This window comes from Ptychodera flava, chromosome 8 (assembly GCF_041260155.1).
Source record: "Ptychodera flava strain L36383 chromosome 8, AS_Pfla_20210202, whole genome shotgun sequence".
Taxonomy (NCBI): domain Eukaryota; kingdom Metazoa; phylum Hemichordata; class Enteropneusta; family Ptychoderidae; genus Ptychodera; species Ptychodera flava.
In genome coordinates this window covers 37,408,851-37,480,939 of record NC_091935.1, presented here as the reverse complement: position 1 = coordinate 37,480,939, position 72,089 = coordinate 37,408,851, and the positions used below count along the sequence as shown (strand labels likewise).

At 37.7% G+C, this 72,089-nt stretch overlaps 1 protein-coding gene and 1 long non-coding RNA gene across 2 annotated transcripts; one reads left to right on the top strand and one right to left on the bottom strand.

The window, feature by feature from the left end:
• The first annotated feature begins 30,740 nt into the window (after positions 1–30,740).
• LOC139137971 (speract receptor-like) lies at positions 30,741–57,650 on the top strand. Its single transcript, XM_070706202.1, has 5 exons — positions 30,741–32,195; positions 50,482–50,725; positions 51,214–51,312; positions 57,004–57,095; positions 57,523–57,650. Exons 1-5 carry the CDS (start codon positions 30,831–30,833, stop codon positions 57,643–57,645), a joined length of 1,923 nt encoding a protein of 640 aa, XP_070562303.1. The 5' UTR covers positions 30,741–30,830; the 3' UTR covers positions 57,646–57,650.
• Positions 57,651–66,834: 9,184 nt separating this feature from the next.
• On the bottom strand, positions 66,835–69,874 carry LOC139139239 (uncharacterized). The gene is made up of 4 exons (XR_011553758.1): positions 69,801–69,874; positions 68,526–68,618; positions 67,829–67,966; positions 66,835–67,044 (listed from the first exon to the last, which is right to left on the bottom strand). It is a non-coding gene; the product is annotated as an uncharacterized lncRNA (long non-coding RNA).
• Between the last annotated feature and the right edge of the window lie 2,215 nt (positions 69,875–72,089).

Below are 72,089 nucleotides of genomic sequence, written 5' to 3'. Positions count from 1 at the left end.
TACCTATATACCAAAAATCAGACCTCTAGCTCTATTTGCTGGCTCAGAATTAGATATGCACATAATTAATAAGGTACAGGATGTGATGTCATAAGGTCTCCCATCATACCAAATACAGCAAAAAACAGGATGGTTGGACAGTCTCATATACATTACGTTTACTTTTTTGTATGTCCCACACAAGTTTGTAGATAACATTGTAGATAAAAAGAACCGACTCATTTGAGTGAAATACTAATCAACTAACTCTCCACTCCACTGTTTATCCTCGTGTGTCTATAAAAACAGATACATTGTATTATGGTTTGTTTAGCCAGAGTGCTGTCCTAATTAGCTTCTTTCTCTACTATCAACTCGATAAGTAATTTAGCAATTCCCTTGAGTGTTCTATCCAGACACTCAAATGAGTCGGTTCTTATTATGTACAATGTTATCTCCAAAACTTGTGTGCCGCGTACAAAAAAGTAAACGTAATGTATGTGAGACTGTTCAACCATCCTGTTTTTTGCTGTATGAAGGGTGTAGCACTTGTGGTTACTGAGTTATGGACATATACTCATATTTAAGGTCAAAGGTCATCGAGATCACATGACATTTTGTCAAAAAATTTGTATTGCTAAGTTATCCCTATATACTTATTTTCGCTTTGTTTAGTGTGATTAGATATTATTTTAGCTGAAAAAAGGGTTTAGGGAAAGTAAGGAAAATCCAGTATTCCACAGTGTAACAATTGGCTGAAAATATAAAATTTCTTTCAGTCTCTAGAATCCGAAACCGAATCCGAAACCGAATCCGAAACCGAGTCTAATTTCAGCATCGTCTAGCCAGAGTGTAACGTGGGGATAGCGCCCTCAAACCACAGATACCGGCTTCCCATAGACTACCATGTATCAGAAAAATTAAAACTGTGATAACTTCATTAATATGCAAGCCACGCCCACCAAAACCTTTTCAGTCCTAGCCATTTGAATTCTGAAGATGTCTACCAAATTTGACTGAAATACGTTCAGCCGTTTTTGAGAAAATGGACCAACAGACAGACAGACAGACAGACACACAGACAGACAGACAGACAGACATCGCTGCGACATATGCCCACGTGTGTGAACACGTGAGCAATAAAAAGCTGCTCGGCAAGCAATTAAAGATCCGCTCGTAAACGTGTGGGCCTGCACTCATCGTGAGCATCGTAAATTATTTATGCACTTTTGATTAGAATTTGGAACAGCCATATAGGCATACACGTACTTAGTATGGTCATGGTGTAATTTCATCGAGAAATATGATCAACCGTCAGACCGAATTTGGCACGGCCATACGTGCACACACATTTGGTACCTAGTTTAGATACAGGCGTCAAGTTTTGATATGTAAAAGGTCGGATACACGGATAAAAATGATGCTAATCTATTGCAGGGCAAATGCTCGCTAGCTCTAATGATATTTTCTGGATTAATTTCAATGAAGGTAATATTGAACGTATTTTTTCGAAGTATATTGTGCGTTCCTCAAATGAACCTGACCTACAAAAGCCGGATTATTGTTAGTCTCTGCAAATGATACTGATCAGACGGGTTTTGTTTGGCTCCAGAATCCCGTAATTTTGTCATAGTCAAAAATTTTCCACTTGACCATCTTGACCTAATATTGTATGTGTGAACCTAATATTCAGGGAACTAAGGTTTCATGGAGTTTATTATCAAACAAGTAATTATAAAGTAATTTACACTGCCGGCATTCTTCTAACCTCTGCTAAATACTGAGTGGTCGACAATTGAACGTTAACTCTAATGATGAATGCAGCAAAATTCATGTGTAATAGAGAGTGTTTACCCGCTGATAAACCACCATTTCACGGGAATTCAAAAAATCCCGCCCAGTGTACGCAAATGATCTGTGCTATCAGTAATCTCCCATTGTGCGCCCAAGGTCCTGTATATTTCCCTTCGATCAAAACATCGTTGATCAACACTTCGTTGGTGAAATGAAGATGCCCCGTTGTGGAGTTTTACTGCCCACAGCCCGGCATACTTCGCAAAAAAGACTGAGAGAGACAATAGAATTTATATGACTTGATCACAATCCATCAGAATTCATACCACAAACATACAAAGCTCTTTGCCCGTGTCACCATTCAACTTTCACGTTTAAACCGTTCAGCGGGAAGTCGTTCTTCGTGTTTTGATTGTCTTCAAAGTACGCAGTACAATGCAGTAGAATCGTATCAGAGAAATCCGACACTGCGTTGCACGACGAACGAGGAAACACCCAACTACAGCTTCGACATACACTACGGTAGCATTAAAGCTATAGCAAATTCGAAATGGCATCAACTTTGAATGGATAGCCTTGAAGAAAGTTTTTTCTCCAATTAAGTTCCAGCTGCCATGCCTTAATAAACCTATGTTCCGCATGATCAGCTAAAACATCATGACGCTTTTGCGATATGTGCTCATTTGAAGTGTTTTGATAACGGCGACTCCTCATTTACAAAATGGCAGCAAAAAAAGTAACGAAAGAGTTCGTCAGCCCAGTCGCTATTTTGCCAGCGGCGAGCAATTTTTTGTCGTATCAGTGGATTTGTAAAAGATAGATTGGCTGATGTTTTTTTTATCATCGAGCGAGGAAATAATGTACCTGTGCTCCGCAGGCAACTTAAGGTGGGGGGGGGGGGGTTTGAGCGGCACAACATGAGATACGGTTTGATCAGGAAATTTCTTAAGGTCATACCGGAATCCCGCTACGAGTACGGTTAGAGAGGGTTTTGTGGAATTTTTGTTGCTGGAAAAGGGACAGCGCAGTGAGATGATTTCGTCGCAGGAATACTGTGACAGGGAAACTAATATAAGGAAACAAACAAAAAAATAACACATGCAAAATATTCAGGATGTGACGTCAGTATCACGCACAAGTGGGAGTTTAGTGGTACTGACGTTACAACAATATGTTGAATGTGTTTTTTTTTCTGTCAAGTTTTTCAATTCTTATTAAAGCTGTTGTTTTCTCTTGTATTTATTATTTATTTGTTTATGCGTTCGGTTTTTTGTTTCGTGTTTGTACGCTAGCTTGTTTATTTGTTTGTTTGCTTGTTTATCCTAGTTTCTCTGTGGTAGGAATAGGAGCAGGGACAGTGCCAGTGAACATGAATAGAAGGACATATTTCTAATCGCAGCAGGAAGGCAAATTCTACTTTTCCCTCAAATCCAAATTCAAAATTTTCTTCTAACACATCAAAATCGTACAATCAATATAAAAATTTGTGAGCTTCTTTGAAAGCGGCTCTCTAGCTAGTGTCATCTGTCTTGCTTGAACATTTCAGAGACAGACATGTACGTTGAACGCAGAAAGAGTCAAACGAACGTGAACGCGGAAGTACAAAAACGAACCTACGCCACGCGACAATTTAAGGATTTAAACAAGCTAAAAGTTTTGTCATCTAAGATTTTTCTGGCCTCTTTTCAACAGAAAAAGTGTATCATATTACTGTAAGTTTCCGTTCAATTCTATGACACGAAAATAGCAGTATGATAACAGACAAGCTTACAGGAAACACAATCCGATAGGATGTCGTAAGATAACCACTTTATGTTAATTGGCGTCGTGCAACAAAAATCGTGAGTATCATTACGCATAATTTCAGCTAAGAAAATTATATTGAAATTGATAATATGCCAAATTTCATTATTCATGATCTGTCAGCCAACTTCCAGTATAATTTTCACGAAATTTGTTGAACAGGAATGACAGATACTGCATCGCAGGGCATTGACAATTTTTGTGCAACCAATACGGCCGCGTTACAAGAAAACGCAATTTCCTTAACTTTAATGTTGAGAAAATCGGTACGAATTGGCAGACATTTGCCCATGCTAGTGACAACAAGACTTGCTATTGCTGGACAAAGCTATGGTAATCAAGTCGAGTTCAAATGCAAGCCTTTAATGAGAACAGAAGCTTGTTTGTCGCAGCAAAACTTCATCTGTCGTCTTGAGTGCAAAGTCGCTGATAAAATAGGAACACCAGAGAAAATTATTATTTCAGCGCGTAGATACCGTTCTGAAAATTGCTGACAGATGTACAGCACCGTCAACTTCACGTAGTATACTTGCCAGACATTCAAAAAATAGGAACTTTACCTTCCGCACATCTGCTTGAATACAGAAATTAATTGTGGCGTTTTACCATCCTCTCATGTTATTATTTCATGTCTTTGTGAAAATTAAAGTGCACATTACCTGTTTGTTGAATGATCACATAAAATACTACAAAGCAAAGGAAATTGGTCGATATTCCGCATACACGTTCCATAGTGGTACATGTGAAATGAAAGGAGCAACGGCTATCAAGTCTCTGGTTGAAGGTATGAAAGGTTTAAAAAAGATTTACAGCACTGTCTCTCCACAAACAGTGAATACTTCCGTATTAGATCGTCGCCAAAGGGCGCTTGCTGCGCTCCAATTGCGTCGGGGCGAGGGGAGTGCAAGAATCATCCTTGAGTGACATAAGCTTAGTCTGTGCCGCATCTCTTGAACACAAGAGACAGCATTACAAATACCGAATTCCTCGCGGCAGTCTCGTGATTAGAGGGATGTGGTCCCAGGTGTATTCTTTGACTAGTAGAAGGATGATTTCTTTTGTTGTTGTTAGTATGACAGTTATGCTGACCAAGGACGACGTGTGCGATATGACCAAAATTTCAGTAAGAACCACATGGTACACATTCAGAGTGGGCATGGCTTCACCACTTGTGAAAGGCGGATATATTAAATGGGCAATATATAGCCTATGTACTCAGTTTTATGGTTACACGGGTCACATTCACTGAATACAGAGATCACAGCCCAGCGGAGGGAACACGCTGTTATGAGTAAAAGTAATGTTTCTGTGATTGAATTTCTGTGTAGCAGTTCTGTTTTTAAGGTTTATATATCTGCCCTCCTCAATAGCATAGAGGCAGTCGTGAAGATGATTCTTATCCAAGTATGACCAATTGTATTTATAGTTTACCAATTGTATTGTTTATGTCAACACCTACTTTTACTGTACAGCAAGTTGCGTTCACAAGCGGAACTGTGATCATCCAAGTATTCAGCGAACGTGGCCTTCGTTCTCTTTGATGTCCATACACTTCCTTTATCATGGAGATTGTTTTTATAAACGCTTCAGTGATTACAAGACTGAGTTTGTATTGAAAATGTGCGACAAAACGGTTAGTTAATTTAACAGGAAAGTAGTCTGGAAGCTAGAGGGAAAGTCCCTGTACATCACCAAATCAATCACCGTTGGTCACAACTCAATCTAGAAAATGAATCTCAACTTGAAGAATTTAGTTCCTGTTGAGATCCCGGACTAAATAGCGCCGAGCTATAGCCTCGCGTGGAGTAAGAGTGGTTATCTAATTTACACACCCCGGGGTCGATTGTAGCACGTTTTAACAAAAAAAAAATTAAAAAATCACTGTTGTTCCGTAATTTCGTTGTAGATTTTAATGTACGTCCATTCTGTATATAATTCCATAGCGTTTGTCCACAACTTCACGCCAATGTGTCCTTAGTAAGTGTGTACTAGTCATGAGGACTGCAGCCGAAGGATCTAGGATATTGCATTCTGATGCAAATACAGATTCCCCTTGCTTCATTTTTATTAGGTGTTTATATCATTGAAAAACTTATTCACCTGGAAATCCTGATAAAAAACCCTATTTACTGAGGAGCGGCGACAGCTTAGAAATATAGTTGTGGTGTAGCGCTGGCGGTGACATTGTATGCCTTATGGTCATGACCATCGTATAATATTTGATCTCAGTGACAGTATTGTGTTCAAACCCTACCTTCCAAATTAGGATTTGCTGAACAAATAGTTTCTTTTAGTTTATTGCGCATTCTATCCAACGTTAAACATTGCTTCGCATACATTTTACAACTGGCTGCTACTCTCAGAGCCCTGGATCGTGTCCGAAGACTTTAAGTAAGACGCTTGTAGTCGCACTCGCCTGCATTTCAAAAGGGGGCCTTGGTGAGCTTATAATAGCATCACGTCTTTTCTCCAATGTACAAGCAGTTTATTAGTTAAGGTAGTATGCGCCTCGAAAGTGAAATACTTAAACTTTTGCTCAAACTTTCCTCAAGGAATATTTCAACCGTTCTCTTTCAAAATCAATAATAAAAATCGGGGGTCACCGTGCAAATTTCGGTACTATAGACACAAATTGCTCAAGTTTTCCCGATTTTAAAAATTCAAAATGGCCCCCATCCCTCTGTTCACTATATGGAGAAAAATGAAATTTTCGATTTTCGAAAACTAAGACGGTGAAAAGTTTTCTTTCACCAATTACCTTTAAAATAAACCCCTACAAGCAAGATTTCTCTATATCAGGACTTTCAGAAAATATATACTTTATTGGGGTTCAGCAGTTCTTCAAGTGAGAAAAAATAAAAACCTGAAGGTGTCTATTGTGTATGCAGCTATTTTAGGCGCGATGCTGTGATGTATTTGCAAATAATATCTCTAACTTTATCATCGTTTACTTCATAAACCTTGTTGCTTTGTCTGGTTTTTCATCACACAGGGTCCATTAAAGTCTTCCTTCGATTTTTTGCAAACTCCTCCATCAGTGAATTGAGTGAAGATCGGTGGCGTTTGTTCTAGAGTGCCTGCTCTATATGTCTAATGTATGTTTGATAACCAATTGAGCCCAACAGTCGAGTCATTACTCGATGGATAAAGTAGCAGAAATCTTAATGTTCCTCGTGACACCAAAGATTACCGCTGACTAGCTGCTCCACTGTCGGCAAGCATCGACTTATGAAAATTAGTTACAGGCACTAGACAATGCAGATTAAGGTTCAAGGATGCCGCGACGACAATATCAGCATATTATATTACGATTATGCTGTCATTTGAATTCATGCCACTGGTCGCTTGTAACCTAGATTCTCTGTGGTTGTCATGGTAACATTGATGAGACAATTTACTTTGCTGTGTCTGTTCGTCGACATGTATATTTTCTCTTACTCGGAGATATTGATATCATCTTAGTGACCTGTGCGTTATACATGCAACTTTGCTCGATTATGCTAATCTGGAATGTCTTGACTTAAAATAATCACGCTTTGAAGCGAAAAAGTTTAATAATTCAGAACATACAGATTATTTTACATGTCAATTGTCTGTGTTTTCAAACAAACTCTGATTGTATTGCGAGTGGATGATTTGTGCGCTTTCGGCCACGAGGGGGGGGGGAGAATTGGACTTGATGTTACATGTAACTATATGGTAGACGCAACTGAAACTAAAGTATGTTGTTCGATATTAAAATTGCCTTTCATACTGTAGACACATTGTCAGATGTTGTATTCCCGTAGAATCGGTGAGACGCATTCCAACCATTCATGTTTTGTAGCTGTGACGTGACCGGTTTCATACATGAGCCTTGGATAGCTTCTAGGCTGATTATCATATTTACCATGATTTTGACGCTAATCGCGCTTTCAAATGTAGATCTTGCTTGGCGAGCTTGAAATAGCGTGAAGAAACCAAGCAAAAGACACGACACAGTCACGTTCACTCTCTCCTTGTTTTCTACACCCTCACTATTTTCATTGCGGCAGCGTCACGGTGTGAAAGCAGTTAAAGAGTTAACTCTAAGAAATCAAGGAGCATGAAGACGGTGAAAATTGGGGATCAATGCACAGCACTGACCGTTTATTCTGATTCGTGAAAATTACTTTGTAATTTGCGTCTGTAAAGTATTTGCTAAGGGCATTTCTTTTCATTCGTCAAATATTGTAATCCCGTTTTGAACACCAGTCCAACGGTTTGCAGATTAGCTTCCAGGTCACTGCTGTTTGTTCTGTGTAAAAGATAATCACATTTGCACATGTAAATGGTAGGGTACATTTTATTAGTCAGTAAGTCAAAACAATACCTGTTTCAGGTATTTCTATATATACATATAGCTAATATGGCTGTACAGCCAGAGGAATATCTTAAATTGGCCGTTGAGAGTGCACAAAACCTACTTTATAATTAGCCAGGTCACACGTAGTCAAAAAGACAATCGGCGCACAGCTTTACTCATAAACAGCTCGTCCTTAGGCATAAAGACACAGGGACACAGAAAAAATAGGGAAAAAATGATCTTTATTCACAAAATGTGTCAAAAAGCTAAAAATAAAAACGAAAAAAGGAGGAAAAAAAGAATAAGATCGGTCAAATTTTATATTATTTTGTATTTCTCTCTTGCTTTACTAATATTTATACATGTATTCTCATTATTTATGGCTCCATGTGGTAAGGTAAATAGTTGATGCCGTCGCAGCAATAATTCTGTCTCATTCAGGGTACATATCACCTATCTGACATTTTATACATCAAATTTGTTGTTATTCACGACTAACCCTGATAGCAATGACCGCCTAAATCAATTTAAAGTCTTTACAAGTGTACAGTATAAATCAACAAATTCCTGATAAATCATTCTAACCTTTTTATGGAACATGGAACATTATGGAACATTTTACCGCTTTTCTCAACTTTTGAACTTTTGAACTGGGTATAGGTAGTGCTTTACATGCCAGAGGTGCGTCGGCTATTATAAACAACAGTAAATGAACTATGAATCATTTCTTGTATAGTGACTGTTCACCATACACATGTATCAGGACGAAGAAGAGGGCGTTGATAGAATATTAGACAATACGGAGCGAAGAGAAAATTAGGACCCTTCTTTCAAATCACCCCCCTTAGTTTACAAGCCCCCATTCTTTATCCCACACCCAAAATAATGTTTCGCCGCTTTCAGAATGTAACCTTTGACGTCATTTCCATAAGTACACACCTTTGACGCCATCACTCAGTGGCTGTACCACTTGTTAAATGTAGCCTTTCAGGCTGTATTTTGTGAATAACCTTACTATTTTACACCTTTCTTATCAAATTTTACCAGGAAAAAGTCCAAACTAAATCATTTTGGGATACCCGTCGCACACTGCTCTGAGCAATCATCGCGAGCAAAGTGGGAACGCGCGTTCAGCGCGTCCGCTAATAGACTGGAAGATCCGTCATCTCTACGCTCCCCCTCTAAGCGCCCTCGAACGACGGCTCATTGTCTATTCCCATAAGTGAAGAAATACTCAATATTAAGAAGTAAATTTTTTACTAAAAATTTAAAATCGTCTCCCTTTTTCCCCCATGTTGACGTAAATGTGTTTGGAGGTCACCCGACTTACTGTACGATGAAACTCCATAGGTTACACACGCAGGTGTAACCATACGAAGTCTAACTCTTCTCGTAATACCTCTAAGGGACTGGTCAGTTTCTTCGGCCGGGGGGGGTGGATTCATGAAGGGGGGGTTCACCCTGTTTTTGACTTTGATGATCGAGGGGCGGGTCACCATGTTTTGGAAATGCTCAAACAGGGGTCAGTGTGTTTTTGAAGTAAAACACGGGGTCATACGGGGTCATAACTAAAATACATCGTACTTTAATATATCAGATATATATTTTTCGACGCGCCCTTTGGGCACGTAGCTTTAATATATCAGACTTTTATCGGAGATATTTGGATGTTTGCATGTGTATGTGCATAACTTATATATAAGAGAGATATATATTATACAGCGAATGTTTGTGAATTGATAGTCTGTTTTACAAAGTATACTATAAATCATTATGAAATATGCAGTTCATATGAAAAGCGTAATAAATTTCCTTGATTCTTTACTGTTATATAAATGAGAATTAAGTATAAGAAATTTAAAGCAACATGCACTAATATCTCACTGAATACATTTGATACGGTGACATATTTTAGAGATAGAAAAATGACAAGATATGTTTCGTTCTCATTGATGCAACTATTTGCCTTTGGGGGAGCCACGTGTCCGTCCATGGGTGAACATCACTGCTGAGTCGCTCCAACGTTTCAGACACCAAACCTGTCAAAACCTGCCGCCTTTCAAAAATTTTCTGCATATATTGGATAATTTAAGATACTGGGAATTGGCTGACAGGAAAATTATTTCGAAAATGTCCTTATTTGAGCGAAAAAGTGAATTAGAAACTGGCGTTAAGGTAGGAGCAGTAACAGAAACAGGTCCAGCACAATTTACATATGAAGACAGAGAAATTCTTCGTAGCATATGGTCACGGATGCCGCTGCTGGACTCACTTGCAGTAAAAATAGACCATGCACTGTCAAGATTGGAGAAAGTCGAACAACGAGTAGACGTGCTAGAGACTACGTGCACAGACTTAGAACATGCTGCCAGTTTCCTTGAAGAAACAGTCGAACAAGTGAAAGAGGAACTGACTAATGTAAAAGAAACCTTTGCCACAACAGAGCAGGTGAGAAAGTTACAGTTGGAAGTTGTTGATTTGTCCAATCGTAGTCTGCGAAATAACATCGTGCTACATAATGTTCCAGAAGGTGTCGAAGGAAAGGAAAGTGTAGATTGCACTAATTTTGTAACCGAATTTTTGAAAGACAAACTGAAAATAACGAGGAATATAGAAATTGAGCGAGCCCACCGTTCACCTGTAGCTATGAAGCCACGTGAAGGTGCAACTCCACGTCCTATTATATACATGCCAAATTTCTTCGCAACAAAGACCGAGAAGAAGTACTCCGCACCGCAGCAAGGGTCTTACGAAAGGATAAAGACAAAATGCGTATTTCAGATGACGTACACGAAGAAACAAGACGACAACAGAAGCAACTACTTCCGAAAATGTATGAACTGCGCCGCAAAGGGAACTTTGCCTCCATTCCGTGGTCAGTGCCAAGAGTTATCAAGTACAGCGACGAACCGCGCGAACCCAGTAAACAACGGCGGCTAAAACAATACGAATTGAAGATCTAAAAAGATGAGTAAAATGACTATGGTTTTGGATGTCTGAAACTTGAGGTTTTATAACCTACGCGTGGCTTTTGGTTTGTTTTCTGTTTCTTTGCGTTTTTTGGCTTCTTTCGCCTTTCTTTGAATGTTTTGGTCTTCCTCTTCTCGCCCCGTTTTCCGCTTTTTCTGTTTGTTGTCTGGCTTCTTTCGTTTTCTCTTTCTCGTCTGGTAATGTATATCGTGCAGACAGAATTCAATGCTCAGTTTTCAACTTACTTTTACGGTTAAGAACGGATGAGTAATTTGAATATCTCTTCCTTAAACGTGCGGGGTTGTGGAGATACAAGAAAAGACGCCAGGTATTTTTATGGCTCAGAGAGAAGTCTTTCAACATTTATTTTCTCCAAGAAACGCATTCAACTAGAGATTGTGAATATATTTGGAAGAATGAATGGGGTTACCAGGTGTTACACAGTCACGGCTCATCAACGTCAAAAGAAGTAGCTATTTTGTTTATAATAATTTTCCACTGGTCATAAATAATACATGGAGTGATGACGATGGTAGATGTATCATCTGTGATATTACTGTAAATGATCGTAGGCTTGTGTTATGTAATATTTACGCACCGAACAATGATCAACCGTCATTCTTTGAGAAAGTGTTTGATATTTTGGAGGGTCAATTCCCTGAAGGAGAGCGTATCATTGGAGGCGATTTCAATTTAGTTTCCAATGTTCATCTTGATAAGAAAGGTGGGAACCCATCCACTCATTTTCGTTCTCAAGAAGTTATTCGCCGTAACTCTGAGTTGTTTGATTTGACCGATGTGTGGCGATTATTGCATCCAAGCACTCGCAGGTATACTTGGAGACAGAAGACGCCGCCCGTTCATTGCAGACTAGATTTTTTTTCTATTAATTTAGTGAGTCAAACAATCAAAGCTGACATTAGCCCAGGCTTCAGTACCGATCATTCACTCATTTCTATAGCTTTAAAAATTGACAATGTGATACATGGTCCAGGGTTTTGGAAATTAAATTGTTCACTTTTGAGTGATATTGACTATGTGAGTACCATAAATGCATGTATTGATGAGACCAAAAATATGTATGCGAATGACACAGACGTTGACGGCCAGCTATTGTGGGAAATGATTAAATGTAACATTAGAGCAGAAACAATCCAGTTTGCATCAAGGAAAAGGAAACAACAGCGTATTTTTTTGTCAAATTTGGAAAACGATATTAGTGAACTAAATCATACAGGCTGATAATACACATGATTTAGAAATTAAATTGTCAGAGAGAAGTTATAAGAGCGAGAAAATTTGCTCGATTACGCTACCAAAGGTGCTATGATTCGCTCTAAGCAAGGTATTATGAGGATAGGGAGAAAAGCTCTAAATATTTTTGTCACTTGAAAAGCGTAACTGTAATAACAAGTGTATCTCAAAGCTTTTGTGTGATGATGGGTCCTTTATAACGGATCCAAAGGGAATTTGAATGAAGAGAAAGACTTTTATAAAAAGCTTTACTCAACACATAGTAATTTGGAGAGCTGTTCAGACCAAATAATTGAAGATTTCTTACCAGATATTAGTGACATACCCAAACTGAATCATGAAGCCAAGCAAAGTTGTGAAGGTTTGTTAAATAAGGAAGAATTTTGTTTACTCTTAAATCAACAGAAAATGGGCGTTCACCAGGTACAGACGGTATTCCCGTTGATTTCTATAAAGTGTTTTGGAATTCCATATCTGACCCTCTCTTGAACTCCTTAAATTGTGCTTTCTCAAGAAACCAGCTGTCTATCTCACAACGTAGAGGAGTCATCTCTCTCATCCCCAAGAAAGACAAAAATCCATGGTATTTAAAACACTGGAGACCAATCTCCCTGCTGAATGCCGATTATAAACTTGCTTCGAAAGCAATTTCTTTCGGTATTCGTAAGGTCCTCCCGTCAGTTATCAATACTGATCAAACTGGTTTTGTAAAGTCTCGGTATATTGGAGAGAATATCCGCACTCTCATGGAAATAATTAACTTTGCGGACAAGGAAAACATTCCTGGATTAGTATTTTCTGTTGATTACGACAAAGCCTTTGCTTCGCTTGACTGGTCTTTCCTTTTTAAAGCACTTAAGTATTTCAACTTTGGTGATTCTTTAATTTATTGGATAAACTTTTATACTCTAACCCAATGCAATGTGTAATCAACAATGGATGGACTTCCGAATTTTTTCCTATTGAAAGAGGAGTTCGCCAGGGCTGTCCCCTGTCCCCATACTTGTTTATTATTTGTATTGAACTTTTTGCTGCAAAAATAAGGTCCAACTTGTCAATTCAGGATATTGTGATAGGTGATCGTGAACATAAGATTTCACAGTATGCAGATGATACAATTCTTTACTTGAGTGGCACTGAACAGTCTCTTAATGAAGCGCTTTTAGTTTTGAATAAGTTTGAACAGATTTCTGGTTTGAAAGTCAATTTTGACAAGTCTAAAGTTTATAAAATTGGTACCTTGTGTCAAAAAACTATCAATTACAAGACTACATACCCTGTCACTTGGTCACATGGCCCAATTGAATGTTTAGGTGTCCTTATTCTTCTTAGTGTAAAAGAAAATATCTTTGCTTTGAATTATGAACCAAAAATCCAGTCAATGAAGATTCTCCTCAACATATGGTCAGCTAGAAATCTTTCTTTGAATGGCAAAATTACTATTTTGAAAAGTCTTGCATTGTCAAAACTTACTTACCTTCCTTCGGTGTTACCCAATCCTCCAGACAATATTTTCCAAGATTTAGAGCGTATTATTTTCAGATTTATTTAGAATAATGGAATAAAAAGGACCAATCTTATGAATTGCCGACAATTTGGAGGTCTGAAAGCTCCAAACTTCAGAGCGATTTGCATGGCAATGAAAGTTCGATGGGTAAAAACTGATTCAGATGGATAACAATACCCCAATTAAGTTGATTTATACCAATCTGTTGTCCTCACTTGGTGGTTTATTTGTTTTTGATTGTAATTTGCATGACATTATTCATACTTGGTGTAAATTAAATTTTCAGAATAATGTAAATCCTCAGTCGGATTGTATTGTCTGGAACAACTCTGACATTCTGATAGGTGGAAAAACAATTTTTTTCAAAGAAACTCAATGATTGTAATGTTAACTTTTTGACAGATTTCATTAATGGAGGTTCGGCTATAGATTGCAATACTTTTAGGTTACGACACAATGTACAAATTAATTTTATTACTATTTCGGTATTGTCAAAGCTATCATGGAATACAAGAAGAAATATCATGTAAGCATGTTTTACCCTTTATATACATGCCATTCAGAATTTCATATTTATGTATTAACAAGAAATGTTTTGAATTTATCCATCAATTAATAATGAAAGATTTTGTTTCTATGCCAGAAAAGACTATGAATTTCTGGGCAAAGACATTTGGCGAGTTTGATGTAAAAACAATTAAGTGTAACCGTACTCTCTATGCCCAAGTTCAGAGATTGCCATGAAGCCATTATGGTGATAACCGGGAGGGCACATTGTATACATTTTGTGTATTTCGCTCACTGCTTTAATAGTAGTTAGAGCACTCTGAGATTGTTGGTCAGCCTCTTGCGTAATAAGGGGCGTTCACTGTTTGCGGTATGCTTCGCTCATGGTGTACGTGTTGCCGTTAGAGCACTCTGGTGTGTCCATATTTCAATCCTCAACAATGTGTAACCGTACTCTCTGTGCCCAAGTTCAGAGATTCCCATAAAGCCATTATGGTGATAACCGGGAGGGCACATTGTATACATTTTGTATATATATATATATATATTATATATATATATATATCACCTTTTGTTTTACCTTTGTCGCGGGGGTGGGGGTCATCCTGCTTTATATATATATATATATATATATATATATATATATATATATATATATATATATATATATATATATATATATATATATATATATTTCACCTTTTGTTTTACCTTTGTCGCTGGGTTGGGGGTCATCCTGTTTTCCAAAGTTTGAAAAGGATGGTCAGGCACTTTTTGACGTCGGCAAGAAATAATCCACCGCCCCAGGCCGAAGAAACTGACCAGTCCAAAGTATTCAAATGTTTAGCTTAGACCAGTTCCTTTACAATGTCTCGTTAGTTTTGATCAGATAATGTCGACATGTTCATCAATGGCATGGTGAAATAAAGAGATCTATGTCTTCTCACACAACCGCCAGAAGCATTAATTATTCTTTTAACGCTGAACGTGGATGCAAACCATAGCTGTATCAATAGGAAGTTCACTTTCTCTTGTAGTCATGAATCAGCGATTACATCGAAGTTAGCTGAGGATGTTTAATGGTGGTAAATCCTGGCGTATTCTATCTCAAATTTATCTCTCTATGATTTACCCTAGTAAATTTTCAATCCACGATTTGTATAATTTAAACTCTTTCAAACATTCACTTTACTGCTACCTCTGAGACCACTTCCCAATCAAGCAAGAAGTGTTGACAGCAGGCATTTTAACTTTGTCCTTCAGTGTGCATTATCCGTTTCATTGTTAAGTTCAATACGTGATAGAAGTGAAAGTCATTGGCCTTCGTTAATGTACTTTCCGAGCACTCATCGGTCATGAAATTAAACATGTCAGCATAACGAAAATGTAACAGCTCTTATATCCCTTGTTAAAATAAATGTTATATTTCAAGCTTATATCTGTCATTCCTGGTTGCGAAAATTTATTTTATTTATTTATTTATTTATTTAAATCAGGCTCAAGGCCCATAGACGTTACATAAAAAAGGGAAAAAATGGTAGTAGAAAGTACAATTGTTCACATTCAAAAACCGACAAAAATACTAGCTAGTATAAATATTTCTCCAATGCCTGCACTGATATGAATCTATATATGTACAATTATAAATATTCTTGACGTAAAAATTTGCATTGTTGTATTCTACTGATAAAATTATGAACACACTTACGCATTAACTCGCCAAATGATAACACAGAGAACGTAACAAACATAGTACTAGCATTACATCGCCAAGAGAGATTAAAAAGCCGTCTGAAACAGTTGTTATATGCAATACGAATTTTGTTGTATGAACTTACTTAAAATTTGACCAAAGATGACAACAATATAGATTTGAACAGAAAGATTTGAATAACTTAACTTTAACTTGACTAGAGCAATATGCAAATTTTCTGAAAAGAAAGTTGCCACGGATATAAAGTAAACGAACTTGTCTGCTTATGTCATCGTCATCCATAAAACTACTTAGAATAAAAACACCAAGATACTTGTATGAATTTACAAAAGTGAGATTCAACCCATTAAGATGAACAACGGGCACATTCAGAAGTTTAAACCCACTCGGAATAATCATCATACAGACAGTTTTTTTCTGATTATACAAAATATCGTGTTCACTAGCATAGATCTCACAGACATAGATAAGTTTCTGCAAGCCTTTGCTTGAGGGACTAAAATGATTAAATCATCAGCATAGCAAATATGATTTAAAATTACCATTATACAAGTCGACAAACGAGAGCTCAGCTCATCAATATATACATTAAACAAAAGTGGCGAGAGAATGCCTCCTTGCCGAACACCGTTTAAAACATTAAAAACAGGGGATACAACAGATCCCCATTTAATACAAATTTGCGGATATCTGTACAAAAGGCAATTAGCCTTACAATGATAAGTGGAATTCCTCTTAAGGTAAAGGGCGACGAATTCGGACGCGCACACGCTTTAGAACGTTTCTGCGCAGATTTAACTCCAGCCTGTCGCAAATGGGTTACTTTGTAGCGCATGTATTTAACATCACCTGTCATTGTTGAAATTGCGCTTTTACCTGATTGTTTGACCCAGTCTCTTAGAAATACATGTGACCTATAACCTTGTCATATTTTGACCCCCTAGGAAGCTGGTTTTTATTCAATATGAGCGAAAATTAACATTTCTCTCCCATTTACATGGCGCATATTACCCATTCACCTGGCGATATTGTAAAAAGTAACGTGGTGACACCCTTTTATTAAAAATGTAAACTAAATGGTATTATGTCAGGATTCTATTCGCCAAGTTTGGTCAAAATGACACCATTCAAAGCGACAGGAAGAAAGTTCGAAAATTATGTAGTGATATAATTTCGATATCGTCATTTTGTAATCGATACTTATGTAAAAATTTCTTTACAAACATCATGAAAACTATACATTCGATAGATATGGATCTTAAGTCTTGGTATTTATTAAAATTAACTCATTTGCTAAACTTTTTATAATTGCTTTCTTTAGTTTAAGTGAATTATATCATTTTTATTTATTTCTAACGACGCCATTTTAACGTCCGTTTCCATGGAAACGAGCGTGGTGACCCCCATTTTTTATTTTATTTTTGCACTTGCACAACTTCCAAGAATATTTGTGCAAAGTTTCAAGAAAATGACACCACAACTTAATTTTGACGTAATTCGTAGTGCTTCACCTTAAAATAAGTTTCTTAAAAAGTGTCCAATGGTTAACACGATCAAAAGCTTTAGAAGCATCCATGAAACACAAAAACATAGTTATGAGACTTATAAAACTGGATTACTTCCTTCAGAAGATAAATACACTGGTAGCTGATTATCTGACGTGTACAAGTAAGACTCAATATGTTTTAACAGAACATGTTCTAAAACCTTTGAGAAAACAGAGGATAGAGCGATAGGTCTATAGTTACTCTTGTCAGCCACATCACCAGCTTTATCTTTAATAATAGGCACCAAGACAGTAGAAATCATACTTGAAGGCAGGTACCATGTGTCATACAAGCATTGAAAATAATCGTTAAAAGTACAGCAAGTCTATCACCAGCATATACAAGATGCTCAGATGAGATACCATCAAGTCCAAATGCCTTACCATTGTCCAGCTTTTCAATAGCACATTTGATATCCATAACTGTAAACATACAATTTGATGGCTTAACATTCAATAAAGCGTCTTCTACAAAGTTTTATTGCACTCTGTCCTGACTGAAGAGAATAAATCTTTAAAGTGGTCATGCCACATGTACGCTATGTCTTTATGACCAGTGGCTCCCCCTACTGTGTTAGCAAGTGAGACACGGCTAGAAGACTGTTGTTCAACATGCTTCCAAAATGAATATCATTCTTATTAATCAGGTCAGCAGCAAGGGCGTCTGCCTGAGCTGTACGTTCATTATTTTTACACAATACAAATCTACGTTTAAATTTGCATATCGCACATTTCTACTAGCTCAGTATTCGGACGTACTTTCATTGGTTGCAACTTTGTCCACCTTCACATAAGTTTTGCTGGAGAATAGCTTCAACCTGTCTGTTCCGAACAGTATTCGTACGTTGTCTAGTCCTTACCAGATAACGGAGGTCCCACGGGGACCGTAATACTTGTATAATTGAAGACGAACACGGCAGTAGAATTGAGATTGATGGCTTTATTTACAGCATTAGAACTCAGCCGGAGTTATCGTCTCTCTGAATGAATTTCATTTCTCATTTATTACAATTTAAAGTTTACTTGCTTATGTAATGTATCTTTACTCAAAAGGTGATACACATTGTATTCTAATGACGCACCATCTCGTTATACAACGAATTGCTATTAGTGCAAGATGCGAGGTATAATGATATCAAATATGCAGATTACCTTAATGAGCATTGTTTCGGTATTAAAATTCCATGCTAATGACCCTTAATCAATGTGGAATATTCATGTACCTCGGATCCTGCATCGTATACAACGAATTGCTGACTCTTCATGATTTGTTGATTCTGCACATTAATATTCATCGTCGATACTTTAAATTGCCACCTTTAGCACATTGTCACCTTGAACATCACGCGATATCACTTGATAAACAACGCGTACGTGTTGCTGCAGGCTGTGTTGTACTGTGTCGTGACATATGTCTGTATATTAATGTACTCTCTTTTTGCACGATAACGGTGGGAATTTGTTATCGATCTTAGCATTTATGCAGGTTTTTGGCTGTGTGTCTCAATCTTCTTAGCCTTGTAAGGCATCCTTTTCATATTTGACTACTGATATTTTCAATGTATGAGATGTTAACGCTGTTTTTCAACATCATGCTGTGTTTGTTTCAAAAACATCTAAGAGAGATAGAAATGATTATATAATCAAAATGCGTGCTCCCATAGCATAATTTACAAAATTGAAAGGCGCTATTCTCATTTTCGAGCCAAATCGTTAAGCGTTTTAAAAGCTGTTTGATATTGAGGGCTGATATGTTGCGGGAGTCTCAATATTTTGCTTATTATTAGATACATGTAGGTCTGCAAGAATTCCATATACATTGGGAGGTATATTAATAAAACTATAATATTATGAAAAACTTTTACCTTTCCACATTTAAATAAAGGCAAGATGATGTTAGAACAGTTCCTTTCGTCAAGTTCGAAGTCGAACAGAACGCGAATCGTATGACATGGTCAGTTGCCAAGCAAAAGAAAGATATCATTATAAAAACGCCATCAAGCTCATGTGTCACGGTGACGATGGTGGTGACGTCCACGGTGATGGCTGTTGCTGCTGTCGATGGTGCTGTAGTGGTGGTGGTGGTGGTAATGGTGGAGGTGATGAACACAGGCAGTATGCACAAGTTCTGGTTGGGCTGGATGAATTCGGTGGGAGGGATTTGAAAATTCTTTGGGTAGTAGAGTGGGGACTTAAAGGTTTTAATCTGCGTTTCGTGGAGGATCTGAAAATATTTCGCTTCCTAATTGTTTTACCTTTTCAGATTCCATAGTTTGGTAGGTAATCAATAAAAACTGAGCAACATTTTATGTATCTAGAACCATTATATCGCAAGTCATGACTTTTTGAAAATACTATGAATGTCATTGAATTGTCTGACCCCAAAGAAAAGCAACAAGAAGACCTTGTTACGAGACAGAAGCTGCAACTGTTGATAATGTTTTCGATATTTCTTTGCAATGTATCAAATATGAAGTGTCTTGCTGTATCCCAACATCATGCTGAAACCTAGCTACAATATTCAGTCAGTCGACAAAGCAGTGTACATGTACACACTATTGTTGGTAATTGAATCAGCGTCCCAAACTGAAAATCATTCGTCAATGGTACAACTGCACAATGCACATGCGCAGGCTGTGTTGGCAAGCTGAATACTGGACAGTTCAAAATGCTGTAGGGAGTAGAACAAAATTGCAGTTTTATAATCTGAACAAAAATATTGCCAAAATTATCGATTTAAATACAGCTACTACCCTACTATTGCCCATGGCCAATGTCACTGTCACTGTGTAGCGGCAGTGATAGAGACAGAGATAGCTCTGACTCTGATATATAGTTGAAGAAGAGTTTTAGTCATATTACGCTCATGACAATGAAACTAGATATTGGTCTCAAAACAAAAAGCAAAAATACTGACAAATGTATCAAAATTTTATGTTGGTAATATTATTTGTTAAGAAAAGATGTCGCCACCATTCTTAATTTTCTACAAACAGACGATGAAAAGTCACTATTTTCACAAAAATTACTGAAATATCAATATATAAACCTATTTATTTCAAGTTCATCCAGTGATGTAATGTTCATATTCTCATAACACAGGATTAAAATTCTGAACAGCAAATATTCGTAATTTAAATGAAAAAAAAAATGTGTAAATAAAAGGGATTATTTTTTTTACTAACTTTGCCATTATTACACCTAAAATTTCATAAATTTAAAGTTGTCCTTGATGGAATAATACAATATTCAAGTATTGTCAGTTTTGTCAAACATATTTTTCAATCATCACCGTGCTCATTTTTTCACAATTTTGTAAAATGTAGCAGGAATTCACAATTTGCATACATTTTCACGATCGTCAATTTTGGTGCTCTTCACGGGTTTCATCGACGCGGCCAGATTTGCATTCGGAATTGTTTATTTAACCAGATAAAGGTACAGTTACAACAAAAATATCACAGTGAAAGTATGATTTTATCTGGTTTGGACCATAGAAATAGTCCATAAAGACTATTCGAGTCCATATTTGGATTAACACAAGTCGGCAAGGAGAATAAATTCAAAAAGTCCGGTGATTTAAGAATTTGCCTCAGGACATGGCTATACAAATGCTGACAACATTTCTATGATTACAGAATATTTATGCGTGCGTCATAAAAGGTCGTGTCGAACATCTGGGCGCAGAACTGCGCAATTCATGTATATTTTTTCTGCGCGTACATCCCCAATAAATATTTCGCTACATGATAATTTGGGGCACTTGAAAAAATTAATCATATAGGCTGGCGGCGGAGTGAAATTTGTTTGAGGATATTGACCGGGAGGCTGAAAAAATAAGATTTCAATCGCGATTCCACTTCCCGTACCTCACCAGCATTTATGAATGCAGCATAAGTGGTTTTTGGACAGAATGATTTGCAAAATTAATGCGTATTTTCAAAATAGGAGAAAGGCCGTAGTTAGCGTACCGTCTCATGACGAGGATGGTGAGTTCGAGACCCGTTGAGTCCAGAGTAACGGACTCACTGTCGGATGGTGGTAAGTTCGAGACTCCAGCACGGTGTTATACGCTTGTGGCACTTTAATCTTGTCCTGTCAGACGATGGATCGAATAAAACCAGATATGAACCGAAAATGCTCACGTGTTTCACTGTACATTACAGTTGTCAGTAAATTACAACTTTTGCACAAGTTTGCAATTTCATGGTCAAGATCATGAATATGTAATTAGCTGAGAGCATAATACTAAATTTCTTTGACTACTGTTATTGTATCACCACATATAGCAAGTGTAATTTTGTTTGGTCAGGTCCTTCTAGATTTATATCCAAACAGTGAAAGCTCATTAGATATGCAAATTATAAATTAGCTAACATGAAAATGCAAAACGTCTGTCGCTAATACAATACAAATGTCTCATCAATGTACATAGTAAGTTTCATAAACTTATGTAGTGTCCTTCCAGTCATATGCCCCTTATTTGGAAAGTTACTTCAATATGTAAATTAGTAATTAGCTGGTATAAAAATGCAAGGCGACTTTCAGTAATAATTTATCATAGTATATTCAATCTATGTTTTGTCAGCTTTGATCAAGTCTATTCAGATATATCCTTAATTATGAAACTTCATTGGATAATGTAAATGAGATATTGGTTTATCTAAAAATGCTAACACAACTTTTATGAATGTTATATCATAGTATCTCAAATGTACGTAGCAAGTTTCGTCACTTTTGATCAAGTCAAGAGATAAATCCCTAATTAGAAACTTCATTAAATATGCAAACTTGTAATAGCTGAAATAAAAATGCTTCATAACTTTCAATAATCTTATGTCATAGTATCTTCAATGTACATAGAAAGTTTTGTAAACTTTGATAAAATCAATTCAGATATGTCCTCAATTAGGAAAAATTGTCAAGTATGCAAATTAGCAATTAGCTGTGGTAAAAATTCTTTATAATGTCAATAATGTTAAATCATAGTGTTTTTAATGTACATAGCAAGTTTTGTAAACTTTGATCAAGTCTATTCAGATATATATCACTGATAAGAAAAGTTCGTTAACAACATGCTGAACAACTTTCATGAATGTTATGTCGTAGTATCTTTAATATACATAGCAAGTTTTTTCAACATTGATACAGTCATTTCTGATATATCCTTAATTAAGAAAGTTTGTTAAATATGCAAATTAGTAATTTGCTGAAGTCAAAATGCTAAATAACATTAAATAATGCTGCATAACATTCAAAAAGCTGCATCATAGTATCTTAAATGTAGTTCTAAAGTCAATCCATTTATATATCCCATATTAAAAAGGGTCGTTTAATATGTAAATTAGAAATAGTTTTTGTAAAAAAAAATTCTAAACATCTTTCAAAATGTCATATCATAGTATCCACAATGTACATAGCAAGTTTCGTCAAATTCGATCGAATCAATTCAGATATATGTAAATTCATTAAATATCCAAATTAGCAATTACATGTCACCCTTTAGTATCTTTCACCTCTGATGTATCTAAGTGTGATCAACATTTGTAGTGATTCTCATCAAATTGTGTGCAGCCGTTGTCAATGTATATCCATATTTTTAAAATCATTAATAACGTAAATATGCATAAAATATGCAAGCCACACCCTCCAAAAACTAATTAGTTCTTGCCATATGCAAACTGAATTTATGTACCATTTCGATTCTGATTCGATAAGCCATTCTTGAGATATCGCGCCAGGAGAGAGACAGACAGACAGACAGACAGACAGACAGACAGACAAACACACACACAAACATTTACTGCGACATTTATTAGCTCACGTGTGTGAACACGTGTGCTAAAATGCGATGAAACTTGGTGAGACACGATTTTTAAATTACAAGTAGATTGAATGTGGTAATCATCGACATTGTGATTACGCACTACTACGCAAATTGAAACTGACAAGAGCTGTTCTATAAATCAGGGGCGTCTTCCTGTACTTATCTATAAATAAGAGTGTTGAAACATGAAGTATCAACCTTCCAAACATTATGCAATGGGTACAGTATGCAATGTTGTTGTCGAACGAATAAATTCTGGACTTGTTAAAATTTGGTTTTTTTCACGACTTATTTTTTACAGATAGTCATTTTGAATTTTAAATATCAATAAATTTTGGCCAGTCTGAAATACAATCCTAAATTAAAACCGTGAGACGTAATATCATTCTTGGTATAAAAATTAATAGTTTTAAGAATTGTCATGCTTGGAATAAAAATTAATAGTTTAAAGCTTTCATAATATTTCATAAAAGACACGTAAAATAGCGCTCTCTGTGGAGTTCTCAGTTCAGGTTTTTTCGTACGGCGTCTCTATGCATAATGAGCGTCCTTTCGTGTACTCCGGTATTTATAACCAATGGGCGCCTTTCCATGCACTGTCTGTCAGGAAGCGCATTTGAGCTTTGTCTGCTACTAAATGGCTCTCTCATGCTGTCTTGCCTCAACTGAAACCATATCCCCCGGGCGTCAATGTTATGTAGATGTAACGTGCGTTTGAAACACTGAAGTTTGCCAAGTTCATATCCAGTTACATTCTCTTTAACGTAAACTTAACCCCAGGAGCACGTGAAGTTATACAGGTGAGCTTTCATGTGGTTAAGTTTCGTCCACACTTCACTACATACATGGATCTTTCTATTCCTGAGTTTTTAACTGAAAGGTAAGATAGAAACGGGAAACGCGGAGGAGGTCTACTATATTACATCAAATGTGGTTTATACAAGAAGACATGATTTAGAATCTGATGATTTGGAAATTATGTGGCTGGAAATCAAACACTTCTATTTAGTCGCTGGTATTTACAGACCACCAATTACTCCTCATAGTATCGATGTTCAGATTGAACAAAATTTTGAGTGTGGGTTTTTCTCTGGCAAAGAACTTTACATTTTAGGCGATTTTGATATCGACGCTCTATCTTCTGCAGCAAAAAAAAACACTACCTCTATCGGTCTCTTTGTACTTGAATTTATATCAACTCATTACCGAACCTACAAGGCCTGTCTCAAAACATGCATTGACCACATTTATGTCTCAAACAACGAAAATATTTTAGGGTTGTCATCCCAAAATTGGTATGTCAGGTCATGATCCAATCATAGTTATCAGGAAAAGAAAGTGTAATTACGTCCGTATGTCTAATCATACTGTGGTAAAGTTTCGCTCCTTTACCCATTTACAACATGGTTCTTTTCTACGCGATCTTATCTCAGCTCCATGGCGTCTAATTGACTTTGCTTGTAATGTCAACGTTGCTGTGAGAGTTTGGGCCCCGATTTTCGATAGAATTTCTGACTTACACGCCCCATTTGTCGAAAACGTGTTCAACAGTTTAGACAACCGGGTTGGATGAACGAAGATGTACTAAATGCTATGCGTAAAAGGGATAACCTTTTGAAGCTCTCGAAACGTGATGCTAGCACAAACTTGCCGATTACAGACTGGAAAGGAACAAGGTTGTCCATCTAATCAACAAAACAAAAAGGCTTATTTTATTCAAGAACTTTCAAGCAAAGGCTCAACCCCAATGGCGGTTTGGAATATTTACAATAACATAATAAAACCAGTGGAACATAAAAATATCTCCATAGTGGTTAACAATGCCATGATCACAGACCCCTATGCTATTACAAATGCCTTCAATGACCATTTCGTGTATTTCAAAAACGCTTAACGTTTCAACAGATAAGAATATCGAATTTTCCTTTTAGCTGATACAATGAGAGATAAAGTCCCTGAAAATTCATTCCGTATTCCACATATATCTGAAGACTTTGTCACAAAAATGTTATAAATGCTAAATCGACAGGAACTGATAATATCAATGCAAAGTTATTGCGTTACTGCGCCTCTATCATTTCACCGTCCCTTACAAATGTGTTGAATGCTGGTATTGACAATGCAGTCTTTCCATCCACTTTTAAATGTGCCCGAGTAACTCCCATTTATAAGGGTAAGGGAGCGTTCAGTTATTATGGCCGGGGGTGGGCGGCAAATTCTTCCTGCGCATCGTCAAAATAAGTGAACCCCCCTACCCATTGTACCAAAAACTCGATGACCCCCCCCCTTTCAAGATGACAAAAATTTCTTGACCCCCCCCCCCCTCACATTGCTTGAGTAAAGATATGGAGCAATAGAATCCCCCAAAAAAGAGCTTAGATTTTTTCAAATGACCTTCCTTACAAACTCAAAAGGTGTTAAAGCTCAGATTTCCACTTCTGACATGCTATAATTTTGAAATTACCCTTTAAAGGGGTTGGACAGAAATTACTGGAGGATCGCAATTTTTTTGCAAGCGTGTGTGTACAAAATTTTGATATTTGGATTTAATTAAAAATCAGCTGTTGATAATGTTGATTCACCATACATGGTATACATATATTTTCTCATACATGTATGAGAAATCTATGTAATACTTATTCAATGCAAAACTATATCTGTGCATTTATAGATATTTGATAATTTACATAAATGTACTTAAATGAAATATGGTTGTTACAACTGGCATGTGGACAAAAAGTTTGACCTTAGAATTTCACCAAAAATGTTCATCCACTATACATGGGAGTCTATGAGGAAAGTATGAATATTTTTTTTCCAATACAAAAATAGGTAAACCCATGTATTTATGTACTCTCGATTATTGATATCAATGTACTTGATTAGATTAGGGTGGTAACAAATGGATGTGTTCACTAAAAATTGGATTTTGGAATTATACCAAATTTAGATTCACTGTACATAGGAGTCTATGAGGAAAATGAATAATTTTTTTCCAATACAAAACTATCAAAATCTGTGTATTTATAGACGTTTGATAATTTATATTAGAGTACTTAGTTAGACTAGTATGGTTAAAAGTTGATATGTGTGCAAGAAATTAGATTTTGGAATTTCACCGAAATGTTGATTCACTATAAATTGGAGTCCATAAGAAAACTATGAATATTTTTATACAATGCTGAACTAACTTAATTTGTGCTATTATAGGTGTTTGACAATTGATACAAATGTACTTGATTCAAATAGGGTATTTGAAAGTTCAGATGTGGACAACAATTATGATATTGTAATTTCACCTAAAAGTATAATTTCACTTTTCATGGTACTAGTAGTCTTAGTACAGGTAACTGTTAATAATTGCCCTGACAAAACTTGCTATATCTCTAATATGTAAGTAATAGAAATTGTTCATGGCCCTCAGTGTAATGAGCTTGATTTACAATAAGACAAGCCTCAGAGTTGTCAAGTCAAGATGTTCATGTGACAGATAATTATACTTTTGTTCAGATTTACAGGTGAATAACTTCAGAGAATGAAATCATGCAACGAATCATTTTTATCTCCCAGAATATTTCTGAACACTGAAACTGCTTTTTGACGGGACGGATACTTATGAAAATTAAGTGACCCCCTCTGAGCTGTTTGAAAAATACATGACCCCCCTTTGCAGTTTTCAAATTTGAGGTGACACCCCCTGGATTTTGCCGGCCCACCCCGGCCATAATAACTGAACGCTCCCTAACGGTAGTGTGAACGAAATGTCAAGTTATAGGCTCATTTCAATCTTACCAACTATATCAAAAGTGATTGAAAACCATGTACACAATAACTTATATGAATTTTTGTCTGCTTCTTTACGACAAGCAGTCAGGATTCAGAAAGAATCATTCTTGTCAAACTGCCCTTCTCCGTATTTGTGATGAATTATTAGAAAATACAGACGCAGGACGCCTCTCTGGTATAATGTTCCTGGATCTTTCTAAAGCTTTCGATCTTGTAGATCACGATATCTTAGTTAAGAAATTATCTTTATATGGTTTACATAGAGATGTAATAAATTGGTTCAATTCATATTTGTCAGACCGCTCCCAAATTGTTTGCCACATGGGCAAACTCTCAGATGTGGAAAAGATAAATATTGGTGTTCCACAAGGATCCATTTTAGGTCCTCTTCTCTTCACAATCTTTATGAATGACTTGCCACTCTCTTTACAAAATGCAAATCGTGATATGTATGCTGACGATCAGACCCTTCTAACAACGGGAGCCTCAATCTCCCATGTAAATCGTTCACTTCAAAATGAAGTTACCTATTTCCAGTTGGGTAAAGTCAATGGCATGGTTATCAGCGAAGTCCAACGTAAAACAAACGTAATGCTAGTTGGTACTCGGCAAAAACTATACAATACTGAGAGACTGGAGAACGCTCTTGATATATCGATTAATGAACATCAAATATATTGTGTTCCTTTTCAAAAATATCTTGGGAGTAACTTAAGACAATGTAATGTCTTGGGATAACCATATTGATAAGGTCTGCGTTTCATTGAGTAAGAGAATAGGCCTACTTCGACGTTTGTACAAATTCATTCCGCTCCATCTCAGAAAATTTTTGTACTTCGGTTTGATACAATCAGCCTTAGACTATTGCTGTGTTGTATGGGGAAATACGATTGCCAAGAATATTGACAGAGTGTATAAATTACGGAAGAGAGCGCTTAGAGTTTTTTCTCGAATGGATGCTAATTTTATGACTTCAACTGATCTCCTTTTTGAGCTGGCTGATGTTTTATCTATCAAGCAACGTATTTTTTACTTTACCTGTATTTTAACATACAAATGTATTATGAATTTAGCGCCACATTATCTTATAGAAGCAATAGTTCCACTCAGAATCTTCATGATTGTCACACACGTGCAGCTTCCACTTTGAAATTGCTTCTTCCGAAATTCCGCGCTGCAAGTGGACAGGGAACGTTTGCTATGCGTGCTGCAGAACACTGGAATTCATTACCAGACACTATAAGATGTAGCACTAATCTTAATGTTTTCAAAAGTCAATTAAAAACTTTTATCCTGGCAAATGAAGAAGAGTAACTTTTTATGTTGCTTTTCGCAGTTGTATTTTTGTAGTCCTTACAGTTTATATAGACTTTAACCTTTATTTTTGCTGTTATTGTTTAAAGGACCCCATGGAAGATTACAACCTTATTGGGTCATCTCCCCGATTTGTGCTCTTAAATGGGTAATCCTTCATCGTGAATAAATAAATAAATAAATAAATAAATAAATAAATAAATAAATAAATACATGACAAAATAGAAAAGTCAAAACAAAAGACCACTATTTCACTGTTTCATCTGTACTGGTGTACCTGCGTACATAGTGAAGGTGACGCAAGCATGTAGTTCTTCTTCACTCACTTTTCCTCCTACAAATAACATCAACTACACATTTGAAATAATCTCATTTCACGCTACGTTTGAAAAAAATCCTATTTCACGTTATGTTCATGTCATTTCTGTTCGTATCTAGAAAGGGTCAATCCGATCTTTGATTGCTCAATTACGCCTGATTTCTGCTTCTTGTGACTTCAGGGTATTTCCTGTGACTTAACAACTTGCTGAAAAGATGTAGGCTATTCAATGGATACGGAAGGAAACAAGAGTGATCTAGCAAAAGGAAGAAGATCTGGTCCTCTTATCAGTATCCATGACAATCCCACAAAAACTGTTGCTTTCCCTGAGGGCTATTTTCTTTCAATAAGTAAAATGTCTCCAGCCAAGATGTCATGACTGCTTTTCGTCGCCTTCCGGGTAGTTGCTTCGTATTTAGCATACAGCTTGATGTTTAAGTGGGATTCTAAAGTTGTATGACGTCACCGTGCAAGCGTCATCGAAAACAGACTTTGTTATATTCATGACTTTTGAGGACTTGTAAACCAATAACTTTCCTGTTTATGCTAATTTTTAACCAAAGGTTTGTGTTTCCGTTCCCGCTGTCATGGGAAATGAAAGCGAGGTTTAACTGCGTTTTCTTATAGTTCATTATTAGGTGAAACGAGCAAGTTCAGACCCTTTTCACTCTGTTCACCAGTGTTCTCAATAAATAGTAACATGTTTATTGGTGACAATTTACAAGTCCGGGTTTCATCCGATATAAAAGAACCCCAACCTCATTTTTCAAAAGTCTGTTTTATTCTGGACGCTTCTTCCGAAGAAGTGTGCGCGTCAGATCATTTGAATGACGATGTGTACTTTCAAGAGAAAATATGTAATTCAAGAATACGGATTTTCGCTACCTTCAGGCTCTGACGACAATTATAATTTCCAGTTCGGGGGTCGATCATTTGCACCTTGAAGTGTTGGTCAATATGGTAAAAGTCGTAGAGACATACACTGTCGAGTGAAATTTGCGCAGCCTTTTTGAAATTAAAAAGGCCGCCATCCCAGTGTTAACTCTATGAGGAAAAGTACAATTTTCGATTTTCGAAAACCTAAGACTGCGAAATTATCCTTACTTCAGTTGAGAGAGAATGAGCCCTCCTCCCAAGCAGTAGATAGCAAAATTATTGAAAAAAATGAGAATCCGAACATATCGAATTCTACTTTAAGTAAATACCCTTGACCTTCAGAAATGGTAAACCGAGAATGATTGATAAATTTCAGTCATCTATGTCATCTGTGTCGTCTCGTCTGTGACAGCTTTCTGTAGCAGAGTCTTAACAAATACATTGAATTTCTCCATTTAAAAAATCTAAAAATGACAAAACACGGCAATTCTGTGATCATTGGTTTGAATCAGTCCTCCGATATATTATGGTTACATAGTGTGTCTCACTGCAATGTAACCTTTCACAGCAACTTTGTGTTCAATCGTTGGAATCGGTCCTTCGTTATTTCAACATATGGAGTCGCTGGAGACCGTGAACTATAATCGAACGTCTATTTCAATGGAAATATGGTATTCAGCATAAATATCATCAACGTTAATATACAATTTTTATCGTCTCAGGTAAAAGTGGATTTGTTTTGCATAAAACATCATTTCACTAAAATCCCAGTGCCGCAAGCATCGAATCAAGAAACATAAGCCGATTTGGGTTTTTGTGATGAAGATATTAACCTGGTTTTGATCGCGAAGTCAGGCGATGAAGACTGTTTACAGCCTCACTGTTTCTGCCGTGAAAATTAAAATTTTATGACACGACGTGATTTGGGTTTACCGTGACAGAGGAAATGAAAGGATTTGGATGAAATCTGGAAACGAAGACAAATTCCCAAGAGCTTAAGAATGAAGGAACTGAATGTAACAAACATTTCAAAGCGACTCGCTATTTGGATTTATCGGCGCATGCTCAAAGCAATATTACTGATGACGATATGAACAGTTCGAACGCCTAATTTTTTAGTCATACGCGCATGCGTAAAGCATTGTCCAAAATTAAAATAAACTCCTTGTTACTTGTATGCACATCAATCAAAACACAGATGACAAGATGTTAGCGTGAACTGTAAACTCAACTAATGTTGTCGTATAGATCAGTTCATTCATCATTTTGCTGATCGCACCTCAATTTGTAGTATAGGCCTACAAAGCATAATGTCCTCTATCGTCGGCGACTTGCCGCCCGGCTACATTTCGCCGAGTAAATCTCGTTTTGTCGGTCGTCCCAGCTTAGGTATTGCGAAGGTCGGTCCGTTATCGCAGTCGCTGGAGCTGGTGACGGACGGCAGCAAGGAGTCGCGGATGCGCCGTGAGCGTATGGTGAAAATGATGGCCATCTTGCTGGTTCCAATTTCCGTCATTCTTGTACAGACCGGACTCGAAGTGAAATCTGCTATCGACAGACATGGGGAAGTGGAGCAAACACGGTTGAAAATCGATGGCAGCATCCGAGCAGGTGCGTTGGTCACTGAAATGCAGAAGGAGCGAGGAATGACATCGGTATACGTGAGCAGTAACAGTAGCGATGCGCTGATAACGCTCCTCGGTTTCTATGAAAAGACTGACGCTGCCATAGCTGCCTTGCAATATTGGCCCGGCTCATCTACCGAGGGTGAAGTTTTTACAACAAAGGAAACCTTCCAAAAGTACTTGGACGACCATCGTGCTGAAGTTAGACCAGGGACATATTTCAAAGACGAGCTCGATTTTTACTCAAGCAACAATAACATAATCATCGACTGGGTAATAAATCGCATCAAAATTAGCGCAGATTGGACAATGTTGCAAGCGCTAGTTGCGTACGACGCGATACTTCGTTCTAAAGATGCCGTTGGGATAGAGCGAGCCATGGGCGGAACATTTTACGGAAAAGGCGGGTTCACCCAAGAAGAGTATCGGTGGTTTTGCGAGACATCTGCTGCGGGAGAAACATTGATGAATCTTAGCATGGAACGTTACAGACCGGTAAAATATGAATTTGAGGAAATCATGTCTAGAGATTACTCTCGCCACTTAAGAGCACACCTGGATGAGTTGAAGCAGACCGTGCACCAGAACAACCTGACAGTAGCTGACGTTGAGCTGGGTTTGTACTGGTTTCAAAACATGACTACTTACATCTCGATAATCGGTCAACTGGAAGATGTAATCACTACCAACATCGATCAGATGCTGAACGAGGAAGGTGATCGTGCCGTGCGCAGAGTTGCGATTAGCCTGGCGGTCCTGTCGGCAATCTTGTTCACGTGTCCGTTGATGAGCGCATGGTACGTGATGTCTGTCAACTATATGACCAACGCTATAAAGCATTACGTCATGGACCTGACGAAGAAGACAAGCGAGATAAATATTGAGAAAAGGAGGTCTGAGAGGCTCCTCTACCAAATGTTGCCTCCTTCAGTTGCAGAGTCCTTGATGAGAGACAAGACGGTCACCGCTGAGTACTTTGAATCTGTGACCATATTCTTCAGCGATATCGTCGGTTTTACAGAAATGGCGAGCCGAAGTACACCCCACCAGGTGAGAAAACCTACATTCTCACAACACGTTTTCAATAAATTAAGATGAATTAAGTTAGTTGTCGAACAGTGTTCATAGCCGTAGTCTGAGGGGGCAGCTGCCCCCTTGAATTTTGGGGGCAAATGCAAATTTTTCGAATACACAGAGATGCTGATAAAATCGCTAATATTTCCGGGACGATTACCAGCACTGGTGCTTTGAATTGATGGTTTACTACCGTCAAGTGTCTTTGCACGTACGTTGTCTCCTGGCTATTATTTATATTGTTGCCATGGTTTATTGTACGCTTGGTTAAATGAATCAATGTAACTTTTTGCAGCGCGCTGAATAAGCTCTTTTGCGATTTGAACGAATAATTAAGCATGCACATCTGAAGGGAAAATTCAAAAAGAAGCGAGCACACTCATAGACTGTGCATTAGTCAAGTAGTAACACAGTTCGGAGAAGTCGCTTTCATTTGAACACTGTCAGTTATCGCAATTTGCAAAAATATGTCAGATAGTGAAAGTCCCAAGAAACGACGTCGCGTCTAGCAGTCTATTTTGACATTTGCCAGGAAGCAGGCAGGGTAAGTATACCATTTTGTATTAGGCCAAAAGAAAACAGTCGTTCAACGTGACGTCAGGTCACATGAATGCACCGCAGTGACTACAAAAGCGTTCGATGTAATCTTTTAAGGTAGTAAGTGCCTCGAAAGTGAACAACTTAAACTTTTGCTCAAACTTTCCTGGCTAAAACTTTCAACCATTCTCTTACGAAAATAACAATAAAAGTCCAGGGGTCAGGGTACAAAGTTTGGAACTTGGGGAAACAAATCAACGTTTTGCGACATTTGAAATTCAAAATGCCCTCCATGCCTGTGCTAACTCTATGAGGAAAAATTAAATCTTCGATTTTCGATCCGAATATGCACAATATCTGTCCCGAGGCGTGTTCTATCTTAATGGCAGGCAAATCTCTTTTTGGAATTTTTGGTGGCCCTGGAAAGGGCCGTTTAGTTTGTTAGCGATCAATATGATCACTGTGAATCAGATTTTGGAACCCCTTCGAAGAATTCCACTTGGGTACGGGCAAACTGAAACGTTGCCGCATTTTCGATGGAGACGTCTACTAATGCAGCAACAATACCCGAAACATCTCTCAATATATTCCTAAACTCCGTGTTCAACTGGAGGCGAAATAGCTGATCATTAAGCTAACTCAGAATTCTGGTGTTCCCTTAGGGAACCAAGAAAGTTGGTTGTTGTTGTTGCTGTTGTTGTTGTTCGTATTGTTGTTTATGTTGATGTTAGTCATGTTGTTGTTGACCAATAAAATTCAACGAGCATAACTACTGTGTTGTTGTTGTTGTCTCAAACGACGATATGTAGATGTCCTAAGAAACACTACAAGGATGTTATCACTATTTGACCCAATACATCTCTCTGCAAACGTATACCTAGGAGGGAGGGAAAATTGAAATGTACGTATCACTAAGTCCTAATCAGATATGAAAAGAAGGAGCAAAAATCATGACGAACATGTTTATAATCATGGTAGCCGTAGAGGAAAGATGCCAGATCGAAGTCTTTTTGAAGTATGATTTTCATAACTTTGGCCGAAATTATTGAACTCGAAATGTTTATTTTTTTTTCATTTGGTATTAAGGCGTTTACTTTGTATCACACACATAAACTGTACTATTGTTACAGCTTAGTTTTCGCAATGACCAGGACGTATATCGAGCGGATGCGTAGACATAATAATTGCTACATTCAGTGTTGTTTGCTGATTAAATGCAAATTATATTCAAATTATATAAATTTATGTAAATTGCCCAAATCCTGGCTAAGCTAGGTTCTGCCCCCTTGGCAATTTGGTCAGGCTACGGCCATGGTGTTCAACAAACACAGAACGATGACGGGGTATTTGTCTAAAGATTATTACAATTGTATAGATCGAGTAATATTTTGGCGTTTTTCACCGGTAGCGCCTCAAAGATAGATAGTGAAAGACGTATTGTATTTTTTTATATGCCACGATATGAGTGCAAATCAGTGAATTGATTTGAATGGGAACATCCGAGGAGTTAGCAGGCCATGTGAACGATGCACTGACCGGTTTCCATAGTTACCCAGTCCGGCGAAGCCCTACGACATTTTCGACATGAAAGTAGACGCTTAACGCTAACTGCCATTTTGGCTTTCGTTAAAATCTTTTTAATGCTCGTCGATAATGGTAAAATTGTTTGAGAATACCCTTTCAAATAAATAAATGTCATTTAGCGTTAGCTGTGAAAAGGCATGTAATAAAAATATTAATTTATTGCCTGAATACATGGGTTTATGTGCCCTTGCAACAGGAGACAATTTGACCTCCTGGCGTCGGGCAAATTGTCACCTGCTCTCGGGCACATAAACCCATGTATTTAGGCAATAATATATAGTATTTCACAATATTGCACTGGTACGCTGCTTGTGTGGATTCATTTTGAAACTCGTGAAGTGAGTGAAGTTTTTAACATCAATTTTTATATGAAAATCGCAAAATTTGTCATTTTTTCACTTTAAGGTTGAGATAGGAATAGTTGCTATATTGGATTTTATTTCAATCTCGGTAGATTGAAGGTTATATGGCTCACTACTGACAACCAACACGTCAAAGTGACGTATGATTTTCATTCTTGTTTATGATTGAGAACGGTATAAAGTTTTCTTGTGAAGTATGATGAAAAAGTTTAATCAGTCTTTCAGTTTTGGGATGCGCCTTTCCTAAACCATCGATATATTATGTATCGACGATATTTATATCGACAAATGTTTCAATATGTTCATGAATTCCTCACATATCGACAGAGCGTATTGTGTAACTTGAAGCGTGACATTTGATCTTGGACAATAAAAATCATCTTGAACTTGAATGAGACCATCGACAGATTGAACAGGTTTACCTTTACATTAAACCGTTCACATTTATGAATAAGATGTAACTGTGATCGTTTTCTCTTGCCAAGTGCGCCTTGAATGTTAAATACTTTAACCTTTGTTCGATTCAAACATTCTCTTACTAAATCAAGAATAAAAGTCAGGGGTCACTGTGCAAAGTTTGGTATTAGAGAAAAAAAATACCAAATGGCCGCCCGTCTGTGTTAACTCTATGGGGGGAATAAACTTTTCGATTTTCAAAAAATGAAGACGGTGAAAAGGAGTAGTAAAATGAGCCCCCATAAGTGGTAGATCAGAAAAGAACTGTAACATTTGAAAGTCCAAATATCCGTCGCCAAGGCTTATTCTACCTTAAATTGCGCAAGTATCGAAACTGCTACTTTAACGTTCTGTCTTTATGAAACATTACATCCGATTGCATAACGGAGTGTCAATGTGACGATTAACATATATACGCTGACACAAGCATATGCGCTCATACAAAAAGACAGTATATTGTAATCATTTAGTCGTAAAATATCTCGATATTATTGTTTAAGAGACGCCTGTCAGTTTATTATCAGAGTAAAACAAAACTGTCCAAAGCAATGCCCTCTGATTATATTGCGCCTAGGAAGAAAAGTTTGTTTTCGCATGCAAATGTTCTAAGTCGCCTAACGGGCCTATTAGAATGTGATTGATACAAAAGATGAGACCAGGAAAATTTTCCTTGAACGATTTCGTGCATGAAAGTCAGATCCAAAACTTCCTTTCGTAAGCAGAAGGGAGGAGGGGTATGAAATGTACAAGGTTGCTCACAATCACTGCATGAAATATACCTTATCAAAAACAAAAGTTTGAAACTTTCTCTTTACGAAAAGATAAATACTGTCCATGGTGAGAACAAATCACAAACAATTCTATCGATTACTTCTTACGAGACAGCCATAATCAGATGTTGATACTACTTCAGACGTTAGCATGGCCGTATCTTTTTTTCAAAACCTAACATTCCCAAAACACATATAATTTTTTCCGTCTGTTTTTTTAAAGGCCGTTCAGAGGCTATGATCTGAGACTCTAAAGCTTGTGTAGTTGACAGTCATAATAAAATGCTAGTTCTTTTGTTAGTAATGATTACACACTGTATTAGCAGATAAATAGCGATCAAAGATGTATCATACAATTCAAGTTTAAAAAACAATATAATTTGATAAACAGGCTACACTATTGAACAAATGTAAAAAATTTAGAAACAGTAAAAGTTAATAAAAGAGCAAAAAGTTATTATTAAAAGGCAATCTTCAATAGAAATGTTGAACATACGTGTAAAATATCAAAATTTACACAAAGATGAATTTGTATGTCCGTAGAATTATGACCTCAGAGATGCGCGCTTCAAGATTTGTTTAAGTACCATAATGATTTGTTCTCAGAGAGACCTCATACATGCTTGAGTCATCTGCGAGAAATGACAGTTGGAAATCACATCACAGAGAGGAGATCTGTTAATATTACTAAGTATTAAGCCGAGAATAAAAAGAACTGCCAGTGCTGTGGCTAGCTTTGCAGGCATACACGTTCATCTAAAGAATTGCTTGAGATGTCATTGACATAATACTATTACATGAATGTGAAAAGAGACATTTGGAAAGTCAGTTATTTAAGTAGCAGATAACACAGGACTCAAAATTTGGGCCCTGTGGCACCCCGCTCCTAGACTAGAATATAAGTACTGAATAATGATTTCCCGCCAATAATGAAACCTTGAGATCCCTCACTGAGCTAAGAGGTTAAACTATTAGTAGTAGAAGCAGGGTCTCCGTTTTATTAGGATCAATGTAATTGCAGTCACATTTTACCGCTTCAAGCTGTACACGTGTCAAGAATATATCCTACGAGGTTTTCTTTCATAGTTGCTGGGTAACATGTTATAGATGTATTGTCCTCGATGAAGGCAAAGCTCTGAGAGATGAAGCTGAAGCAGCTAATCGCCCGATAAACACGACCGCCAGTTACGACATTATCGACAACCTTTGAGAATCCCATTTTGCCTGAAGGTTCACAATAATTGTGAACCTGGTCCTTCTCATGCCTTGGTGAAGCGCTAGCTACGCCAAATGACACTCATCATGTGGGAATTGAATCATCACGCACGATAAGATGGTTTGGTAAACTGGAAGACATGTTATTCGTACACGCTCCTCTCCTCGCTTCCTGTATGCTGTTCTTGAGTGACAAATTTTCCCATCTTTGAAGTTTAACAGACGAAGAACTCGGCAGAGCAAGCATTGTATGACAAATTTTTCCCCTCTGATCTCTTTATTAGAAGTGTAGCCAAAATTAAAGTCATCACTAATGTTCAATATACAAAATGCATGATCACATTGATGCATGTTACCAGCGCTTTCGATCTGTTTGTCAATTCTCCTGATTCACCGACTGGTCTCGTACCCATCCTCTTCAGCTCTTTTCAAAGTGGGGGCTCTTTTACTTTCCGAAAGCCAACGCATTTAACCTTTTTATCATATTATTAAGTGGCATAATTGAACATTTCCGCTGAAATAAAAATATTACATGGTGTAGGTATACTGACTGGTTCATGAACGTGGGCTCGCTGGCTAACTCTTCGCTTGTCTTCCCTTAAGAATAAGAACGTACTTAGATAAACAGATTGTATTTCACAGTACTTCTAGCCTCCAGCCATAAAGTACAAAAAACGAGAGCAATACACAAGAGAGGTATCGCTAGTGATCAAATAATTATACAGTTCATATGGTAAGAAGTCGTATCTGTGGTTTTCAAATACATCACTAGTTTCCTAGTGTTCTTAAAATTGTTGCATTTCTGGAAGATAAAGGTATCCAAAATTTGTATAAAATTGTTGCATTTCTGGAAGATAAAGGCATCCAAAATTTGTATAAAAGTAGCGGATTATGATAATACTGAGCAATAAATTTGTCTCGCAGATCCCTATACATCGAGCAAACGAGTAGAAAATGAAATTTATCTTCCGTCTTTCGCTTAATGTCTCAGCTTTTGGAACATTATTCCAACGGCCGGTTTAAACCATTAAAGTGTGTGCAGACGCTCTAAACTTACATAAAGCTAATTTATAAGCAGGACTAACCATACAAAGCAAATATGGCTCTCTAGGCTTAATAACTTCTTTTTTAAATGTAGCATAAGTATCCAACTTCCGTGATTCGCTAATGTCATCTGGCCATAATTGCATATCGATATCAATACATCTTTTTTAAATATTTTCAAAAAATACCGCTTCATCTCCAACCCCTTGTAACGCCACACTTCATCAAAACCATAACTAGTCCGTGAGCCAGACCCCCAAAATTGGTCGATTGGTACCATTTGGGTGGGCAAATTCCCCCATACATTTTCTGAAAGCCTGAAATCTGAACTTTCTGAAAATCTTTGGTGGACATGTCTCAGAAGTAGCTTTCTGTCTCAAAAGTTGTTGTCATGGCAACATACTAAAAATCTTAAAAGTTAAGAATACTATACAAAACTGACTATTTAGTGAACAGCAAAAGATATTTACATGATTTCATGACACATACTGGTACCTCACATTATGGCCTTTCAGTTGACCCCATGACCTTGATTATTCTAGGTCAAGGTCAATAGGTCATGCCCATAACATCTCAGAATTTCTGTAAAATCAAGCATTTTTCACAAATACTTTTCTGCTATGTTTACATAACATATAATAGAAACTCAAAAACTTGCTCAACAATAGCCACAGATGTGTGCTCTTTGAAATTAGTATGTTTTGTATCAGGGATGATGTCGTTAGTGAGTAATTACCAAGGCAACCATATGTGTGTTTTCAGTTATGCATGTAGCCTATGAGCCAGACCCCAAATTTTGTCAATTTGCTTCCATTTGACTCAAGTGGGGAACAAAGCCGCCTTTTAAACCTGAAAATCTGAATTTTGAGAAAATCTCCATTGGACAGTTTGCTGAATACGCTTTCAGTGTAAATATTGTTGTAGTGGAATGAGCATTCAAAAGCATTAAAATTAAGCATACTATGTAAAATAGATTATCAAATACACGACAAAAGATATTTGATTGATTTAAGGATGCATATCAATAGTTCGGATTGCTTCTTAATTGACCCCATGACCTTTAGATTTGTAGGTCAAGGTCAATAGGCATTGCCTTCAGCAACTTAGAAATTGTTTGTGGGATTTTTTTGCAAATAGCTTTGCAACATTTTTACCTAACCAAACCAAACCAAAAAGTACAAACATGAAAACCTAGTTAGCTATAAGAGCTAATGCGATCTCTTTAAAATACTACTGTTTTTTATCATATACCTTGTTGACAGGGCGGCAATCACCATAGCAACCATCAATGCATTTTCAGATACAGTAATAGAGCGACATTGGACATACCTTTGCACGTATATTAATGGTTATAAAATCATAACTTTTGTGTGCTAAGTACACAGCAATGTCAACTAAAGTCATATTGACAGTAAAAGAGGTCAAAAGGCAAATATACGTAAGTGAGTTTGATTGTTTAAAAACAAAATTTGGCAAAGTTTTATGTTTTTGTTTTCATGATTGAAGTAACATGTTCACTTATCAAAAATGAGTATCTGTGTCGGACCAACGTAGTTAGTGGGAGATGATTATAAGCTTGTCAACGAGTAGACAAGTAGTCTGATCTCAAGAGATACCGATATACTATAACTTTTTTCCGGATTTCATGTTGAGCTACCCTGTATCTCCAGATAAATGCTTTTGGTTGTTATTTTCCATTTGGGCGGAGCTTAGGTCACACGGGGAAAAGCTTTAACAAGAGGCCTAGCAGCCGATAGACTTCTGCTGTTATGTATTGCTTAAAAATAAAAAAGGTCAGGTTTTGTTTGTAAATAAACTTTGTAATACTGATACATCTGCTTATGTTGATTTTAGGAACACTGAACAAGGACATCCTTGCAAATGCATGTATTACTATTATATAATAATGGGCTCTTGTTTTTTATCTCTACCATAAATATGCAAGTATTAGCAAAATTTGAAGAAACTGAAGTAATACCTAGGAACCTTTAAAGATAATTGTGAGAAAATTGTGTTTTTCAAACAAAAACGAAAAAAGGCCCAAAAATTTCAAGTACGAAACTTTTCTTCTCAACTTGAATAAACCTCACTCAGGTTGTCCCTAGGAACCCACATAACACATTTCAAAGTTGATAAAAAGGAAGAAATGCCCTAAAATACAAAAATGTAAATTTCACCATGATTTGAACAAATCTAACTGAACTCAGCCAAATGAGTTGCATACCAGTATTAAAAGCAATTAGACCAGCAGTTTCAGAGAATAAAACAATTGTTGATAGATGACGGATGACGACGGACAATCCACCTATCTGATATGCTCCACGTCACTGACAGCGGAGGTAAAAACTGCGTAACCACCTTAATTCCTGAAAAATGATCGCTGTGTCGTGAATATCTTGGTCCAGTTAGTTGCGCTGATTTAACGACTGTCGGTTTCAATGTTACACATGTTGCTAAAGCAAGTAGAATTGCAACTTCAGTTCGCCTTTTTGAATCTATCTATTCGCCTTTTGTTGAAAGTTTTGAATTTTGTCTAGGCATGTACAATACACATATCATGCGCATATAATATCCGAGTAATTAAGTAACAAAGAAATCATCAACATATAAAATAATTCAGCTTCATGCGATATTTCTCATAAACTGGAAAAGCGAGTTGTGTAAGTAATAAAATCAAACATCTTGAAATTAAACTTCACTAGTACTCCAAGGGAGTACTATTCATTTGTTGTACATCCTATTGGTTTTGTGGTCATATACTCACTTATTTTTTCAGACATGGAAATTCACTTAACCTTTGGTGATTAAAATACAATTAGTCACCTCCTAAATAATCTTTAATTTAATATATATTTCAATAAAGTCAAAAAGATTAAGTGGCATTTCTTTTTTCACGCAATATCATTGTCTCGATTGAGTTTGTGAAAAATTTTGTTAAATCTATGTTTCAGAGGATGTTAATCAAAACAAGCGGGCGAAAAATGTGCAAATATTACGTCCACGTATCATTTAAGGTGCTATGACACACATCTTAATAAGCTCGGGGAACTCAATTTTGGAAAGGTTTGTTCAAAGCAACCAAAATTTGCAAATTTGAAACTGTATTACATATTGTATAATCTAGACCGCGGAGAAAAAGTGTTCCCAGGCTTGCCCCAGCCCAGCTCAGGCTCACATAGGCTTGCCTGGGTCTGCTACAAAAACCCTTGATTTTACAGAATGCACAGTCTGAGCTTGTGTTTGATAGCTGGCATACCTTTACCAACATTACCTTGTCGTGATTGGCGACAGCAGCTGGAAAATTTGTCGTAGCTTATGCTTCGTTGTTATAATATTCGACAAATATTCGATATAATGGCTAATATGAACACATCTTGTAAGACTGAAGGACAGCCAGGGGCGTAAACAAGTGACAAGATGGAGTTCAGTTCAGATACAGCGCTGTGATGGAGATACTTGTAGAGTTCAGTAATTTTTCCCCACATAAATGAAAATTGGTCAAGGAAAGCATATTGGTCAAGGAAAGAGCCGATACCGTGCAACAAAATATTTGGAAAATGGAATTCGATTGTATGGTCGTAAATGTCCAGAGTCGTTCATTGCCGTCCACACGACGTTAGGTCGTTATCGTTCAGCTGCCAGTGAATCTGATTCCGCTGGAGCCATTCACGTCATTTCCAAACCCGTCGGGGATATGTTCCGACGAAGATTCGCCCAAGAAGAAAATATTTCCTTCCTTCGCTATATATGTCGTTTTACGTTTCTGCCAAGTTTTCTTTTAAAAAGTACGCCGAAGTTTTCTTTTTTTGTTCTTTAAATCGTATGGACAGGCATTATTTCTCATCTCAAAATAGTATATGTCCCAGGACAATAGTTAAAAAAACCCACCCTAGCTGTCTTTATTTTTGGGCACATTACTAACGCTAGGATTTTTTTCCAGAATCTGAATAACAGAACTATTATTGTTCAGAGTTTTCCACTGACTTTTGACAGCAGGGCGTGACATCTGGCCACATTTTAGGTAACAGAAAAAATTGTGTAGCCTGTCCATTTACCACTCAGGCTTCCGTTAGGAGATGAAGCCATGCAAGTGGTTCTGAAAGTTTATTTTTAATTTACTAAACAACAGACATCAAAACAGGTCTAATAATCATTATCATTCAAGGTAACTAAGAAATTTACAAGGTCCAAGGGATATATCAAAAAATGACAAAAGTGATGGGGTAATTTTGAACCACGAAATACGTTTGGTACCACTTGTCCGGAATGGGTACGCGTGCCCTGCCAGCTAGCTGCCCCCATCAAAATAGACCCAAAGCGACAAATCTAATACAACGTTACCAGAAATTTGATAAATATCTGATAAACATTACGTCGATGCGCAGTTAGTTTGTTCAAGCGTTTGGTTGACAGTTGATGTCTTGATATCGATGATATAATGCGTTGATATGCAGTCAGCAACAGGCTGCCCTGGTTACATTGTCCGCTGGTTCCGTAAAATTAGATATAAAATGTCTAAACCTTCGCCAATTTCTACAGCTGAGTAGCATACACACGCAGATCTAGATCGCTTAAATTTGATAATTTTCTCTTGATACATTTTCTTCAGCATTCCCTTGTCTTACTTGTTCGGCGTCGATTTTCATGATGAGCGTCCATTTTTAGTAATCCGCGTTAATAACCCGAGGAGCCCTATACATGTAATTATAGGAAATACGTCGATCCGAAAACCACTGGCGCAACTGGGGCAGCAACGGGTTGTCTGATGAATCTGATTAAAATCAGATGTAGGGTACGCCGACGCCTATACGGTATTCTGCTGCTGTTACCTCACAGCACCAGAATACCGTTTAGACGTCTGATGACCTCTTTAAGGTGGTGTGGCATGAAAAAATGTGATTTGGGGCTATTTTCACCTTTTTTACATAAATCAGTACGTCATATACTACCACCTTGTGAGGATTGCCTTTACATGCATGCTTTGCGTGCAAACTATCAGACTGCTGTCTGGAAAGGAAGCCTTGCTTGTCATCCATATATACTAAATTTTCATGAAGGGCATGGTTGGGTTATTGAAGACCGTCGTTTGTCAATCAAATCGATAAGGGGCATACCAGGGTTGTTGGAGTTTGAGGCATGTAAATGTTCAAAATAGTGCAAATTTCCGCCATGTCAATGTCTGGTAAACGGAATAAGGTATACTCCGGTATATATAATCTCCTGACATATGGAAATATTGTTGAGTTTGAAGAACAGCTAGGTTACTGATGATGATGATGATGATGATGATGATGATGATGATGATGGAGAAGAAAATAATAATGAGGATCAATGTAAAGATTGTTACCTAGATATTACTACTTTCTTATGAAATGCTTTATAGTGTGTTAGTGGTGGTTGACTAATGTACGTAAGAATTACTGGTACTGTATTTTGATAAAACCCATGCCAGGGAAAACGTAGAGGATCATAGAAAGTCAACATAACATTGGTCGTTGGTCATTTGAATTAGTAAATTGACGATGAATGTTAATATGTTTGTTTTATTTAGTGCTATTTACTTTTGATCAAGCGGTTCAAAACAGTAGTTTTATTATTAGCTCTATCAGACACATTTCATTTTGTTATCTTTCGTTGATATATTTACGGCTGATGTCCAGCAGCATTAAAAACTTATTTCTGACTGGTCTATTTCTTTGTTAGATCAGGTGCGGGCCACGCATATAAAGGCATAAGTACTGAGGCTCAGTACGTTGTTCAAATTGTCACGTTAAAGTTCAGATGTCATGTCACTAATGATTTTGCTTTTACGTAAACGTTCGAAAAAACATTAAAATGACACATGTTTGTAGTAGTATGAAAATTCTGAAGATGTACATTATTGGCCAATACGTATAGCTATAGCTAATAGCTGTAGGCTGTTAGCTAAATATAAGCTTGTTGATATTGCTTATCATTGATAATGATGATGTTTAATACAAACTGGTACCATAAAATACTCTTTCCGTGTAAAAACATACATGTAACACATAGAAATCACCATTTTATTCTATGTTTAACCTTGTTCTTTTCATTGACCTTGACCTTGGTTTGGGAAGAGCATCAGACAATGTGGTCAAATTTAATACGGTAGAAGCACATGTATCGTTTGTAAAAGACAAGAGTGCATCTTTGCTGACAAGAGTGCACCTTGCTTGAAAATGTCAAAAAGTGCACAACAAAAGAGACTATTTCTGTGCATAGCCACCTGAAATGTAAACTTTCAATGTTTTGAACTTTGACCTAATTTGGTCATGTACGCTTGACCTTGACTTTAAGGTCACATCTTGAGTGAAAGTTAGAATGTGTAACATATCCTATTTATGTTATCAATTTTGGTATGAACATTTTCATAAAGCAGGATATTCACTTTTGTATACAATTGTACTTTCTAAATAATTCAGATGTTTGTTCTATGGCAACGGTTTTCATCCATTACTAAGCTACCAAAACTTTTCAGAAAATTCAGAGTTTCAACTTTCAGAAATATATTAAGTGTGAGATTGCCCTCTGCTTGCCCCGAATAGTACCAATTGACCATAATTGGGGCCTGGCTCATAGAGTACATGTATAACTGAAAACACACAGATGATTGCCTTGGTAATTACTCACTACCAACAACATCCCTGATACATAACATACTAATTTTCAAAGAGCACATATCTGTGGCTATGTCTGAACAAGTTTTTGAGTTTCTATCATATTTTATGTTAATGTAGCAGAAAAATATTTATGAAAATGCTCTATTTTATCGAAATTCTGAGATGTTATGAGCATGACCTATTGACCTTGACCAGAATATTCAAGGTCATGGGGTCATTTGAAAGGCCATGATGTGAGGTACCAGTGTCTGTCTTGAAATCAAGTAAATATCTTTTACCGTTCCCTAGAAAATCAGTTTTATCTAAAATTCTTAGCTTTTAAGATTGTAAGTATTGTTGCCATGACAACGACTTTTGAGACAGAAAGCTACTTCTGCGACCTGTCCACCAAAGATTTTCAGAAAGTTCAGATTTTGGGCTTTCAGAAAATGTATGGTGGAATTTGCCCACCCAAATGGTACCAATAACCTATCTGGCTCATGGACTAAACATTGCAATAAGTATCTAATGTTATTTTTTCAAAAAAAAACATACTTACTTAAATTAATGTTATTGATCTGGTATTTGTACCATTTGTATGTTAATCAGATTAACAACATCGCATTTGACAAGGACAAATTTCTTGAAGTTGCATCGGCTTCAGTATCAAGAGAGGGTGCGTGTGACATTGTCAACCTGGCCATATTGACGAAGCAGAAGTTAAACATCTTCCGAATTTCATTCAATTAACTCGGACGCTGTCGCGCCGGGAAAATCACCATTCCAAACCTTACAATGGGGAGGGCGTCAACCCATACATCAACACTGCCATTCATGACATGATCTTTTAATGCATTTAAACCTCTATATATCGCTTCTGCTTCTTTACGAGCTATGGGCACATTGCTTAATTCCTTTTACCACATAGCATCCACCTTCACTCTCTCTCAACCCGAATGGTCCCTGCATCAGCATTCCGCATCCCATTTATACTGAGATACTGGAATCAGTATAAATTTGTTGCGCTAAATGACTCCCTGTCGGCCAAGCGAACTTCCCTGCTAATTTGATTATGACCTTCGAATCGTTCAACTTCTTGTCGAAGCAGCCCACGAACGGGTATCGGTGATCTAGCAATACACTATACATGCATTTGCCATCTGCCGTATGTACAACCTAGCACACGCAAAGCTAATGAAAATGAAGTGCTCTTACCGGTAATTTTTAGCAGGACGGAAAGAAAAATCGCTCTTTTACATGAAGCCTTCTCTATCAAATCGATAAAGGTAGATTTTTTCTTTTCTGGGATACAGAAAGATTGTGTTTCGGAGTATACACCTAGACGAAGCATAATTAATATTGAACAAGATGGCGCACTCTTTTACCCACACTTTTATCAAAGGAGATGAAATAGCCTGCTTTAATCGCAATAGAACAAAATATACATGCTTTCCACTGTGCTCTCTGATAAGCGTCCCAGGCATTGGAATTATTTTCCTATCTGGGCTTTAAGCCATCCCCATGTCTTTCATCAATATACTGTATGCATGGTACACCTAAACACCTTACATAATGCGTCACACAATAGCCAAGGGTATGGTGTGTATGCGGACAGCTTCCGTCCAAATGCTAACGTGTTATTAATATACCAAGCACCTGTCCATTGGAAACCTGTTAATGAGCGGTCTTTAGGATGAATAAGAACATGATCATATCCACTTTTATCATCACACTTGAAGTGACAGTAATCCTTTTTCTAAGTATCTAGAAACGTGCATTAGTGTAGTCATGGTATCGCATGTCAATACACATTCTAAGTTCGATGGGCTCTACACCAATAGGCATGATGTGAGAGGGAGGGTCACAACCAACCTTTCCCCACACTGATGCATGCAGCCCCGATTGCAATCGATCAGAATGAATTTTTCGCGGAGGAACATCAAGATCATATTTCACACTCCTACGAAGAGGGTAAAATACTTTCTAATGTGGACACAGTCTCGTATCCAGTAATTTGCATGACCGTGTAGCTCGCCGGCTATATGGTCGTTTGGATTTCTACATGACAGGTCACCCGGTTCGGCAAACTTCTCCCCTGTAGCAACCAAAGCGACGCAACCAGTAGGATCAACCATGCCAAGCAGTCTAGGGCTGCCCCCTAACATAGTCCAACTGTAACCCAATCGTCTAGACAGATTCAAAACTACCTGAGCATCCATTTCCTTAGTAATTGGCATGAACTGCAAATGGGAAGGTATAACTTCAGTTATACTAAACCGAACTTTATCAGTGTTTCTTTTTTATTAAATAGTATTAATAGTAACAATTCCAAGCAATAGGCAACCCCAGACAGGATCCTGCAAAGGGCAAGTTGCGAAAGAGCCTAGTTTAAGCGCCCAGTCAAAGGGGTAAGGGAAATAAATCGGGGAGAACACAAAATAAAAGAGCACAAGGCACATACAGGCACACAAAAGTGCAATTAATTGAGTCGTTAATCATTTTATTTATCATTCAGATCTTTAGTATTAGTAACTCGAAACTGTCTGGCAATATGCCCGAATTATCCACATTGGAAGTATTTCATATTTTTCTTTGACCTGCGGCCATTTGAAGGAACGCTAATCGAGCATAACGCGATGAAGAAGCAGAGTTTTTATTACAAACTTCGACACTTTGGAAGCAATCTCTTTCTATTCTTTATTCCCTAAAAGCAAAATAATCAGCCGACTTTCGTCGCGACCAAAATCAAGAGCTTCAAGCCGTGACGATACAGCTCGATATCTTGTTAACTTGGGATACGCTGCCACACAGTCCTTTCTACCAATGCTGTCAACGCGTTGATCAGCTGTGGTCTGGTTACTAATATGCTGGACAGTGAGACATTTCCATATCTTTCTACAAGGCGTCATCCACGCTTGCTGTACCCCAGCAGATTCTTCGATTTTCTCCACTTTCTTGAGCAATAGCTCAAGCTTTTCTAACACCTGAAGCAAAACCAGGCGATCTTTAGGCTACAAATTTGCAAAGCACACAGCGGCTACACGGTTTTCAACTTATTTTCACCAATTACCATATCTTACATGAACGCCAATGGACACCCATTTTACTACATATTCCCGTAGTTGGGTAAGTTCATTATTGTCAATAAGAGTTCAGATGTTAAGCAAACCGACATTTTCTCGAAAGGACTTACTCCATCTCTTCACGGAAGGTAGCCCTACCATCACGTTTAACAATACTTGACATTACTCGTCAAATAATACACCCAAGAGTATTACCATGTAAGCCGTGTACGTGCACTAGAGCGGACAAAATGTCTGTACATTCTCCATCTCTTTACGGAAGGTACCCTCTATCATCACGTTTAACTACGGAAAGCTCAGTATAGTAGTCACATTCTATATACCTTCTAGAGCCAACTGTCTTGCCACTTACAAAAATACTGACTAGTTTGCCCACAACTTGTCTACTCAAGGCCATTTTAAGCTAGTAGCTCGGTGTCCACAACCGGAATCCAACAGCTTGAGTGGTCATAATTAGGCGGGCTACATGTACATAATACGCGCTCTGATAAGATGGCAAAATTGCATACTACAACCTACTTAAATTTGACAGGTGCCCAAATGGCACTCTGATACAGCAACAAATAGAGGACCCTTGTAATTAGAAAGGTGGCATACTTCTTAAAAATCTCGATATGCAGGTGCACACATGTTGGCACTCTGTCACAAGTACTATACATATAACTTACCTCGAAGGTCTTTACTTGGTGTCAAAAATCGATACTCTTATGAAACATTTCCATAGCCGCGCCTCTAAAATGTTGGCACTCCAACTAGACATGAATAATGAAATACTTGCCTAAAAATTGGATTATTTGGCACACAACGGTATCCTCCAAGTGCAAATTAAATTGGCAGGTGCCCATAAATTGGCTCTCTGACACGGCAAAAATGCATCTGCTGCTAAGTAGGCACTACCAGTTGCCAAAACTTTGCACTCAAATAGTATCTATCCTCCATTTATATTTCAATGGTCAGGTGCCACCCGTGACAAATTGGCACTCTGACACAACAAATATACATTTGCTACAAAGTAGACATTACCAGGTGCCCACAATTGCCACTCAAACCGTGTCTTCCATTTATATATACCATAACCAGGTGTCCATATATTGACACTCTGACACGGCAATTTTTCATTTGCCAAGAACCAGGCATTTACCACTTGCTTGGTGCCTGCAAATGTCACTCCAACGATATACTCCTCATCCATCACAACAGCTGGGTGCACACATATTGGCACTCGGATGCGGCAAGTATACAATTTGCCTCGAATTAGACATTAACACTTACCAGGTGCTCACAATTAGCACTCCAACAGAAAACTAAAGAAGGAAGGTGCTAACATATTGCACTCCGACACACGAGCAATAAACTTACCGGCGACGAAATACTATATGCCAAGAATTTTACACCAGTGAATGTATCTTGTGAATCTTGAAGGCTTGTGTCCCCATTCACTATTTGTATGCGAATACTGACATATAGAATATGTCACATATATCGTAGTCTGTAAGATACCGCCAGTAAACATGAATTTAGCTTGTCAGGAAAGAGTAACTGTACCTGTCCATGAGAGGCATTATAATCCCCTATAGCTGCCGTCGGGGCAGTGCTGGGAGTCCCTGGCGGGTCAACAGGTTGTTGAACTGCTGACGTCAAAGGAGCAGGAGTTAGCATTGGTAGTGGCATTAAAAGTGGTGTTTGTCCCGCTGGTACGTGGTAGGGTGGCTGCTGTGGAGCTATTGGGCTGCGCGAAAGTGGCAGTAGTAGCAGAAACACTAGGATCTGCAGAGAATGGTACAGCAGGACGTCTACCTCCATAGTCCTAACTCATGCAGCTTTGCCAAGGAAAGCTACGTACTACCTGCCTCTGAGTATATATCTCGTCTTAATGAATATTAATTACTAATTTATATATGACGTGATAAATAATTATTTCATGTAAGGCTTTTAATAATGCGAGACAGTGTGAGGACCGCCGTAGAGCAATCTGACTGACTTAGACTACCCCAATCTGTGTTTAGGCGGCCAGAAGAGACCCCCGCAATGCAGTTTGGGTAACAGATAATAATAACCACTTTATACTAACCACCTTGTAGATGCTATCCGCAGATTACGTATTCGTAGAGCCTAGCGTGCAAAGATGTACACACAAATAAGAAATTGAAAACGATAAACTTAATTCTTCTGTTTGAATTCAAGCTCTAAGTCGACTGTGGTGTGATCTCTCCACCCTAATATGCTCATATCCCGAGTCATCAGACAAGAAATTGGATGCTGATTTGGTTTTATTTTTATTCATTGCACAGATTAAATGTCCTCAAAAAAGAAGGATTACGAATAATTTGGTAGGGATTATCATAAACTATTGCATTATTTTGTATATTCATCCAAAATTTGGCACATGTTTGGAACATGCGCATGTTTACTTCCTCCCTATAGCTAAAAACTCCACTCGTTTTTTTCTGATCAAGCTATTGGGATTGTTTTTTTGGAAAGCGGTGCTAGGGCTGAGTAACATTCAAAATTTTTCACAGCTCCTTCAGAGATCAAATGATTGATGTCTCGAGTTGCTTTTGTTAACGGGTCCTTCTTTTATTTCTTTCCAGATTGTTGACTTGCTGAACGCCCTCTACACTGCTTTCGATGACTGCATAGACAGATATGATGTTTACAAAGTTGAAACCATTGGTGACGCTTATATGGTGGCGAGCGGTCTACCTCGCGTTAATGGAATCCGCCATGCTGGTGAGATAGCAACCCTATCTTTGGATTTACTAATATTAATTCAAGACTTCCGGATTCCTCACTTTCCGGATGAACGTATCCAACTAAGAATCGGGATTCATTCAGGTGCGATTTTTCTCTCATGATTATTACTTTTTTTATCGTTGCCTTTTTGTCGTTAAAATGTTTGTTGAGAATACCATGACCCTTTCATGTTTCAGAATTCGTGGCTTTTATTTGAGCATATTAGTTGCAGAGGCAATCTCTTATTCCTAAACACTTGCAGAATTTTGTTTTCGTGTGTAACTTTTGCACTAAAAGTTACAAGAAAGGTGCATCAAATCAAATAATATCGAAGTCATACCACCTTTAATTTGATTTTTATAAATTTGTCGATATACAGCACATGTAATCCATTCAGAATGACTCATGTTAGACTCATGTTAGAGTTAAATGATAATATTATGTTGTGTTGTGCACGTCTAACGATGAATGGACATTCGAGAAGGCTCCAACATTCATCTATGATCTAAAGCATTTGTGATGATACTGGATCATAGCGGCCTGCACAACAATCCTTGCTTATAGAGTCCATTACTGCTTGTTTCATACAGGCTCGTGCGTGGCTGGAGTAGTCGGCGCCAAAATGCCGAGATACTGTTTATTTGGCGATAGCGTAAACACCGCTTCCCGTATGGAATCAACAGGAAAACGTAAGTACTGAGACCGGGTTACTAACATTAAGGACTTGCTCTTCAGAATCCCTGCCTTTTTTCCGGACTTTTTATATGTTGTCTTCTCAAGAAAATCAGGGAATAATACATTTCCTGTGGCCTAAAGAATTATTTCTATGTACGTTATCAAAAATCATCGGAATTGACATTTTAATCAGACCACTCCGGCGGGCATGCGTATCTCTCAGTGGCTCTTGATCACTTGACCTTTGATAATCAATAAGTGCCATATATGAACAAGAGCGCTGTATCATTGGTAACATGTGTCAGTCTTGTCAATATCCACATTGAGACAATCGACAGTCCTTTTATTTGTTTTACAAACACTCAGAATTTCAAATAACGAACACTGATACCTCATCTCATATCTGTTTCCGTAAAGTGTGTCAAGCATGGTGTAAAAAATTGTCTGTATCGTTAAATACGTGAGAGACCGGCTTTGTGAGTGATTGTAGGTCAGGTATTTAAAGCCCCAATAGCTGCTAATTTTATGCATTATTTTCATGATTTTATTTTCAAACTAAAGTTGGTTCGTGTAAATGTGCTAACTGAAGGACATGTATTGAAGTATCACTGCTCGCTGATTTGGATCATGCCTACACGTTTTAACAGGCTTAATAATAAACGGGTGCTGCACCCATAAAATGGCGCCCCACGGGATTATTACAAAAAACAGTCTTTCCTGCGATACACATCGTTATCACACCAGATTTTGACACTCATGACAGTGTTATGCACCTTTTCAGTCTCTAATGGGTCTTATTCAAAGAAAACTCTTGGAAAACTAAGGATATTTTGTGATCGGTTAAACATGCACAGCTATTGGGGCTTTCAGCTTTGAGTTTCAACAATTTTCAAGTGGCATTTTCTTTTTATCAATTATTATATATCTATCATCGAGAACAATAGAAGTTTGCGTGCGCAAAAAAAGCCGTACGGAACGCCCGTTCCGTAACATTTACCGTTTACAGGCGCCCGACCCGGGCCCCTGCGGCTACATCTGCGCGTTCGCTGTTGAGCGGTTTCAAGGGACCCATTGGACGAGTGCCAGAAGATGTCTTGCGCCGTGTACGTCAAGAAGCCACGCTGTGTTATAATACAAGTCCCGAGCACAGTTCCTGCTCCATTAGCTTAACTTTTGGTTATTTATTCACAATTCTGAATTCTATGTATCAACTAATTTTTAGCCTACTTCCAATAACGCTGATCGCGATGTCAGAGTTGTTACTAAATATAGCTTCACGCGCGACATCGGATACTGCTGCCTGAAATTCGGACAAATTTAAATTTGTTGTTGCATGCACGGTTGTTGTTGCAGCTTGTAGTTTTAGCCATAAATTCATATGAATTGGTGTGACTTTTAGTACGCATTATAACATTAGCAGGTTTTATTTTCATTGTTCTTGCGGAAAATGCGGACAAATCTTTATTTTTGCATATTAATGAAAGAAAAATGACGTTCAGTGATCAGCTAATTGCATACTTAAAATGTCAAATATTCTGCCTGTCAACTTGAAGACAGCAAATGCCGAATGGCCGTGGCTATTTTTGAAATCTGAATTATAATCCGAACTTATAAAATGACGCAATCATTCGGTAGCAGAAAAAATGTTCAAACTTCAATTGCGTACTAGCTCTTTTGGGCGTTCAACAACGAACATACCACTGTACCTGTTTGCCCGGATGCAGATCCAATATCGTGATCAATCGCGGAAAAGTTGATGGAAATTCAGTTCCGTTCCTTATTTGAATTGTTTTCGATCCATCTTTTATGGAGACCAAAACAATTAGATGCCCTTCCGTCGACATGAAAACTTTGAGGGAGAAATCAACTTTTGAAACCGTCGATTGATCGTAAGGTACACTACAACAGGAGATGCAGATGTACTTTACGAACGGAGGCCGATATACCCTTTTACGATAGGTAGCTGATTTGTATTGAAATGATTGTACGACATCTGCGTTTTTTGCGACGGTAAACTGCTGTGCGTAATGACACTCTGAATGTGTCATTGCGGACAATGTGACAAAACTAGCTAAGTGTAATGAAAAAAAACTGATATGTAGAGAGAAAACAAAAGATGCAGGAGTAGTCTAGTGGGGACAAAGGACTAATTTAGCCCCAGAGGCAAACTACCATAAATTGCAATGGACTAAAATCTAATGATAATTATAAATTCAAATAATGATACATGCAAGCCACACATGCATAACAGAAAAAGGCACCATTTTACAAGTGGTATAGCCACAAACTGATGACGTCAAAGATGTGCGTACTTATGGAAACGAGGTCAAAGGTTACGTTCTAAAAGGGGCGATAAATTATTTTGGGGGTAAGAGTTAGGAATGGGGGCTTGGAAACTTAGGGGAAATGATTGAAAAGAAGGGTCCCAATTTTTTGCTATCTTCACTCCTTTCCCTCATTTTGTAGTATCCTATTACTCTATCCACGTCTTCTTCAGCCAGCCTGATACCTATGTGGAAGCAATGGTTGATTAATGAGGGAGAAAAGTGTTATTTTTAGTTACTTTTGTTTTTCACAACAACTATAACGCTGCCGGGGGTCGAACCCAGCACCTCTAGCATGTGAAGCACTACCTATAACCTGTACTCCACGAGAACAAGTTGCGAGAAAGGGATGCAATGTTCAATGCAAACATTAGGATGAGAATGCTATAAAGCAGGAACAGATTAATTTATAATGATCACTCGTAATGATTTGAAAATCTTTTAGGCATCTTCCTTTTTCGATTGAATTTATGCCTCTGCATTAATTGCTTTATTGCCTGTCTTTATTTTTTTCTCTACATTGTCGTGTTTGCTGTATGTGCAGATTTGTTATTGTTTGAATATTTTTCATATTATTTGTTTATTTGCACAGTTAAAGTATAAAATTGTTACTTGTTTAGGATGTTTTATATGTTTGAAAACTTTGTTTTTGACATTTATTATTGAATTTGTCATTTGCTGCCTTTTTTACGATACGAAAGGTGTGTGTTTCGTTTTCGACAGGATACACTTTTATATAAAAGTGGTTCATCACTCAACATGTATGAAATGCAATATTTCATTACTATTGTAGATGAAAACGTGAACAACAATTCGTTGGATATGCCACGGAAATAACATAAAAATTCCATCCATCGACGAAGTGAATTACAGAAGCAAACGAAATTCGCTGCAAATATATTTTAAGGTCCATACACGGTCACTAGCACGAACTTCGTCTGGTTTGTGTATTCTCAGTGTCACACATCAGTGGCAGTGGCCTCCTGAGTTGTAAACTTAGGCGTGATATTAGTTTTTAGACCGACTCAAAACATTTGGCATAATATAGTGTTATGTGCAGAGTCGCAATGAATCGATGAAGGGGACTGACTGTAAACTTGAAGGACAGAGAATTGAAATATGTTGAACAAGTAAAATCCATGCCACAGCTTTATAGCCGAAACTCCTCCGCAACATGAACTCATAAAGATAAGTTGGTCATAAGTCGAAAGATGTGAAGCCAATGCAAGTTCGCATGGCATGCATCCACATGCCTTCAAAGGTGTTGGTGTGGGCGAAGGTTTTTAGGATCCACAAAATGAAGACAATAATTAGCGGTGAAATGAGAGAACTGAGGAGACTTGGACGACGAAGAATAAGGCCCCTGTGACTCATCAGAATAATACTGTAACCTGGATGAACTATTCGATAAAGTATTGGCATTACGTACGCCGGCCAACAGAAATTAAAAAGCAAGCACAAATATCGCGACCAATGACTCCAATCACCAAATGTCTGTCACTGTGTCGACTCAAGCTGTATTTGGACTTCCGGAACTTGAATTCATTCTATAGAGTTGATTTTTTTACATCCGTGTATTCATAAATTTCCATAATACAGCCTGACTAAAAATCTATTGGGAGGCATGATCGCAAAGATAAAGGAAAAAAATTTGTGGACTAAAATTAAACCAATCAATACCAGAGTTTGAACTAATGTACAGGTGTGATTTTCAGTCTGTAGAAGAAGTAATGCAAATGAAAACATACAAAGATTTTTTGACCGTCACATTGATTATTATTTGCATTTGAATGAACTCTCAATTCTGTTATGTAACCGTGTGCCGTCTTTGTCAATGGCTATATTGCAAAGGGGTCAATATGGCCATTGCCGTTGGGGCCAGTTTGTACATGACAACAAATTTTATGAATAAAACGTAAGAGGGGACATATTGTACCCGGAATGAGAAGGAATTATTGCCGCGATCACATGAACTAACTAACCCTAACCCTAAAAAGTCTGTGATGGTCTTCATTTGCTTGATTTTGTGTCGGGTGAAGCACAGTGGGAGCCAGAAATTGGGGTTAGCTGACCAAATTGTCGGAACTCCGCTCGCTTCGCTCGCTCCGTTCCGACAATTTGGTCAGCTAACCCCAATTCCTGGCCCCCACTGTACTTCACCCGATACAAAAACTAAGCAGTCGGAAATTGTGACAGTGATTTGAAGAAAGTGCAAATTTATATTATTTTAACCTTATTAGTTAGTCAGTGCCGCAATTACGGGGCGTCTGTGTTTTGTGTACGGCGATTTTGACGTCATCAGTTTGTGGCTATACCACTTGTAAAATGGTGCCCAGAAAAATACAATAAGATTAACAGAACCATACAGGCGTGTAATTAGAGAATTAATAATAAGCAATGGTAGAAATCAATCTTAGCTATGAAGAAACTCCTCCAGTGCCAGCTTACATCTATTTCTCGATTTTATGAACTTCATTGGAAAAGCAGTGGTTTAGAGATGCTTCCAAATTTATTTGTTATTTAGCAGAAGTCTCACTATTTCTGCAAACTTGTGAATTATTTTACAGTGAACATCACTTATGTTTGTCTGTCTCTGCCGATACGTTTCTTGTGTTACCCTAAGATAACAACAAGACGAGATTTCTTACGTACCATTTTACTATACCTTTCTTATATCGTTTCTTATACTCGGTCGAGTTCCTACATCTGCCACCCTTCTCGCTTGCAGGAGATTTTTGTTAGCGTGCCGCCCGGCGATACCCATGGATGTAACGCGAAGAAATGCAGGCGCTTACTCGTATAGGAGTCGGAAACATTGGAGACGACTCTAGTCTCTTTCTGTGAAGCGATATACTTAGTCTTTCATTTCTTTGTCTTTGTTTTACAATGCCCTTGTCTGTTGTTGATCATTTAGGTGTTTTACCGTTGAAAATCATAATGTTGTTGACGTTTTTACAGTCGCTACTATGCGTATTGATTGCATGTCGATAGGTCTGGTCTGATAGGGGTACTCATTTCAATCGACTGTTGGGTGGTGTTTTGGTTTGGTTGGGGGATATACGGTGACAGCAAGTGAATTCGGAGTTGACTTCCAAACTTCTTTTCAAAATTTATCTCATACAAAATAGGGATAGCAATATGGCTTGCACAATGCAGTCTGGGCAATCAATGTGGATATCGCAACAAAAGACACTGACCTGAGACCGTACCGTGACGGTTGAAAAGACCAGTCCCTGCCGCAAAGTTATTGACTTTCAGTTTTTTTAAAGGCACATCGAGTTTTGTTTTAAATCTCTCTCTCTCTCTCTCTCTCTCTCTCTCTCTCTCTCTCTCTCTCTCTCTCTCTCTCTCTCTCTCTCTCTCTCTCTCTCTCTCTCTCAGCATTGCGAATTCACGTAAGCATAGACACAAAATACTTCCTAGATCGTCTCGGTGGATTCGTTCTCGAAAAACGCGGGATTTTGGACATCAAGGTTAGTATACCCATTTTCTATGACATCCAGCGGCTAGATTTCGAGGTACTAGCTCTATGAATTTGAGCAAGAGAAACATAGACAGTCTATGTTCCTCTGTGCTTTGAGCAAGAAACGTCGCGTAAGGGACCCAGTAGGGTAAGGATAAGGTTAGGGTGAGTCCTAGAACTCTGTGTGTGTATAAAATGGTCTAATCCAGCACATTTGGGAGAGGGTAAGTCCAATTTTCCATACCACTTGACAGTATAACCCTACCACTTCACAATTGTCTGTCCTGTAGCTATATCTTACATTATTCTTGTTGTGTCGGGGCAAGAAATACAATATAGCAGAACACATAAATAATTTAGCTGCATTGTATTGAACGGTTTCTAGCGACTGAACATTGGACGTGTATTTTACAGATTGGTCCATTTTACATTTCCAGGGCAAAGGAATGATGAAGACGTTCTGGTTGATCGGGAAACTCCGGGAGAAGGCTATTGACAGAAGTGGTAAATCGGTTATCGTTGCGAACAATCTCATCGAGGTCGCTGACGCTTCTTGCTAATTCATGTCTCTCTCCGTGATAAGTTACTGAATGATGCTTCCTCCTACTAACACCCTCTTACTCTTGTGAAAAGAGAAAGAGAGGGAGGGGATATATACAAAATCCTGACAATCAGACTCTTTCATTTGACACATTTGTATGTACTAAGCCTTTTCGATGGATAATTCAATCTATTTTTAAGTCGTGTATGTATATTCTTATAAATTCCACTATTCTGATACCAGATACCCTTGGCCAATATGTGGGTATCTTCATCATCAATGTATAATTGATGTCCATTTAAAAATCGCGATCGATGCATAAGACAGAATGCCCTCTTGAATCACTATTGTCACCAAACAATCATACAGCAATCGTAACGAGGGCGCACTTTTTCTGATCACGGAAACAAGTTTCCTTCATTGAGTTTATGTAAACCCATGTTCGTTGATATTAGCTCGGTCAAGTTTATACCGATATGAAAGTAACACACAGACTTCAAGGGAATACAATATGTAAATTGCGGGACACCATGTCGAAAGGCCAAATGTAAAATACTTGATTTACACACTTATTTTAGAGATAGAACAGATGGAAAATGTATACACAGATAAAGTTCCAATAATATATATATATATATATATATATATATATATATATATATATATATGAGTCTATGGGCTAAATTATTAAAACTTTTTTTCCCTACAAAACCAGCGATGTCTGTGCATTTATATGGATATATTGTTAAATATTGACTTGTAGGCTGCAATAAGCTGTTTCAGAAACACTAATACTCTCTGTACAACTACAAGCCAAAGTATAAATGAATTTACACGTTTCAGCTTTTGTCTCATTAAGTTTGTAATGCCAATTGCATTTCACGTAGTTGATAGAATTATGTATTGTGAAATGGGATTTTTCTCATCGTATTGATTGGAATCTTGAACACAAATAATTATTAGTACAGCATTAAAAATATTTTTATAAACTCCGTGGTCTCGATCAGAAATTGTGTCATTATAGATAATGGATTGTGACACCCAGGGGGCCGGGAGGGTCAATGTTTTTGCGAATAAAACTTTGGGAGGGTCACTATTTTAGTGCGAACACTGTTGAAGGGTCACTATTTGCGCAGTGAGGTTTTGAAAAACATCACTCCCTTCCCCTCCCCTGGCAAATGCAACACAAAGCCTATCTCAAAAGCAACGGACACACACGGGGAAGAAATAGTCCAGTTAGAATGATTCAGGTATCTTGCCCTAAAGGCATATATGCCAAGCGAAGATGTAAAAGTGTCTTCATAATAGAAATTAGGGTGAAAGAAAGGAAGTGTAATTCTATACCTATGACGCCTCTCTTGACATTTTAAAAGTCCAACAGCTCGAACATCTGGAACGCCTTACGTTTCAAATCATATACTAACTATAGTATTCAAACCTCATGAAAATGGGTAGAATGCTTTAAATTTTTACATCCTCTCTGGCTTGTCGTGATTCTACAATATTTGTTCAGTCCACGCATTACGAGTCGCCCATATTGGAAAATAAAATGCAGTGAATCCGGGTTTAAAACTGAATGGGTCAGATATCAGGAAACATATCATGTATCCCATTATTGGCTTTTGCTGACATGGATTTTTAATTATTAGAGTTCTCAAAGACTGTTAATGACTTCGTCATTGTCATAAATATTCGATCGGCAGAGAATTAAAAGCACACTTTAACAGGTGACATTGAATTTCTCCTGAATAGTTGGTATTTCAGGTTCTAATTTAATCACAATATCATTACATTAAGCCTTTGACTGCTGTAATTTTTCCCACCCAAATTTTGATGCAATATTTTACCAATTTTTGCAATCTTTTGTGTAAATTGTTTTCATAATTCTAGACCAAATGGATATCACATTTTATCGGCTGCAGTTTTTTAATCAAGATTTTGGCTAAAATCAGAAAAAAATTGACTGTGCTATATTTTATGAAGGTGACAAAAATAGAATGTGGCTCTCCAAGGGTTAACATAGTACAAGTATTACTCCAGGACGAGAAAGTGGAGCGTATAGGAGGTTGGAGTATTGAATATCATGTTGGTATAACGGTATCGTTTTTTGAATATCAAATTCACAAAGGGAATGGGGGTATATATAGTAAATGTCGGGGTGAACTTGAAATGTGACCTTAGAGCGTGTAGGGAATCGGGATGCGTGTGACGTAAATGTTAAAGTTTTCATCAGTCAGATAGTAATCTTGTGATGTATCGATTATTTTGCCTCTGAAATCCGTGACGAGAGCCGCGATTTAGTCATACCCGTGGGAATAGAGGAAGAGAAATGTGTCTGATTTAAGGAAAAACTATGACAAAACATTTCTAAATCTTACTGCCATTGCCTCCTTATATAAAGGGCGACGTAATTACTGTGGAGTAAACTTTGTATTTCCTCGAGTTTCTTCTCACATCTCTTAGAGTTTCCTGATATTGAAGTCCCCGTAGGACTCTCTGTAATAACTAATCAGCTAAATGAAGTAAATTATGGCATGTTTAGAGGCTGAATTAAATATACAAGCAATATTATACCATTCATGCGAAGAATGTACTTAATTTTATAGCATACGAGAGGAATGTATCAAAATACAACTCTCAGGTTTAGCAAAAGTAAACAGTCTACGCTTTGATGAGAATATTTGGTCGTGGACTGTCTCAAATGTTGAATGTCAACAAAAGCCCAGTCTGAAAGCTTGAATAAGCTCATTATCCATATCTGTTTGAATTACACACTTGTTTTTATGAGTGATTTGTAATATCGTAACATTCAGCTATAGGGCATCTAACACTTTTAAGAAATTTGAAAAATACGAAGATCCAATAATCCCAAATTAGTTCCCATCGTTTTACGGCCAATAAAATATGAGGCTTCTCAATGAGCAGTTGAGTGATGTAATTTTATCTGAATCAATTAATCAGACTACGGTTATTTGATCGATGACGTCAATCTTGACATTTTACCATCTGGAAGTTAGGAGTCTGCCTTGCACGGAATATCTTTGAAGAATTGAGTGATAGTCTGCTTTGGGCATACTGGAAGCACTGTTGAATTATACCAAATATTATCTCTACCTGTCTATAAACCTGTTAACCAACCCTCTGTCTGAAAGCTAGCAATCATTGCGATTCCAGGAGCAATGGCATTATATTTATTCTCCATACTTCTGAATACTCATAACTTCCGACAAAATGGCGTTTCATTTCAATAAATCCTGGTACAACGGTGTCAAGTGTACATATTGTGAAGAAAAACCTACATTTAATTAGAGAAACTAACCGACGTGTTACAATCGCCGTTGTTAGAATATGTGTACATTGACAAATTCAATGTTACAGAACCTTTTGGTAGGTATGAAGCCTTGGGTAAGATCTAGTCATCTTTTTGGATAAATCATTGTACTTCATGTATTTCTACGACGAAGAGGCGAAGTCCTATGAATGAAGTGCAGAAACCATCTCTAAAAATTGGATGAATTCTTAAAAATAATGAAGCAATGAAGTCAATGAAGCATACACCAGTCAAATATCACCAAGTCATTCTATGATGAATTTCGTTATGCTGTGACTACCTGCGGGTCACTGACCTCAAGATATTTAGTGAAATAACGTATGAGTGACATCAGTAACTCATTTCTATAAATGTGACTGTACTTCGGGGAGATCTTTTCGAACACAGGGACTCTGAAAGAAGCTGCAGAATAACGTATGGTGTTATTACAGTGGCCCACTATAAACTACACGTGAGTTTGCAATTTTACCTTTTACACTGTTAAAGAACGATTAAGTCAACCAGCCCTTTTCAATACAATCTACGCATCACTTAAGTTGTGAATTATTTACGAGGGAATTTTGGTTCAATAATTAATGAACAAGCACACGTGCAATATAGCGTACGATACTTTAAATCTGGGAAAGTTCATCATTTCCCACTTGATTTAGAACTATGGTGGATTGCGGCTACATGTCACGTGACATGTATCAAGCTTTAACGAGTAGACGAAAATATCGATTGGGCTGATTTAACAGAACACTATTCACTTAAACGGAACTCAAAGGACGCCAGCTCCAGCGAAATGGAGTCTTGTTTAAGACACATCCCACTAGAATGATGGGTTAAAAAACCTGGAGTCTAGAGCAGGCACTGTTGTCAAGAAATATATGTGAACTTTCTGTTTCACTGACTGGGAGACTATAAGATTCATATTTTGTAGCCAGAGGGAACTTTGTAAACGTACCCTGAAACATACAATTACATCAGGCGTGAGGTTCACTGATGGATCTCCCGTTGGCGAGTGAGAAAGCTCGGATGATCGAGCTAATTTGACAAGCATCAGTATATTTGTTAATTTGCAGGTGGGTGGAATCATGTCTATTTCCTGTGCTTCAGGCTGTAAAAATATTCATCATCGCACTATCGTAGAATTTTAACATGTCCTCGTGATGGATAGGGAAGGTTTTGAGAATAAAGCACAATTTTCTTAGTTGCGACACAAATTTTCTGCACCTCACCACAACCAATGTTCCCACTGAGGGCGCACCATGGCACCATCGGTTATACGTGTAAGCGTATTTCACAATGTCCCCTCAGTTCCATCGTACGTCCTGGTAATTTGTCAAAAATTAATCACACAGATTTTACAGTATGTTGGAAAAAATTGTGTCATTTATGAACTCTGCATCACTCCGTATCTGAACGTGCAGTGTAAGTTTCATCAAACTAAGTTGCCGAGTAATGATATATAAATTTTCCTCCCACACCTCAAATATATTTATTATTTCCTAAAACAGTTTAACGACCATCAACGCCATACGATCTTGCACACCATTTTTCAATTTGACTCCATTGGACGAGAGCGCTCTTTCATGTAAGTCTTCTCGTGTGTTTAGCTTAATAAAGCGATGCGGGATAGCTATTACGTTAATGGACTGAACGAATGTTATATCACGGTGTCATTGAGGATTTGACCTATTATATAGTAACACTGCATGAGCACGCATTTCATCAATTGACCTAGAGTGAAAGATCTGTTGCTCGGGGACGCTCTCCACGCTCCCCCTTTATGAGGGAGGAGCGTAGAGAGCGCCCTCGAGCGACGGATATTTCATTTAACAATTGACTCGGCTTCAACTGAAATTGCGAGAGTTTGGATCTAAAGAAATCATGTATCATTTGTACTTGCTTTAGGCTTCACCAGACAATTTTGGATGAAGAAATAGTCAAAATTTTCTGATCGTTTCCAGAAATTGAGACACGCTTCCCGGCGAGGTGATGGTAATAAAACGGACGTCAGAGAAAACAGGCCACAATTGGCAACAACGTTATCGACGACTGAGTGTTCCAGCACTGACGTTCATGTAACAATGGCATCACATAACTTTCCTTCAACTACAGTATCAGTAGCAAAGTTGCCTTCGCCGATGGCAAATGCAATTGGACGAGGAAATAGCTGGTTGACAAATTTCAAACCTTTATTCTGTCGCTTTGCATTTTGTTAATATATCGCCGTAGATATTCTAATAAATCGGCCGGTCGGTGACCTACTGTTACACAGTGTAACCTTGGCAATATGACGACCACACGGTGTGACCCGTCAATAGCCATGAATTGCTGGAAGTATTCCTTACCGGAGCTTAATCAGGAGAAAAATTCTTCCGAGTTAATATCACAACCAACAGGGGACTCTATACAAATTCCAACTTCGCTTCCCTAGGACTGTTTCAACTGAATTCGATGATCATTTTTTCGAATATTGACCTCAAAATAAAATCATTGTGCCACTTTTTTTAAAGATAAAGAGCGAGAGAAATGAATAATAAGATCACATGACTGCATGAATAGAAACAAATATTACATTTCTCTACTACTTTGAAAAATAAACAACTTCACTGTCACTAGAATGTCTTAATCTCTAAACGTAACTTGTATATCTTATGGATCGCATTCAGTTTTCAAATGTTAAGAAAATCCCGAAAAAAATTGAACAATTGAAATTACGCCTTACATTGAAGGTCGTTGCATATCCAACAAGCCGTACACCAATCCTTATTGATGACCCATAACTGGATAGCAAATTCAACAGCTGAGTTCAGCCAAAGATAAAACTTGATTGTTTTGTCTAAGTCTATCCCGTGAATCTCCCTCGCCGCGCTAAATTTAACAGAAAACTCGTCACCGCAAGAATATATCATGAGACGATAAAAACTGCTGAAATCTGGATGCGCTATGCGCAAGGCGTGTTCACCTCCCTTACTCTGAAGGAAAATACAATACTGGCAAGCTTGAATAGAATCTCACAACAGTGAATTTCACGACATGTAAACCTAATTTCAATCGAAACATTCAGACAGTTTTGGCGATTAAATTCATTTATCCACCATTGTTGGCTACTAAATCACATTGCTAAGTGAAATGAGAATCATGATCAGTATAGTTGTCCAGTCGTATGATATTAAGGTAGAATGTGCTAGGGACAGATATTAGGACTCTTAAAAGTTCTTTTCTTATCTACCACTTGTGGGGGGTTCATTTTGAAGCTCTTAAAGTACAGAACATTTTCACCGTCTTAGTTTTTTCGAAAATCGAAAATTGTATTTTCCCCATACAGAATACACAGGGATGGCTTTTAATTCGAATTTTAAATATCAGTAAGTTAATGTCAGGTAATTTGTTTCTCTAGTGCCAAACTTTGCACGGTCACTCCTGATTTTATTCTTGATTTGGTAAGGGAACGGTTGAAAATTTAATTTAGGAAAGTTTGAGCGAAAGTTTAAGTCTTTCACTTTCGAGGCGTGTACTGCCGTGAAACGCCTTTCGCCGTCACTCGTACGACGAATATTACACCAAAGTTATCACTTGGTATCATTTCAATCAATGTGACGGCCATTGCTGATAAATTATCTCTGATGAACGCCTGGGTGTACGATTAGATGTGAAAAACGGCAGTTAGTTCCGCATTATCGATTTAAAATCACCGAAATCGACATATCACTTAATTTATTTCCTTATCTATTTACTCACTCAATTAGGTCCCATTCCAAAAGTATTTGACCATGCGCTGAAATGAAATGAGCTGGATTGTTCAAGCCTGAGTACCAAAAGTTGGTATTTCATGAATAAAGAAAAATAACCTCGCAAGGGTGGCTTTGTCATAGGTGATGAATTCCACTCAATCCTGTATTTTCGAGGTCACCGTTTAAAAGCTATTTGCAAAGTTCGTTTCGCGTTTCTTCTTCTTTATCCCGCCCTTCGGCTAGTCAACCAGATTGAAGGAACTGGATCCCACAGAGGACCAGAATTTCATTTACTTGTATATCTCACGCATATACTTTTGTTTAAATTGAACTACCTCAAGGGGCTTCAAATATCCTCCTCCTATGCTTCCTCGGCATCTCTTCCATTAAACCAGGGAAAATACCATGTGAAACCAGGCAGATATCTAAGAAATCAAAAGAGTGTTGGAAATCGTTCACTTTTGCATATACAGACGGTCATCCCTCTCAAGATTCACTTCGTGGAGGCTTTCACTGCCCGGCACTTGTCCAATTTCATTCGTCGGTGATGGGCTCAAGATTTGCCAGCTACGAAATAAAATGCGCCATATTGCAGTAGAGTCAGTCGAAATGTTTATTAACGTTGCGATATTTTGCTGCCGTGCGACTGGCTATACTTGTCTTGTCATATCAAATACCTGCATTTCATATTGTTTACTAGATACTGTGCATACACATACGGACATACAAACAGGAAATGAGAGAGACAGAGAGACAGAAAAACAGACAGAGAGACAGACAGAGAGCGAAACAGAGAGAGGGAGGAGAGACAGAGACAGTGAGTTTGTTATTTTTATTTTTTCTGCATTCTCAAAGACCTGATGCATTTTTTTCGATATCAAAGTAGAGACCGATACAATCGTTTGTTCGTGATCAAATACCCATTCCAGCTATCATAGTAATCGACGATGATTCAATGGTGAAGCAGGACTCACAAAGAACGCACATTACTCGTTTGCTCGATAGAACCTGTTAAGCAACAAGTCCTTGCATTTTCGACGGCTACATAATCGAGAGCTAGCGCTGGCGATTTTTTTCTGCTGGTACGGATATTCACTGAGCGCAGGAACGGATATTCACTGAGCGCTGGTACGGATATTCACTGAGCGCTGGTACGTGCTGGTACGGATATTCACTGAGCGCTGGTACGGATATTCACTGAGCGCTGGTCTGCTGGTACGGATATTCACTGAGCGCAGGAACACATTCATATTTTGAAGAAGTGTCACACTTAGACCCTTTTAACTAACCTGCCGGGAATCATGAAATAAAATCAAAGAGACCTCGCCCTCGACAAAATCATTTAAACTGCAGTCGGATGATCTAAATTGATTGCATAATGCAAGCAACGCCCGACATTTCATGTCATACGAGCATGGGTGTGGCCCATCATTTATTATCAGCAATCAGAATCTATCCATCATGACCATTGTAATTTTTCACTCGCACTGAAAATATCGATCACTAAAAATGCCACGAAGACATTTCTTGTTATTTACGACAGTTTGGCATACCCTTACTGTGTTTCCTTCGCGATTGCCTTTATGGAACGGGAATTTTCCTTCGTCGCTAGCTAGCCCCGACAGCAATGCTCTGTTGCCATGGATATCAAAAAACTAATTACCGGAGTGTCATAATATAACGCCGGGGCTATTTCTGCTGATGTGAAACTTTGTGGGAACTGCTATTTCCTTTTGGAACGCATTTTGTCTTGGGAAAACATAGTCCCAAACGTATGCACATTTCCCTTAGGCTGGGAATTTTTGACTGTCTTTCTTTCATTTCATAATAATTTGTACCGAATGAAATACAATTACATCACGGCCGATTGCATGGAGCTCGTCAGGTAGATATTGAAGCGACCCTTCAGCACAGGAAGCTGTGCGTAATTTCATTGTAAATTGTCAGTGTACCTCTCTGAAGACATCGATGCCCAAAAACAGAAGCTTCAATAATAGTGCGCAAGCAATTTTCTAAAATATTCGTTTCTGAAATAAGTTAAAAAATCATAAAATCTGCCGATAGGAAACACCGGGAAGCAAGTTCAAAAACAGTTGCCATAGCAAGAGATGTAACCGCCATCGTTTACTAACAAGAAGCAAACCACGCCACAGGATGCGTTTTAACCTTTGGTTTTATTCCGACTAATCTATACATAGTACGTATAATCATAGACAGTAGAGGGGGAAGACCTCTACTGTCTATGGTTAAATCAACAGCTACACCACGAATCCGAAGTAACCCCGTCTAATTAACATATCCGGGTTTGGTCAAAAAGCGATTCCTATATGGTTGTCATCTTCGTCTTCAAATCAGATAGTTGAGGCTGCAGAAAGGAATGCACATGACACTGTTAGAATGGTAAAACATATAATGAGATCCGCGAAGCTGACGGGTTTTTTATGAAATTACGATGCATCACACAACCTTGGACTCGAAAGATGTTTAAGCTTTCTGAAAATAAATGTTGATTTCAAGATTTTGAAATGGTGCTTTTGATCGAACCCTTTCGATTACTTGATGACAGAATATGGAATAACGTTAAAACATTAATTGTACTTGTAAATGAATGAACATTTTTGTTGCATGAGCACTAAGTTAATTACTATAAGAAAATTAGATGATGTCATTGATGATGTCATTGAACTTACAAAATCGTCAACCAAGGATGCAGAAATCGAAATTATCGTTAACGCACTTAAGATGTCTCTTTGTCAATGGGTGAAGATTATGTAAAATTGACCTCGAGCCATAAGTCACGAGCAATGTTTCTTAAAGGAATCGATTGCTTTGGACGAAGCAGGGAAAGCCGTAGGGTGAAATTCCGTCCTGTTTTTACTGAATATTGAGGTCTTTACAATGAATTGGTGAAGTAGGTAATTAGCAATGGCTTTAAAAATCTGCAGGCAGAATGGTGAAACATTACCGCGTGACGTCTGCAGTGCCGCTGAAATGTGTATATTTGCAACGTGGTTGCATGGAGTTGTGGTCGAACTGGGAAAAGATTAAAGAGATGACGTAAATGTATACATTACTTTTTGCGTCATTTAGCTGCCACGCGAGATAAATTACAGAAAAGCCGATGAAATCTTTGTGGAATTTTTTCCTACCTCAGATTTCCACGCCATCAGGCACAACGACGCAAAATTCACTCATGAAGTTGGTGTCATCTTCTCGTGCACAGCATCGCTGGCCTTCGGGGCAATCTTCCAACCGGCCCCTGCACGTATTGTCGTCGGAACAGACCACTGTCACAAAACCGGATCGAAAGAAATATTAATCGCTCACAAGGAAAAAAAATGTCGACCATTAAAAAGTAACACTCGAACACTGAAATGAGCCATATCATTCTAAACTTCCTTTGCCATTTTCACGATGATCATTCGCCATGATCCGGATGATTGAGCTTTCATAGGTGGCTACAATATATACTATTTTGAATGACACAAATCCAATTAGATTGCACGTTTACTGCCCAGGTATGGAATCTGATGTAGATTCTAATTATGACAATCCTCCGTATAGCGCAGAAACATGGCTGGTTTTTGTTTCAATAAACGCTCTTTGAAATCTGATGCTTACTTCATTTATCCAACTAGAGGATATAATCTGCTCTCGGTTTAATGTTGACTGACGATATCACGGTGACGTCACAGCATAGGGATGTAATTGCAACAATTTCCTTGTTGTTGCATATCGCATACACATGTAAAGTTAATAATGTGAAGAAATCTACTCACTATTATGTTAAAAATTGTTTCCGCCATGTGTAATTTTGCTGTAATAATTCTTCACAAATATACATACCTCCACGCTTGTCCATCGCACCAGGGTGTGCATGCGCAGAGATGACCAGAACGATGACAAAAACGAACAAAACCTTACAGTTCATCTTGGATGCTGTCATAGGTCGAATAAAAGATAGACTGAATTATGTCAGCGGTTGAAAACTTCGATACCTTGACATTTGGTGACCCAAAGTGTGAAAGTTTCTTGACCGGAGATCATGTGAACTGTAAAGAACCCCCTTTAGCAAATGCCATGGCTATACACTGTGCATCACAGAACTTCGATAGATCAATTGACGCACGGGATCAGAACGACTCTCATTTCAGAGACGATCGGAATATCGTTAGTCAGTCATCTTACCGAATTCCGTTACTGTTTTTGTAATCTATACATGACGGCAGAAAGGGAAAAGATTACATCTTTACAAGCAAATCCTCGAATATCTCAATTAGAACCAAGGGTTTCCCAACCAATGCTTTAAGCGTGACTGTCAAATGATTGCACATTTAATGGACATTGCACATTTAATCAGAAGACATCCTCACGTGGGAACGGAAAATGAAATTATTTCTGTGTTTAAGGCGAAAAGCATGAAAACTTCTGACAATCACTATCAAAAGTTTCTTTAGACAATGTTGCAAGTCATACCAATTCGTCTTGCACCTATATGCGTACAATTGACGTAATTTTACCAATGGAGAAATCAATCAATTTATCAAATCTAATTCTTTTATACAGTAAATTCCTTGTATACCTTATATACCATACACAACACTAAATGTCGGTGAACATGACAGCGCAGTTAGTTTCACGTGGCTTGACAATTTCGCTGTTCGACATTCCGTTGATATTTAGGATGCATTAAAAGTACTCCATCAACGGAGCATATGGTTTTCTCCGGTTAAGAACTAGCATAGCTAGAAAGTAGTAATTGATTAAACAGAACAAGTTTGTTTAATTTTCATTCACACGCAACGCATCCATCTACCCGTGTGTCCATTCTTTCATCTGTTCATATAATCATTCCATTCACGTGTCAATTCACCATTTGCTCAACCCATCGGTACATCCTCCTGTTAATTCACACTTTGATTATGAAAGCCGTATTTACCATCGAATCATGATGTAAAATTTGTTAAGTTTGTCGATGACAGAACAGCATTAAAATTAAAAAGACTCATCAGTAAATACCTATAGGCTAGCATCACTGACAGTGAAAAGTGCGGCAAAGAAACTAAACGAAAGATTCAATACCACGTTGTCATGCAATTATACCAGTTCAAAAGTACCAACCTTTTTGATTCTGATATGATGATGGCCAACTTTTCGGGTGAATCTGGAAATAAACCGGTAACGGCCGCATTATATATAAAAGTGCGGTATTTGAACAATACATCATTTATTGAATTTAATAAAAGTGAAACAGATGGACAGACATACAAAGCACGAGCATTAAATCCTACAGCAAACTATGATGGAACCAAGATATATATTGACAAATAGTTCTTTCGATTGTTTTTGATGTTAGTGACCTACGGCTGCTATCGAAATGATAACAAAGCCGGCAATAAAGGAAGCTCGAACAAAGGCGAAACACATGGAAGCAAAAGTGATGAATTGACACGCACATTACCCTGAGAAGGTACAAATTTACATTGAAAAAGAGATGGTATGATTCGATGTGATGGATTTAACATATGTGCTGGTACCACCTGTAAATGTATGAATGCCAAAAGTATTATTTATGTATAGAGGTGACAAGAGTCCTTTAGGACTGATCATTTAAAACAATCGAAAAAAACATCAACAACTCATCGAATTGATCGAACAAAAGTCGCTATCCTTTGAAGATCCCATGTGCTTTCAGTTAGGGCAAAATGTTCCAACAGGATATGTATTTTCAATTTTAAGTTATATATCTAATTTAGACAGCTTCTTCCACAACGCTATACCTAGTCTTTCTGCATGCTTGATACACTGAAGGATAGTTTCGTTTAATGCAAAATTGAAACTCAAATACCTTTATTGTCTTTTTAAAAATATCTGAAAAAGCCTAACATGTCAATAAAAACGTTAATTTCCTTTTCCGACTTGTCCAGTTTTCATTGCGAGATGGTACAGAAAATTAGACTTTGCATAATATTCACGCATGCGCGATGCCCCCTGCTTTGCCATTACGTCGCCTTCGCGTCACCCAGGCATATTTATTATTTGCGCGCTAGGTTTTATGTTCCAAATATCGTCAAAGGAGGAAGAATATGGCTAGTAGGCATCCTAGTATTCTATTGCGCGTACGCTAAAATTGTCCCCAGGGTCAAAAACAGCTCATCATTAAACCCGTCGCCTGTGTCCGACAATGTGACATACGCGGACTTTGAGTACATGATGACATTGTTTCAGAAGCATTTGATGCGGTACAGCATATTTGGTATGATTAATAAAGATAGTCTTAATCAGAAACAATTGTGAAGGAGAGTTCCACATTGTTCTTACTTTGCAGATATTTAAAAAATATACCAATTTTATAAACATGGGCCAGCGACAATCGGGGAGACTCTAAATGAATGTAAACATAACATTTGGGACCATGTTTTGACAATAGCATGTCCACAAGTGAATGGATATACTGAAAACAGTAGCTGGTAAATGTCAAAGAGACATTCACAATGCACACTATTCGTTCAGTGTAACAAGTGCCAAAATTTTGTGGTGTATGAGCAGATTTGGTTGAAGTCGGTGATTATGTGAAATGAAGACATTTCCTCAGGTTACAGTGGATCGATGATGTTTTTTGTGTGAAAGGTTTTGAGTGAGATAATCGCAGTATGATCAGAACTGCTGTCCTCGAATCTGAGTTTTGCGGAGCATTTGCGCACGCGTGGAGTGAATGCGCTCGGCAGTAGGTTTCGCCACGAATACAGGCAGGGCTCGAAATTAACTTTTTCCCCTGGTAGTCCGATTGGGCTACCATTTTCTGAAGTTGGTAGCCCAACGACAAGGTCTGGTAGCCCATGCATGAATGAAGAGGTTTCTTTTTGTAAAGGATATTTTTATTTATATATAGACAATGAACGATTTATTTTGCCTGATTCTATCCAGGAAGTGAATTTTCTAGTCATTTGACATCAATACCTGCAGATCATAGCCTTAGGAGAACGGTATACCATGTGCAGTGGGCAACGATGACGCCTCAAAGTTTCACCAATTATTCACACATACGCAGAGCTTTAATATATGCAAATTTTGATGTTCGCAATGACAACGACTTTTCTTGAACTTTTAAGTAACTTTAAGTAGAGCAGTCTCTATACTGTGAAACTTTCTATGTTTAGAGTACAAAGATTCCAGTAGCAACTTGGAAGTGAGGAGAGACAGTGTTTTCCATTATTTTATGAAAAATAACAAATCTCATACGATAGCATTTTAGGTTATCGCTTACTTGAATAACGTAATAAAGGTACTTTTCCCGACTGTAGGGAGCGATTAACGGTTCGTGTACAGAATTAAATTATTTAAGCATTTCTTCAGCAAGGCTGTGGGAAGGGGATCAAGACAGCTTCTTTGACCGTATGATGAGAGATA

Bases quoted from the DNA above. Each gene is read 5' to 3' on its own strand.
- LOC139137971 (XM_070706202.1), top strand. From the start codon at position 30,831: ATGTCCTCTATCGTCGGCGACTTGCCGCCCGGCTACATTTCGCCGAGT. The intron at 50,726-51,213 runs GTGCGATTTTTC...TGTTTCATACAG, and splicing joins AAGAATCGGGATTCATTCAG to GCTCGTGCGTGGCTGGAGTA. The intron at 57,096-57,522 runs GTTAGTATACCC...TTACATTTCCAG, and splicing joins GCGGGATTTTGGACATCAAG to GGCAAAGGAATGATGAAGAC.